Source organism: Trachypithecus francoisi, unplaced genomic scaffold (genome assembly GCF_009764315.1).
Source record: "Trachypithecus francoisi isolate TF-2019V2 unplaced genomic scaffold, Tfra_2.0 Lachesis_group11, whole genome shotgun sequence".
NCBI classification, from domain to species: Eukaryota; Metazoa; Chordata; class Mammalia; order Primates; family Cercopithecidae; genus Trachypithecus; species Trachypithecus francoisi.
The window spans coordinates 58,336,494-58,397,997 of record NW_022681456.1 but is presented as its reverse complement, the minus strand read 5'-3'; the positions used below and the strand labels follow the sequence as shown (position 1 = coordinate 58,397,997).

Sequence of the window (61,504 nt, the reverse complement as noted above, 5' to 3'; positions counted from 1 at the left end):
ACATGGACTAAGTCCAATTAAATCTCTTTCTTTTGTAAATTGCCAAATTCCAGGTATGTCTTTATCAGCAGCATGAAAACAAACTAACACAGAGACAAATGATACTGTAGTTCCAGAGGTCCAAATTCCTCCTGGAATCAAGTTATATATTGTCCATCATACCTATATGTGAAAAGAGTAGATGCAGGATGAATATTTCAACTACACTGTTATTTAGCCTTTTTTTTTTTTTGGTAAATTACCGGTTCATTTTCCAACTCTGTTTTTCTAATGGTGCTGCTGTTATTCACTTTCTTAAGAAATTTTTATTTTTTTTTGAGACAGTCTCACTCTGTTGCCAGGCTGGAGTGCAGTGGCACAATCTTGGCCCACTGCAACCTCTGCCTCCCGGGTTCAAGCGATTCTCCTGCCTCAGCCTCCCGAGTAGCTGGGACTACAGGCATGTGTCACCACACCCAGCTAATTTTTGTATTTTTAGTAGAGACAGGGTTTCACCATGTTGGCCAGGATGGTCTCCATCTCCTGACCTCGTGACCTGACTGCCTCGGCCTCCCAAAGTGCTGGGATTACAGTCATGAGCCACCATACCCAGCCTCTTAGGAAATCTGAATGGCTCCCTGTGCATCTAGGATTTTAATCCTTGGACATTTATCTAGCAAATTTCTCAGATGCCCTATTTTACATTTTAATGAAGTAAAGTCGATCTTTCTACCTTTTAATGTTAGCTTTTACGTGTGGATCATTTTGGTTTTCTCTTAATGCTTCTCATGCACAATTATCTGAATCTGAAATTTGAATTATAGAAAAGATCAATTGAGTGTGTATAGAAAAGAAACAACGAGAGTCAATAAAATAAAATAAAAACAGTGTTTCTAATAACATCTATACAGAGAACAAAATAATACATTTCAGTATCTTCAGTCTTACTCCATGATCAATGTAGATTAAAAATACATTTTTAAATTTGCTAGATTTTATCTAAATCAAAAAGCATATGGAATTAGAGTACTATTTCCTTAAAATTTCAAGTGCAGACCAGGCATGGTGGCTCATTACAATCCTTAATGTATATACACCTAGCAAGAGAGTGTAGAAATATATGAGACGAAACTGATAGAATGACAAGAAGAAATAGATGAATCTACTATCTATAGTTGGAGAATTCAAAACACCTCTATCTGAAATGTATAGATTCAGCAGGCAGAAAATCAGTAAGGACATAAAGTCAACAACATCAATCACTTGGATGTAATAAGACATCTATACATTATTTGACAATAGCTGAATACATATTCTCAATCTCATATGAAACATTTACCAAAATAAACTATATTCTGGACCATAAAACACACCTTAATAAATTTAGAATAGAAGTCATGTAATGCCTCCTCTCAGACCACTAGTAATTGAACTAGAAATCAATAACAGAACGATAACCATAAAATTCCAAAATAAGAGATTAAATGGCACACTTCTAAATAACACATGGTCCAAAGAAAAAATATCAAAAGAAATTTGAAAATATTTTTAAATGAATGAAAATGAAAACATCCTAGCAAAATTTGTGGGATGCAGCAAAGCATTGCTTAGAGGTAATTTGTAGCACTGAAAAAATATATTAGAAAAGAAGAAAGATCTAAAATCGCATATGCTTTCACTGTAAGAAACTAGAAAGAAAGAGCAAATTAAACCCAAAGTAAGCGGAAGAAATAATAAAAATTTGTGCAGAAATCAATAAAATTGTAAACAAAATAAATAAAGAAAATTAATAAAACCAAAAGCTGGTTCTTTTAAGGCATAAATAAGATTTATAAGCTTCTAGCCAAGCTAACAGAAAAAGGGAAAAAACATAAATTATCAATATCAGAGATGAAAGAAGGAACATCACTACAGAGTATCTGATGAACATTAAAAGGATAACTGAGCAATACTATGAACAACTCCACACCCACCCTAATACCAAAATCGTGCAACAACATTACAAGAAAAAAAAGTACTACAGATCAGTGTCTCTCATGAACGTAGATGCAAAATTTCCCAACAAGATACTAAGCAAATTGAATTTAACAATGTATAAAAATAATTACACACCATGATGGAGTGGAATTTATTCCAGATTGCTCTGGTCTGAATATTTGTCCCCTCCAAACTCATGTTAAAATTTAATTCCATTGAGGCAGTATTGAAAGGTGGGGCTTTAAAAAGATTATTAGGTTATGAGGGCTCTGCCTTCAAGAATGAACCAATACATTCACAGATTAATGGCTTAATAGGTTAATGAGTTAATGGATTAATGGGTTATTACAGGAGTGAGACTAAAGTGCTTAGTAAAAAGGGGAAGAGAGACCAGAGCTAGCACGACCAACTTTCTTGCCATATGATGCCCTGCACTGCCTCAGGACTTTGCAGAGTTCTCACCAGCGAGAAGGTATTTCACCAAATGCAGCCCCTCAACCTTGTGTTCTCAGCCTCCATAGCTGTAAATATTAAATTATTTTTCTTTTTTTTTTTTTTTGAGACGGAGTCTCACTCTGTCACCCAGGCTGGAGTGCAGTGGCCGGATCTCAGCTCACTGCAAGCTCCGCCTCCCGGGTTCACGCCATTCTCCTGCCTCAGCCTCCCGAGTAGCTGGGACTACAGGGGCCCGCCACCTCGCCCGGCTAGTTTTTTGTATTTTTTTAGTAGAGACGGGGTTTCACCGTGTTAGCCAGGATGGTCTCGATCTCCTGACCTCGTGATCCGCCCGTCTCGGCCTCCCAAAGTGCTGGGATTACAGGCTTGAGCCACCGCGCCCGGCTAAATTATTTTTCTTTATAAATTACCCAGTTTCAAGTATTCTGTTATAAGCATCAGAAAATGAACTCAGACATAGGTATACAAGCCTGGTTCAATTTGCAAATCAATTAATGTAATAAATCACATCAATAGACTAAAGAAGAAAAACCATATATCAATAGATGCAGAAAGAGCATTGGACAAAATCCAACATGAACTCATGACAAAAATTCTCAATAAACTAGCAATAGTAGGAAACTTCGTTGAGATATTGATAAAGATATCAATATTTACAAAAAAAGCTGTAGCTAACTACAAAGTTAATGATGAGAAACAGGAAGCTTTCTCACTAAGATCAGGAACAAGGCAAAGATGCCCCTCTCATCACTGCTCTTCAGCTTCATACTGGAAGTCCTTGCTAACGCAGTAAGACAAGAAAATAAAAGGTTTATAGATTGAGAAGAAAGAAAAATGTCTTTGTTTGCCAATGACATAATTATTTATGTACAAAATCCAAAGAATCAACAAACTTCTGAAACTAAACAATGATTTTAGCAAGGTTGTAGGATACAAGGTTAATATAGAAAAGTCAGTTACTTTAAATTACTTTCCTATATACTAACCATGAACAAGTATAATTTAAAATCGAAAACGTAATAGCGTTTAGCACACACGAACAAATACTTAGTCATAAATCTAACAAACTATTTACAAAATCTATATGGGGAACACTACAAATGTATGATAATAGAAATCAAAGAACTTTGAAGAAATATTCCCTGTTCGTAAATAGAAAGACTAAATATTGTTAGGATATCAGTAATTCCCAATTTGATCTATAGATTTAATGTAACCCCAGTCAAAATTTCAGCAATTTGTGGATATCGACAAAATAATTCTAAAGTTTATATGAAGAGGCAAAAAAAACACTGAACAGCCAATACACTGGATGAGAAGAACAAGGTTGCAGGACTAACACTACATGACATTAAGACTTACTACAAGGGTACATGTCTCAGTCTATTTTGTGCTGCTATCACAGAATGTCTGATATTTGGTAATTTATAAAAAACAAAGATCAATTTCTTACAGTTCTGGAGGCTGGAAAGTCCAAGACTGAGGAGCTTGCATCTGGTGAGGACCTGCTGGCTGTGTCATCTGATGGCAGGAGTTCACAGAGCAAGAGAGTGCATGCACATGTGCAAAAGAAGGGAGCTGAACTCACTCTTTTATCAGGAACTCACTCCCTCAATATTTTACCAATCCTGTGATAATGGCATTAATTCAATTTGTGAGGACAGAGCTCTCATGACCTAATCACCTCTTAAAGATCCCACCTCTCAATGCTATTGCATTGGGTATTAATTTTCTAACACATGAATTCAGGGGGACACATTCAAACAATAGCAAAAATACAGTAATTAAAACAGTATAGTATTGGTGAAAGTAGAAATAAATGAATCCATGGAACAGAATAGAGAGCTCAGAAATAGAACAACATAAATCAAGTCAACTGATCTTTGACAAAGGAGCAAAGGCAATATAATGGAGCAAATGTAGTCTTTTCAACAAACAGTTCTGGAACAACTGAATGTCCATAAACAAGAAAAAAATATCAGTCTAAGCACAAACTTCATATCCTTCACAAAATTTAATCAAAATGGATCACAGACCTAAATGTAAATGCAAAAGTATAAACTCATAGAAGGTTATATAAGAGAAAATCTAGATGATCTTTAATTTGGCAATAACCTTTTAGATACGACACAAAAGTTATGATTTATGAAAGAACAAATTGATAAGCTGGGTGCCATTAAAACTAAAAATTTCTACACAGCGAAAGACATTCTTAAGAGAATGAAAAGACAAGCCACAGCCTGGGAGAAAAACACAGAAGATATGTGCAATAAAAACTATTACCCAAAATATGCAAAGACTCTTTAAACTCAACAGTCGAAAAACAAACAGCTTAATTTAAAAATGGGTCAAAAACCTTAATGGACACCTCACCAAAAAAGATACACAGTACTCAAATGAGCATATGAAAAGGTGCATCATATGTCATCAGGAAAACGCACATTAAAATACCAATGAAATACCACTACACACCTATTAGAATGGCCAAACTCCAGAACATCGGCAACACCAAATGCTAACAAGGATGTGGAGGAACATGAGCTCTCATTCATGGCTGGTGGGAATGCAAAATAGCACAGCTACTTTGGAATACAGTTTAGTGGTTTCTTAAAAAACTGAACATTATACTTACTGTCATAGTCTGTTTAATGTTGCTCATAAGAAAATACCTGAAACTGGGTAAGTTATAAAAAGGAATTTACTTCTTAGCATTGTGGAGGTTCAGAATTTCAAAGTCAAGGGGCCATATCTGGTGAGGCCCTTCTTGCTACTGGGGACTCTGCAGAATCCCAAGGCAGCACAGAGTATCACATGGTAAAGGGGCTAAATGAATCCATTAACCCATTAATCTATGAATGGGTCAATACATTCACGAGGACAGACTCAATCACTTCTTAAAGGCCCTACCTTTCAATACCGTTACATTAGGGATTAAGTTTCAACATGAATTTTGAAAGGGACAAATACCCAAACAATAGCACTTACTATATGATCCAGCAATCATGCTCTTGGTATTTATCCAAAGGAGTTGAAAACTTATGTCTACACAGAAACCTGCACAAAGATGTTTATAGCAACTGTGTTCCTTTGCAAATTGATATGGTTTGGCTCTGTGTCCCCACCCAAATCTTACCCTGAATTGTAATAATGGCCACGAGTCATGGGAGGGACTCGGTGAGAGGTAATTGAATCATGGGGGCAGGTTTTTCCCATGCTGTTCTCATGGTAATGAATAAGTCTCATGAGATCTGATGGTTTTATAAAGGGTAGTTCCCCTGCACACGGTCTCTTGCGTGCCAGCATGTAAGATGTCCCTTTACTCCTCCTTCGTCTTCCACCATGATTGTGAGGGCTCCCAGCCATGTGGAATTGTGAGTCCATCAAACCTCTTTCCTTTATAAATTATCCAGTCTTGGGTTTGTCTTTATTAGTGGCATGAGAACAGAATAATACACCAATACCTAGAATCAACCAATGTGTCCTTCAATAACCACTGGAATAAAGAAATGTTGGTACATCCAGAAAATGAAAAATTATTCAGTGCTAAAAATTAAGTATCAAGCCATGAAAAGACATGGAAGAAATTTACACACATATTACTAAGTGAAAGAAGCCAATCTGAAAAGGCTACATACTGTATGATTCCAACTATATAACATTCTGGGAAAAGCAAAACTATGAAGACAGTAAAAATATAAGTAGTTGCCAGGGTTAGGAGGGAGGGAGAGATCAACAGTCTGAGCACAGGGGATTTTTAGGCAGTAAAACTACTCTATATGATACTGAATGCTGGAAACATGACATTATACATTTATCCAAACCCATGAAATGTGCAACACCAAGAATGAGTCCTAATATACACTATGAACTCTGGGTAGGAATAATGTATAAATGTAGATTCATCAACTGTAAATGTACTACTCTGTTGTGGGATGTTGATAATGAGGGAGGTTATGTATGTGTGGGGGCAGGAGGTACATGAGAAACCTCTATACCTTCCTCTCAGTTTTGCTGTGAACCTAAAACTGCTATTAAAAAAATAGAGTCTATTTTTAGAAAAGGAATCGGTAAAAACAAAACAAAACAAAAGTAGCTCTACCACCCCCTGGCCTGGGTGGCCTCAGGCAATTTGATTTCTCTTTTTCTCAGTTTTTCCATCTGTTAAAGGGATAATAACTATTTCTTAAGATTTGTATGACTTGAATGAGTTGCTATTGTCCAAGCATTTTAAATAGTGCCCGACACATTAAATATTTGTGAAATAGATCAAAAGTAGTATTCACCACTCTGTATTGTAACTATTGATGTATCACCTTTAACTAGAAGCTGTATCACCTTTAACTAGAAGCTTCCTGTGGATAGACTCCATGTCTAGTTTGTTCAGCATTTGAACCTTCAGCTGGGCTGTGACACACAGGAGGTACCAAGGAAATATTTATTGATTGAGATGTCTAGTAGTGGAATGGGCTTCCCAGGAAATGGTGACTTCCAGTTGGTGTAATTGTTTAAGAAAAGGATGTGATGATCAACTGTCAGTGATGTTCCAGAGAGTATGCCTAACACATGAGGCTAGTAATCATGGCTAAAATTTCTTCCAAATCTAAGATTGCATTATTCTATTTATACTTTTTCTTTAGCATTGTTTGCAGTCTAACAACAGTATCACCATAATAAAGGAATTGCATTTTTCAGCACTTGCCACCTTCACCCTTAAATAGGTTCTAGCCATACCAAAATACTTTAGCCTTTAGTATCTTCCTTTCTCCTTAGGCACATTACGTGCTTTTCCTTTTGTTTAGAATGCTATCTTACACTTGTCTGTTTCAGTTTCTGTATACATTTTCCAGAAAGGCTTCCCTGGTCCTCCACAAGAGTACTAATTGTCCCTCACATGATGCCATAGAATTTTGGCTTTGTATTTATCACATGTTATAAATACTACCTGATTGCTAATTCACTAAACTGTAAGCTGCTTGAAAGCTGAATCTGTGTCTTGTCTACTAATCTTTCTCAACCACTTAATACACTGCACGATAGTAAGCATTCAAGGGCATGAATGAAACCATCTTACATAGGTCTATTGTTTTTCAATTGTGTGCATCACAATTTTTGAAAGCATTTTTCTTTTTATAAATGTTTGGCTAACCTGTTACAATGTTTTGTAGTAAAATTTTATCTTTTTTTTTTTTTTTTTTTTTTTTTTTTTTGAGACAGAGTCTCGCTCTGTCGCCCAGGCTGGAGTGCAGTGGCCAGATCTCAGCTCACTGCAAGCTCCACCTCCCGGGTTCCCGCTATTCTCCTGCCTCAGCCTCCCGAGTAGCTGGGACTACAGGTGCCCGTCACCACACCCGGCTAGTTTTTTGTATTTTTTTTTTAGTAGAGACGGGGTTTCACCGTGTTAGCCAGGATGGTCTCGATCTCCAGACCTCGTGATCCGCCCGTCTCGGCCTCCCAAAGTGCTGGAATTACAGGCTTGAGCCACCGCGCCCGGCCGTAAAATTTTATCTTAATGTCAATTTTCCATATCTGCTTAATGCATTAAGCACAATATGTAATATGCAAATGTGTATTCCAAAACAAATATGTGCTTTTTTTCCACGCTTAGAATTTAAAGTCTTCAAAGCAAGTTGGTTTTGTTTTGTTTTGTTTTTGAGGAAAATGTTTGGAGGTAAACAGATCAGGCCAAAATCAGCTAGATATCAGCCAATTAAAAAACAGTTTTTTCTTACTGTGAATGCCACAATTAGTGAAAAAGATTAATCTTGATATTCCAGGCTGTCTGAATTGTGCTGATGAGAGAAGTAGTAGAAATGTTTTAACCTTTGGAGAGTTTGGTGATCCCTACTCTCTCTTCACTCACATTTATTTTGTGGTTTCCCACAAAGGTTCATTTAAAAACTGAAAAAAATCTCATCGATTAAGTTGGCCTTATTTGGCCTTAAGAACTAGCAACATTTCTTTATTCCATTCTGCCCCTAAGGAAAATAAAGGGCTGGCCCTGCACCAAATTTCCAACTCAATAGGTAATGGGGGAAAAAAATTAATTGAATTTGTATCTGTATCGCAGAAAAATCATTTCACCTGGCACAATTAGAAGGTTCCTCAGACCCGTTACTCAGTAATTGGCATTTACCATACAAACTGATGACTCATTAATAACGACATATCATTCAGTGTCAGAAATCAATTAGGGATAACATTTCACTACATTGGTTTAGTGAAAAGCGCTTACTCACGTAGCGCAAGTCCTTCTTTAGTTTGTCAGACATCTATTACCAGCTTTCTTCACTCTGCAGGTCTACTTTTCCCCTCCTCTCCCTCGCCCCTCCCCTCCCCACTCTCCCCTCCCTACTATCCTCTCCTTCTTCTTTCCTCCCACCTCCTTTCCACCTCCTCCCTCCTTTGTTTTTCCTCCTCCCCTCCTCCCTTTCTCCCTCCGGGAGGCGGGACAAGGCTTGCCTGCGACCCCATAGATTGGCAGGTCACTGGGACGGCCAGCGCGTGCGCACTGGCCTGTCCGCGGCCGGTGGACCATGGAGGCCCCAAGGTCCTTAGCCCAGGAGTGGAGCGCACAATCCCTCCCCCTGGCAGTAGGGGACGTTTTGAAGCTGTGGCTCTGTGAGCTGTGGCTACTGCTACTAGGTTCTAGTTTGAACGCGACATTTTTGCCACACGAAGAGGACGTAGACTTTATCAACGAGTACGTGAACCTCCACAATGAGCTGCGGGGCGACGTCATTCCCCGAGGGTCTAACTTGCGCTTCATGGTGAGGCCTGAAGGCGGTTTCCCGAACCTTCCACGACCGTTGCCACAACGCCTCCCTCGGCCTCTGGAAGTTGGGGCCACTGCTCTGAGGCCGAAGGATCGCGGAGAACCGCACTTTTAGCTTGGATTTTAAAGTACACGTGAAGTTTATACAGAGAAAAACTGCGGACACTCAAACACATACTTATTACCATAATATTGCACAGGGCCGGGACTAGGGTGATAGAGGCACTGGCCTGCAGTGCAGATTTTAAGGGGGCGCCAATGCAAGAAAATGATATTTTAATGCAACGGGTTTTTAAAAATTAAAAATCAGTGCAAAGATATCAATATTAGTGATAAAGAAATGTTAAAAAAATTTAACAAAGACAGGATCCTTGGGTCTGGATAAGGGAAAAGCAAGTGCGACACTCAGGGTGGTGCAAATCAAGATGAGAACCTGTTTGTATTTGAAATTTTTGGCTTTTTCCATCACAGATGTCACATTAGCTTTGCCTTTTAAAAATATTTTTTATCTTGATTATTGGTTTTTATTTTATTTTTATTTTTGGTGCCCATTCCAAATTTGGCTCCTAAGGAAGTATCTCAGTTTCCTCACCCTAGTCTTGACCCTGATTTTGCCTTACCTTACAATGCTGTTCTTGCTTTCCCCCTCTTTTACACCCTATAGTCATTTAACAGCTCATCAACTATTCCCTGGTTGCTATGGAGTTTTCATGACTGTCATTAAAATGACTGAAAATCCAGCAAGTATTACTGTCCTCTTAGGGAATTAGAAGCTTCAAATTTACCTTATATAGCAAGGACTGCTTTCCTAGACATGTCTTTTCTTCCTTCAGCATTAGTTCTTAGCACAAATTTCAGAAATGGGATAAATAAATTAAGGGTACGATATTTTTTATTTATTTAACACATAGCAATTGCTGTGCCAAATTTAGCATATAGCAGCTGTGTATAAATGTTCTGTTTTCACCACATCCTTACTGACTTGGACATGTTCAATTATTTGCTAAATGATAAATTATAAAAATAGTAATTTGTTTTAATGTTAATTTTAAGATACTATTTTGATAGGACATACTTTAGTTCTTTCGTGTTCGTTTCCTTTACCTTTTATATTGTCAGCATTTCTGTGTCAGATTATATGCTTTCTTGTAGAAATATGCTAGCACTTGGTTCTGTCTGCGGAAGATACTTTTTTCTAAGCCAATTCTTTATCTTTTGAATTCAATTATAGAGTTTGGGGATATCTGGGAGTTTCAGCTAATTTTCCATTTTTTTGTGACTAATTCTGTTTCTTCCCAATTTGAAGATTATCCTTATTCCTGAAAATTAATAAACACATAATACTTTTAATACAACTTTTCATAGGTTTTCTATCTCATCTCTAAAAATTATATAATATTTCAAACATAAGGTGTATAAAATAATATACCTGTATACTCACAATCAATATTTTTAAATATGGACATTTTTAAAGGAATAGTATTTGATGTATAGGTTAAAGTCCCACCCTATATGTTTACCCTTTTCTTCTTTCTTAAAGTTAATGTATATTTTTCCCATGTATTTTATTAGGACATAAATATTAACTGTAAATAGTATAGTCTATCATAATAATATGGCCTATTTAAAACGTTTCTTTAGCAAATTTGGACATCGTTTTATTTTAATTCTTTTATTGGTTATTTTTAGTATTTTAATATATGTATTTATAAATTCGAAAAGTTAGTATCTGTAAACTCCATCCAAATATTAATAAAATCTTAGAACACAAATTCTGAATACTTTCCATCCTTATTCATGCTGTTGTCGTGTAGTACTTTTGTTCTACCTTGCTTTTAAATACTAAAATAATTGTTGTTTTTAAAAAATTGCATTACAATATACAGGACATAACATTTACCATTTTAACCATTTTTAAGTGTATATAGTTCAGTGGCATTAAGTACATTCGCATTGTTGTGCGCTTGTTACCACCACCCATCTCCAAAACTTTTTCATCTTCCTGAACTGAGACACCATACCCATCAAATAATTACTTTATTCTCATTTCCCCTCCTCCCAGGCCTCTATCACCATTCTACTTTCTATCCCTATTAATTTTACTTCTTAAGGTACCAAATATAAGTGGAATTGTACAATATGTGTCTTTGTTACTAGCTTATTTCATTTGGTAAAATGTCTATAAAGTTCACCCATGTTGTGGCATGTGTCAGGATTTCCTGTCTTTTTACAGCTGAATAATATTCTACTGTGTGTATATACCGTATTTTGTTTATCAATTCACCTGTCAGTGGATATTTAGATTGCTTCCATTATTTGGCTATTGTGAATAATACTGCTATAGACATGGGTGTACATTTATCTGCTACAGTTCCTGCTTTTGCTGTTTCTGGGTATATACCCAGAACTGGAATTGCTATATCATATGATAATTCTATGTTCAATTTTTCAAAGAACCGCCATTCTGTTTTCCATAATGGCTGCACCATTTTACATTCCCACCAAGAATGTTCAATGGTTCAATTTCTCCACATCCTTGATAACACTTGTTATTTTCTGTTTTATTTTCCTTACTCCTCTTTTTTTCCTAATGATAACCATCTAGCAGATATGAAGTGATACCTCACTGTATTTTTTATCTGCATTTCCCTAATGATTACTGATATCGAGTGTCTTTTTATTTGCTCCTTGACCAAGTTTTTCTCTTCTTTTAAAAGCTATTCAAGTCCTTTGCACACTTTTTGGCCAACTTTTTAGATTTTTTATTGTCGAGTTACAGGAATTTTCATAGATTCTGGTTATTAATCTTTTTCAGATATATGATTTGAAAGTATTTTCTCCCATTTTGTAAGTTGCCTTTTCACTCTATCAATAATATCCTTTGATGAACAAAAGTTTTTAACGTCAATGAAGTATAATTTATCATTTTTTGTTGTTTTTGTTTGTATTTTTTTGTATCGTATCCAAGAAATCATTGCCAAGTTCAGTGTCATGAAGCTTTTCCCCTGTGCTTTTTAAAGGTTTTATAGTTTTTAGGTCTTTGAGTTAAGTTTTGTATATTGTATAAGGTAAGGGTCCAGCGTATTCTTTTGCATGTGGATATCCATTTTTCCTAACTTCATTTGCTGGAAAGATTGTTATTTTCCCCATAAAATGGTCTTGCCACCCTTGTTAAAAATCATTTGACCATATATGCTGGTGTTTATTTTGGGGCCCTCTATTCCTTTCTATTAGTCTAATATGTCTGTATGCTATTAATAGTTCCACAATAATTACTGTAGAATACTGGTAAGTTTTGAAATTAGGAAGTTGCCGGGCGCGGTGGCTCAAGCCTGTAATCCCAGCACTTTGGGAGGCCGAGACGGGCGGATCACGAGGTCAGGAGATCGAGACCATCCTGGCTAACACGGTGAAACCCCGTCTCTACTAAAAAATACAAAAAATTAGCCGGGCGAGGTGGTGGGCGCCTGTAGTCCCAGCTACTCGGGAGGCTGAGGCAGAAGAATGGCGTGAACCCGGGAGGCGGAGCTTGCAGTGAGCTGAGATCCGGCCACTGCACTCCAGCCTGGGCGACAGAGCGAGACTCGGTCTCAAAAAAAAATGAAATTAGGAAGTGTGCATTCTCCAACTTTTTTCATCTTCTTCAAGATTATTTTGGCCATTCAGGGTCCTTTCAGATTTTTTATGAATTTTGGGATGTATTTTTGTATTTTTGCAAACAAATACGTTATTGGGATTTTGATACGGGTTTCATTGATTTGTAACATTTTGGATAGAATGGCTATCTTAACAATATAAAGTATTCCAGTACATTAACTACAGGATGTCTTTTCACTTTCTAGTATCCACCTTAATTTCTTTCAGTAGTATTTTGTTGTTTTTAGCATATATGTTTTTCCCTTTTTGGCTAAGTTTATTCCTAAATATTTTATTCTTTCTGATGCTATTGTGATGGAGTGGTTTACCTAATTACCTTTCATATTGTTTGTTATTAACATATTGAAAAGCAACTAATTTTTGTATGTTGATTTTGTTACCTACTACTTTTCTGAATTTATTTATTAGTTCTATTTTGTGTGTGGAATCTTTAGGGTTGTCTACATATAAGATGATGGTGTGGCTGTTTTTCTTCGTTTTGTTAATGTATTCTATCACAATGACTAATTTTTATGTATCAAACCATTCCTGCACCAAGGAGTAAATTCCACTGGGTTATCATGTATAATTCTTTCAATGTGCTGTTAAATTCGGCTCTTTTTATGTGCTGTTAAATTCAGCTTTTTGTTTTTGTTGAAGATTTTTATATTAATATTCAAAAAAGATATTGGCCTATAGTTTTCTTATGGTATCTTTTTCTGGCTTTCGTATCAGGGTGATGCTGGCTTCATAGAATGAGTTAATAAATGTTCCCCCCTCTTCATTTTTGGGGAAGAGTTGGAGAATTGATGTTAATTCTTTAAATATATGTCTTGAACTCCTATTAGAATTCACCAATGACTCCATCTGGTTCTGGGCTTTTCTTTGTTGGGAGATTTGTATTATTATTTTATAAATGTATTATTATTTTAATAATTTTATTATTTTTATTCAATCTTTTTACTAGCTATAGGTCTGTTTAGATTTTCTGTTTCTTCGTTACTACCTTTTGGTAGGTTGTATGTTTCCAAGAATAAGTCTTCTGTCTTTATTTCTTACTCAGTCTTGCTAAACGTGTATCATTTTTGCTGATCTTTTTGAAGAACCAGCTCATAGTTCTGCTGATTTTCTCTGTTGTTTTTCTGTTCTCTATTTTATTTATCTCTGCTTCAATCTTTATTATTTCCTTCCTCTAGTAACTTTGGGTTTCGTTCAGTTTTCCTTTTCTACTTACCTATGGTGTACAGTTAGGCTGTCGATTTGGAGTCTTTCATCTTTTTTAAAAAATATAAGCTCTTACACTCTTACATTTTCCTCTTAGTGCTGTTTTTTGTACATTCCATATGTTTGAATAGTTGTGTTTTCATTTTCATTTTTCCCAAGGTATTTTCTTTTGTGATTTATTTTTTGATTCATTGCTTAAGAATGTGTTGTTTAGCATTATTATTTCTTTTTTAAAAAATTTTTTTTTTGAGACAGGATCTTATTCTGCTGCCCAGGCTGGAGTGCAGTGGTGTGATCTCAGCTCATGGCAGCCTTTACCCTTGGGGCTCAAGTGATCCTCCCATCTCAACCTCCTAAGTAGCTGGGACTACAGGTGCTTACCACCATGCCCAGCTGATTTTTGTATTTTTTGTAGAGGCAGGGTTTTGCCATGTTGCCCAGGCTCGCACCTGGCCCATTATAATTATTTATGCTAGCTAACCATTACTTCTTGTATTGCATTACCGCTTTCTGGAATCAGTTTCCTTGTGCCTAAAATATGTCTTTTAATAGCTCATTCAGCAAGGGAGTGTGAATAGTAAACTTAATATTTCTATATGTAAAATAATCTTTACTTCACACTCTTGAATGATATTGTTCTCTGTCAGCACTGTCTTCTGTCTCCCACTGTTGCTTTTGAGGTTTCTTTTGTTAGCTGAACTCAGAAGTTCCCACAGTATGGTTCCTATACCAGCAACAACAGAATCAGAATCACCTGTGAACTTATTAGAAATTAAAGTTCTTAGGACCTATCCCAGACTTACTGATCAGAAATCCTGGTTTTGAAACCCAGTAATCTGTATTTTAATAAGTCCTCCAGATGATTCTGAAGTGTACTAAAGTTTGAGATCCACTAGTCTTTTGATCTTTTAAAGATGATTTATCTTTTCTCTCCAGCTACTCTAAATATTTTATATTTGCTGTTCTGTAGTTTTACCCCATACTGGTACTAAGCATGCATTTATTTTTATTTATTTTGTTCAGAACTTTTCTTCTTGAATCTCTGTATCCATGTCCATTGTTAAGACTAAAATTCTTCAGCATTATTTCATAGAATGTTGCCCCTTCCCCATGCTCTCTAGTCTCCCTGTCTTGAACTCCTATTAGTTGTATATCTGACTTTTTCATTCCTTTTCTCCACAGCTCTCCATTTTCTCTCTATAGTCCATCTCTTTTTCTGTTTTCCTTCTGAGTCATTGCTTTAGAACTGCTGTTCAGTCACTAGTTTTCTCTTCAGATTTGTGTGATATATTTAACTGGCCAATTGATTTTTTAAAATTTCTAGACTATTTTATAAAATTTGCTCATATTCCCCCACTGTTCTGTTTTCTCTTGTGATTTCTGTTTTTACACTCACTTATTTAATAATTTTAAACATAAATTATTTTATATTTTCATAAAATATTTTTAGTGTTTTATTATTTTAGTTTCTTTGGGTGCCATTTCTCTTATTTTAGCTATTGAGCCTCTGCCATGTTTATAATTTTCTATCCTATGCTCATTTTCAGCAGAGATTATGTGTGTGTGTGAAAGAGTTCCATGTTGTCCAAATAGTGGAAAAATAAATATTGCTACACACTAGTTCTTATTAGCTTTTGCCTTACTCCCATGTTACAGTCAGTTTTATATTTATAATTGTTTTTATATTTATAATGTGTTAAGTTCTGATGTTTATAATTTGTTTGGGTATTGTCAGCATATATAGGCAATTTAAGTATAGTGTCCACCTGTATGCATAGTATAGATCTAGAACTGATTTCTCACATGACATGACTTTTTTCCATCTGACTTTCTGTTACTTCCTCAGACTTCTGGGAAGGATTTGCTGGTCTGCTTCATTTAGGAAGAAGTCAGCATCCTAATTTTTCCACAAATACTTCAATCCCAGAACTTGTCTTAGGTGGCTTTATGGCTACATCTTCTCTTCCTATATTGGTGGTATTTATATCTGATCTGATATTTCCTTTCCTTAGATTAGGCACATGAGTTTACCACTTTGACTTTTAACTTTTCTCTTCATTTCTGGCACCTGAGTATTACCTTTCTTTCCTTTGAGCTCAGCTGTGGATTTAAAAAAAAAAAAAATGGCGGGCACATTGACTCATGCCTGTAATCCCAGCACTTCGGGAGGCCAAGGCGGGCGGATCACTTGAGGTCAGGAGTTCTGACCAGCCTGGCCAATGTGGTGAAACCATATCCCTACTAAAAATACAAAAATGACCAAGCGTTGTGGCACGCGCCTGTAATCTCAGCTACTTGGAAGGCTGAGGCAGGAGAATCGCTTGAACCCGGGAGGCAGAGGTTGCAATGAGCTGAGATCACACCGTTGTACTGCAGCCTGGGCAATAGTGAGACTCCGTCTCAAAAAAGAAAAGCCTTTGTCATACAAGGATTGAACTATATGAATTGCTCTTCAACCATTTTTGACCTAGAAAACACAAGCAATTTCATAGGATTCAAACCAAACATTTTATTCACCATTTTTATAGGTTTGTAATATTAGAAGATTGTGTCTTAGCTTCGTCCTCTTTTTGGTTTAACTTTCTTACATTCTTGGATGCTAGAGGCACAGAATCCCTCCCTTCTTTTTCTTGGCTTTTCTGGGGCTGAGGGATTCCTAATTCTAACCTGACATTGTAGTACTAGGAGAAGGTTCAAGACTTAGACTCCCCTCATGTACCAGATAATGGGCTGTAGTTTTATATGTAATATCAGTTTTTAATTTAATATTACAAATAGATCTTCCTCCTTTTTTAAAAAAAGAAAAAACAGTACAGTCAATGTTAACATTTTTTAACAGCCACTTCAGTCATGTTCCCTTTCTCCATCCCCAGAGACAGTGACCTTTATGAGTTTGATATGAGTCATTCTAATACATTTTTTAAGGTTTCGAATATGTATGTGATGATCTAGACCAAAAACATAATGTTTGGAAGTTTCTGTCTTATATTTCTATAAGTGGCATTATGTAGAATTTATCATGTTACTTGGTTTTTCATTCAAAACTATACATTTGAGATTTATTCATAGATATAAATCTAGTTAATTCAGTTTTATGTGCTATGATATTTATCCCTTAAATGTACTACATTTTTTACCTGTTCCTTTATTGATGGACATTTAGATTGTTTTAAAAATAAATAAATAAGCATAGCCAGGATATTTTGAAAAATGAGGGTTATTGAACATATTAGATTTTAAGCATATGATAAAGCCTCAATAAAAAAATAGTATAGTACTAGTATGTTAAAAGATATACCATTGGAAAGATGTAGAGTTCAGAAATAACCCAAATATGTAAGGGAATTTAGTATATGACAAAAGTAGCATCTCAAATCTGTGAGCTATAGATAGACTTTTAAATTGGTGTTGATAGATCTGGGTAGTCATTTGAAAAAGGTAATTTGCTTCATCCGTACATCAATATAAACTCCAACTAAGTCAACAATTCCCCACAGACAAGACAACAAAAGTATTGTTGAACTTTGGAGTTTTACTAGCCTGATAGGTAAGATATGATCTCTGATTTTTATGTCTCTGATTATAAGCAAAGCTATGCATCCTTTCATGTGAATAAGGATCTGTTAATATCCTTTAATGATTTTTTTTGTCAGTTTTTTTACTTTTTTTCTCCCATTATTTATTAGGGAAATGAGCCGTTCATCTGTGATATGAGTTGTAATTATTTTCCCAGTTTGTCAGGTTTTTTTAATCTATTTATGTATTTTTTGCTATTCAGACTTTTTAACATTTTTGTGTAGCTGACTAATCAGTTTTTAAAAATTGCTTCTGGATTTTTTGTCAAAGTCAAAGACCATGCCTACTCCATGTACTACTGGTGTGCAAGCAAAATGATACAGTCCTTGTAGAGAAGTATCTGACAATACCTACTACATTACAGATGTATTTACTCTTTGGCTCTCTGATGCCATTTCTGGTATCCACCCTAAGGACCTACCACACAAGAAGGAAATGGTATCCCTATACGGTTATTCATTGTACCATCATTTAATATTAACATATTATTGCAAAAATACTCTAATTTCCAGCACTGAGGGTTAACTAAAGTAAATGTGGTTCATCCACATAAAATAATACCATACACCTGTGGGGGAAAAAATAATGAGAAAGCTTTTTTTTTTTTGGAGAGAGTCTCGCTCTGTCGCCCAGGCTGGAGTGCAGTGGCGCGATCTCAGCTCACTGCAACCTCCGCCTCCTGGGTTCACGCCATTCTCCTGCCTCAGCCTCTGGAGTAGCTGGGACTACAGGCGCCCGCCACCACGCCCAGCTAATTTTTTTTGTATGTTTTTAGTAGAGATGGGGTTTCACCGTGTTAGCCAGGGTGGTCTCAATCTCCTGACTTCGTGATCCACCTGCCTCAGCCTCCCAAAGTGCTGGGATTACAGGCGTGAGCCACCACGCCCGACAGAGAACGTTCTTTACACTAGCAAGACAATATCTCATGGATCTTGGAAAAGCAAGGTACATTATGATACGTTTTATATAAGAAAATTACAAATAATGTATATTTGAATAAAAAATAATGGACAGATCCACAGGAATTGGTTAGTTACATATAGAAGCCTTAGGGGAAATAGGATGGTGGAGAGCAAGACAACATGACTTCTCAATGATTTTATGTGGTTTTGTTTTTATAAAGTATTCGATATCTGTTCAAAAAATAATTTATTTTTAAAACAAAATGTTCGTTAATGCATGTTGATAATTTCACTGGGGATTATAAGTGATAAAGCATTCATGAAACAAAAAATATATACAGCAAAAAAAATGTAATTGCAACTAAAAAAATTTAAAACAATATCCTCAGTAAAATAACGTATTTAATGTATTAGGGCTAGCATTCCTGAAGTCTGATCTTTGTGTATGATGGGATGAAATGGGCAAACGAAACATCAAAATGGAAGTGAGCATAATTATATATATATATGTATATATATATTTGTCTTTTTGTTATTTAATAATCATATGTAATTTTAAATATGATAATTGAAGTTAAAGGTAGTTAAGATAATCATAAAGATTATCATAATGATCTGATGTTGGTGGCTAGCAGATGGGAAAAGTTAGTTGAACTTCCAAATTTACAAAAGAGAAGTGAGCAATAAAAAGAAACTTTATCAAGCCCGCAATATAAAGAGAGAAAAATAGGAAATGACTTTTAAAGACTGTAAACATAAAATAATATTTTAAAATAAACTAAATATATGTTATGATAAATATGAGTGAATTTAATTTCCTTATCTATAATTTGCAAAGATATATACCTGAAACAAATGAAAATAAAAAGATGAATAAAAATATATTATGAAACTTCCAATTTAAAAAAGAGAAACAATATTATAAAATAATATAGAAATGAAGACTAAAGATAAAAAGAAATACTATGTATTGGGGGAAAAAGGTATAATCCATGAAGATAAAATAAAAGCCTTTGCACTGGCCAAAATAGAAAATATATCAAGTAAAATTTCCTAAAAATACAAAGAAATATTTTTTAAAACAAGATAATTGGCCAGGCGCGGTGGCTCAAGCCTGTAATCCCAGCACTTTGGGAGGCCGAGGCGGGCGGATCACGAGGTCAGGAGATCGAGACCATCCTGGCTAACAAGGTGAAACCTCGTCTCTACTAAAAAAATACAAAAAACTAGCCGGGCGAGGTGGCGGGCGCTTGTAGTCCCAGCTACTCGGGAGGCTGAGGCAGGAGAATGGCGTAAACCCGGGAGACGGAGCTTGCAGTGAGCTGAGATCTGGCCACTGCACTCCAGCCTGGGCGACAGAGCAAGACTCCGTCTCAAAAAAAAAAAAAAATTTAGATCCCCTGCCCCCATTAGAGGCTTTCAAGAAACTCAGGAACCCTCAGAAGCAACTACCTGAGACTAAAAAGGAAAAATAAATTGGAAACAGACTAGATATTTGATCCACCCAGATAGGCTTTGGAAGCATCTAAACAAGTATTTGATGTTCCCATAGTCTTTCACCTAAAAAGTAGTTCACAGTCTCAATGAGATTGCATATCAAGACAAAGAAAGCCTTAAACACTTTTCCACAAATAATGGTAAAAAGCATTAGCCCTCATATTGAGCAGATCACCTTAACTTGTTACCTCTGTCAAAAACATAATTCCAAGTATTTTATGTAAATCAATGAGTTTTCTATTATTGTGTTTCAGTTGACTTGTGGCTAAAATTTTAGAATGAACCTATAAGATCTCTATATATGTCTCTCTGTGTGTGTATACGTATGTATGTTATGTATATGTGATACTTTCTTACCTTCAGATCATATTACAAATTTAATTTATAAAATCTCTTAAAGGAGTTCTATTAAAATTGCCTTAGAGCTAAATAAGGCTTATATAAATTAAACGTTCCTCAAACTCTCAGAAAAATACAAACTAATCCACATTCTTTTCAGATTCACTTGACTTGGGTGAATCTTTGCCAAATAAGACTAGTTTAGTAATGTTGGTTTAATAAAACACAGCTATGTCTTCTGAGTTATCAGAATTAATTATCATACAAGCATATATTTTTATTCTACTTGGGTTTACTAAGTCAAACTTGTGATAGCTACAAGATATTTAAGATGATAAAAATTATAAATTCTGCCTAAGAACACATGTACAAATAAAATGCAGTAAAAATGAATTTCTTGATATCTATTACTTCATATGTATCAAATGAAGCAATAAAACAACAATTGTGCATTTAACCGTTTTTAGTTTTTTTGCTGTTGTTATTCTTTTATATGTATGTAATATGTATGTGCCATAAGAATAGTTAATAAGGAAATAACCTGAGATGCTAGGTAGCTTTGTTTAGTGTTATGTCTTACTAAAAGATAGTTTCCAAAATCTTTTTCGTAACTGATAAAGTTATGTTAGATTAAATTAATAGATACTCATTGATAATTTCTAAGTGAGATAAACTGCTGAAACATTCATTTTTAAGCATAAGTTTAAGCTTGCACACTTTTTAGTTTTTAATACTATGAAGTGGCAAATACCTATAAAAGCTGGTGAGATGGTATATTCATAAAATGTGCTAATCTACTATAGAATGCTGGCATATGACAAATAATTCACAGTTATTTACTTTCTAGTTTTTCTCTGTGAAATCAAGGGTACTAATGTATAGAAACACTTTGTATGAAAAGTTTACAAGGAATGTAGGATGTGTTTTTGTCAAGAGAAGGAGAAAGTAATTTTGTCTTAAAATAAAATGACTGATCAGGATGAGAAAGAAGAAAATGTAGGACAATATATGTGGCAGACTGCCACAGTTACTACTTGAGACCATCACTACAACAGTTACTACTGTCACTACTTGAGACCGTCATTACAAGACTGAACAAAGGAGGACAAATGCAGAAACGAAAACTTAAAAGAATCTGTTTTAAAGGAAGGGTAACATGAGGAGGAAGAAGAGGGCTCCCTGCCTCTAGTGAGCAACAGCAGCCACCCTGAGCTTCCACAGCCCTTCATATTTGTTGCGTGGAATGAGCAGGGAGGAGGAGGTAACAATTGGCCAGCTGCATAATTGATCACAGATTCATATTATTATGAATAGGCTTCAGATGTAACTAATCACAAAAATCACTTGTGCCTGGTCATGACTGCCCTCAGCTTTCCTTCTGGGCAGCAGACACAGTTTGTCAGTTTGCCAACAACCCACTTTCATGAGAACAGTTTGCAGTTTACTCATACAGCCTCCAGTGGTATACTGAGTTGATCATGACCCTTACTCTTTCAGCCTTCAACAAATATAGAAATATGGATATAGAAAGTTTGAAAAGGCTTGTGAAAAGAAAATTTTATGTTGCACGGTCAAAGCTGGCTAAGACCAGATGGTTGTATTTGTAATGGCTTTTTAGAAAACCTTAAATGACATTTAAAATTAAAAGTACAGTGATGTAAAACTAGAATTTGATTTTTTCTCTGTAAAAATGACAACATTTACTTGGGTTACTGGTCCGCTCTTAATAAGAAATTGTCAAAAGTTGTGGGATTTTTTTGCTTTTCAAGTAATCAACTTAGAATAAAAAGATTGTGTATCTTAAAATAATTTCTTGTGCTTTATATCAACTTGATTATTTTCCTGATTATTTAAGAAAAACAAGTATTCTCACTTTTAAAAGAGCTAAGGTCTTTAAAAAAAAATTATGTTACCCCCATAGTTACTTTTGAAATCTGTTGTCATATTGGTTAAGTAGATTGCTTAAGTATTGTTTCATAGCTGTCTAAGATCTTATTTAGTCAAGTGTTCAACCCTTTTGAGATTTTTTATGACATTGCTTTTCCAAGATCAAATTCTAAATGAAATCTTAATTTTGAGCTGAACTTGAAATTTCCCAGAACCCTAGACTATCTCAAAGAATTTTTCCCTTTACTTTTTTGTTTTTTAAGTTAAAACTAATTAGATTTATTTAATAGGTTAAATTGCATGAAGTGCATTGTCAAATAAGAAGAGAGGTGTTGGGCATGGTGGCTCACACCTGTAATACCAACAGTTTGGGAGGCTAAGGTGGGAGGATCACTTGAGTCCAGGAGTTTGTGACCAGATTTGGCAATATGGTAAGACCCTGTCTCTACAAACAAATAAAAGAATTAGCTGGGTGCGGTGGTGCACACCTGTAATCCCAGCTACTATGGAGGCTAACAAAGGAGGATCAGTTGAGCCCAGGAGTTTGAGACTGCAGTGAACCACAATCACACCACTGCATTCTAGCCTGGGCAACAGAGCAAGTCCCTATCTCAAAAAGAAAGAGAAAGAGAGACAGATACAAATACAAGAGGGGCCTAACAAAGACTCTTTACTTAACCAAACTTTATTCAGACTTTCCTGAGCCCTCTACTTAACCAAACTTTAGTCAGACTTTCCTGAGCCCTCTCTGACTAGACCTGGGATTTAGGCCCTGTCCTATGGCCTGCATCACCCAGTTTTCACAAAAGTCCCACCTTGCCCAGTTTAAGGAAAGTCTCCCACCCTTGATATCTGATTGCTCTGAATATCTGATCAAAATCTTCATCCCCCAACCTTGAGATCTACCTGGCCTGACCTGGCTACACTGGCCTGTCTTCAGCAAGAATCCTTTAGATCAGTGTAGCAAGAATCCCCTCAAACTTGATGTCTCCTCAATAATTTTTTATTCATTGACCCCCTCATCCTGCTCCATGGCTATAAATCCCCACTTATCCTTCCTGTGTTTGGAGTTGAGCCTCAGGTGTCTCCCCTGTTGCAAGTCTTCCAAAGCCTTCATTACTGTGTTAACAAGTGTCATGAATATTTTTTACTTCAATAATGAAATTTTTCACCTGCAACTTTATATCCTTCAGCTTATTGAGATATTCCCATGTATTGAATGGATGAATAAATAAATTAATGTGTAAAAGCACAAAGCAAAAATTAAAAGAGAGAATAGAATGCAAAGTTCCTAAATCTTACAAATGGTGTGGAACTAAAAACCAAAATAAAGGGGAGAAAATTAAGAAATAATAGAAGCAGATTTTCTAGAGCTGAGGAAAGACATAAGTTTTTAGATTAAGATAAATGTCAGGGAAAATTGTGAAATACAATATTGTGTGCACTGTTTATCTTACACATAGCAATTATCTTTTCTATAATTGTCTTTGAGCTAGGCAATTTACAATTTTTAAATTGTAGAGAAGTGATTGTAATGTAACTAATTTTGCTCATAGAAATGCAAATTCATTGTGTCTGATGAAATGTAATTGACGATTGCCCTGTGGATAAGACCCAGTTTTTACATTTATTTGTGAATGGATTTCAGCACTTCTATACAGCCTATAATCTTGAGAATTCTTTGGATTTTTCTTCAACAAGCTATAATATCTTAGTAGTTCCCTCATTAATTAATCATGTAAAATCATTGGCACATGTATGAGAGTTATGATTGTACCTTCCTTTTAAAATTATTTTTTAATGGAGTCTACCAAATGCTAAGCCCAATTAATGAGAAAAGGCCCATAGTTAGACATATTCTAGGGAAATATATTGAAATAAAATCTTAAAATCTTCCTGTTACCTGTAAGAGAGTACAAATTAGAGTGTGGATTCAGCTTTTCTAGCTAAACAAAGACTAATGGCTTACAAAAATTTTTTGCCCTCTCAAAGCACATTTATCAACCTTATCTTGACATATTTCATTAAATATCTCATTAACTGCTTCTTGAAACTTTAGCCTCTCTTTTCAATTAGGATTTTTATTCATAGTTGAATAAAAGAATCTGGAGCTATTACAAGTTATTTGCACATAGCTGTGAGAAGTAAAATGCTTATGAACTCGGAATTGGGAATTAGATTTCATGACTTTAAATCCAGGCTCCATAATTTACTGTCTATGAGACATTTAATACACTTAAATGCCTTAACCTCTTGGTGTTTTAGTTACTTCCTCTGGGCAAACAGAAATAATAATAATAATGCATACCTCCTAGGGTTATTGGAACATTCAGTGAAATAATACATAAAATACTCTTAAAATAATGACTGCTATTTAGTAAGGATGAGGTATGTGAACTATATGTAAAATATGTCAGGTTGAAGTATATAGTCCATGGGACATTGTTTGCAAATGGGAAACAATCTAAAGGTCTATTAATGGTGAAATGGTTATATTTATTATAGGCTATCCATGCTGTGGAATACTATGTAGACCTTGTAAAAATTAAGCACATCTACTTATGTTAATATGGAACTCTTTCTCTACGTGAAAAGTGAAAGTTGAAGGCCAATGATATTATATATGTTATGATCACAATAGTGCAAGGGAAAAAAATCACAAAATACCCACTTAAAACAGCCAAACTTAGAGTTAAATGTGTGTATGTTTGTATATACAGAGATAGAGAGATATATACACAAGCAAAGTTTTTAATAGTGGTTACCTTAGGGGAAAGGAAGTAGTGGGGAGATATTCTAAAGGTCTGATATGTTTATTTTCTATATTGTATTTATGTATAATCTGTGGGATTCACTAAGAAAACTCTAAGGCAAGCTTGTCCAACCTGTGGCCTGCAGGCTGCATGAGGCCCAGGACAACTTTGAATGCAGCCCAACATACATTTGTAAACTTTCTGAAAACATTATGAATTCTTTTGCCATTTTTTTTTACTAGATCATCAGCTATCCTTAGTGTTAGTGTATTTTATGTGTGGCCTAAGACAGTTCTTTCAGTGTGGACCAGGGAAGCCAAAATGTTAGACACTCCTGCTCTGAGGAAGTGTGAGTATTGGTTTTCAGATGTTTACTTTCCGACACACTGTAACATATGTACTTAGTATTTTAGTTTCACCACTATTTTGTTGATTTTTCTAGTGTACGGTTTTTGTTCTGGTCCTTCACTAACAATTAATTTAATGAGTCTCTAAATGACGATAAAAGCACACATTTCTGGTTATTTCCACATAGCTAGCCAGGGAACAGCATCTTATGCTATTTTCTCATATTTCTGGCAACAAACGTTATATGTGCCTCATATGTAACATTCACCAACTACTACCATGTGTTAAAAGTTTTTCATATATGTGTGTGTGTATATATACATGCACATATATATTATCTTTCTTCTTTCTCTTATTCTCTAATCTTACATATATATCTGATCTTATATGTAATCTGATATAAAAAATATATCTAATGCATATATATAAGATGTATATCTAATGCGATATATATAAGATGTATATCTAATCCCATATATATAAGATGTATAACTAATCTGATATGTATATAAGATGTATATCAATCTGATATATATAAGATGTGTATCTAATCTGATATATATAAGATGTATATCTAATCCGATATATATAAGATGTATATCTAATCCAGTATATATAAGATGTACAGCTAATCTAATATATATGATGTGTATCTAATCAGATATATATAAGATGTGTATATGAGATGTATATCTGATCAGGTATATAAAAATATATCTAATCAGATATATATAAAAATATATTTATCTAATCTATATATAAATGTATATAATCTAATAAAGCAATTTGAGGACAAAATTTATGCTGACTTAGCATTTTATTCTTGACAATATGATATTTTGCATATAATCATTACTTAATAATACCTCTTTTTTTTTTTTTTTTTTTTTTTTTTTTTTTTTTGAGACGGAGTCTTGCTCTGCCACCCAGGCTGGAGTGCAGTGGCCGGATCTCAGCTCACTGCAAGCTCCGCCTCCGGGTTTACGCCATTCTCCTGCCTCAGCCTCCCGAGTAGCTGGGACTACAGGCGCCCGCCTCGCGCCCGGCTAGTTTTTTGTATTTTAAGTAGAGACAGGGTTTCACCGTATTAGCCAGGATGGTCTCGATCTCCTGACCTCGTGATCCGCCCGTTTCGGCCTCCCAAAGTGCTGGGATTACAGGCTTGAGCCACCGCGCCCGGCCAATAAATACCTCTTAAATGAATAGTATTTTAGACTGTTGTATTTGTGTGTCCAAAAAGGCATGAGTTTAAAAATATATACTCTGAGCAGACTATAGGAAAGTGTATTACATACTTCTGAACAGATTACATGTGAGAATGGTATCATTTCCATCATCTAGCATTCTAATATTTTAATTACAAATATATACATAGTACTTTGTCTCAGGAAATGGTCATTTCATTTTTGATTATCCCATAGAAGTTTTTCCCAATAGAAATTTCTCAACCAAGATGCACGAGTACAAAGTTAGAATTGTTTCCTTTAAATCTATTGATAAGAACTCAAGAAAAAATATTTTAGACTACAAAAAAAACTTCTTGTTTTGTTCTCTTTGCTTTTCGAATATTTTTCAGACTTGGGATGTAGCTTTATCACGGACTGCTAGAGCATGGGGAAAAAGATGTGTGTTTGAGCATAATATTTATTTACAAGATGTACAAATGGTCCATCCTAAATTTTATGGTATTGGTGAAAATATGTGGGTCGGCCCTGAAAATGAATTTACTGCAAGTATTGCTATCAGAAGTTGGCATGCAGAGAAGAAAATGTACAATTTTGAAAATGGCAGTTGCTCTGGAGACTGTTCTAATTATATTCAGGTATCTAATTTTTATTTTGTTATTAATTCAAATACTTTTTAATTGCTTTATGCCTAGTTTTATTATGTTTCAAATTTGTACATAAATTCAAATAATAAAATTATTACATTTAATAAGATCACACTTTTAATCAATCTTCCTAGTCTTCAAAATGTCTACCATCCCATCTTTTATGTGAACCATATAATTAAAACAATATTTTAAATAGAGTAAACCTACTCTCCATGTTCAAAGATGAAAGGCACTTTCCTAAAAATAATGTACACTGGAAAAGGAGGAAAGAAACCAGTAAATAAAAATAATTTATAAATTATTGACTATAAACATAAGTAGAAGATTTTTTTGCACATATCAGTACACATACTACTATATAGCTGATTGACTAAAACATTGGAATGCAAATTAATAGTATTGTTTCCCTGCCTCTGGTTCAATAATCCACCCTCATACTTCATACTCCAGGAACATTGAAGCACTTATGGTACATAACCTTTGTTATTTTACACATCACATTGTTTAACAATAATTTATTTATATGTCTGATACTACACTGAGGGCAGGGACCTTGCTTTTCATCCATATATTCTCAACAACATGACATTATTTAGGTCTGCAATAAATATTTGTTTCAGGAATCAAGAAATCATTACATGAACTCCCACATTTATTTAAAAGGTAGATTTTCAATCAATAAACCCTGATGTCACTTTTTATGTAGAACTTAACATTTTGGAATTTGTTCATGTTGAACTCATGTCTTTCTCTTTCATCCAATCATGCTTCAAAAATTTTTTCGTCATTTTTTTTTCTGATCATTTCTTTCTTCTAGAAAGTTATAGTGATTCTCCATTGACTTGCCCCTATCAAACCTAGCCTCTTTAATATGACTTTAATACTCAATAAACCAACCAAATCTACTCCCTGACATGGTACTCTGTGTTTTTATTCCTTAATTCTAGTCTCCTAGACATTTTCATTTCCTGCATTTGACATGCTTAACTTCACTTTAACTCTTGCAGATATTCTATTCTTTATTCTTCTAATGTATCACCTTTTTAATGTGTCACTTTATTTCTTTAAGGATCACACTTTTAAAACCACTAAGGCTTGAGATAAAGAATAAAACAAGAATGGTTCCTCTTTCTTGCACAGAGATTAGCAAAACAAAATAAGTACTTTTTGGTTCACTTGGAAGTATTAGAAATATTAAAGTTATACAGATAATTTCTGGAATGCCTTTGATTATTCCCATCTTTTTTACTCCAATTCAAGATCTGTTTCCCTTTTATAGGAACCAGCTCTTTTATTTCATTTTTTAATGAAAAGGCCAGCTTTTGTTTTGTCCTACAATAGAATTTTCTTAACAAAGAGAAGGAGAAATGCCAATAGCATTCAATTCTTCTCTACTCTTGTATCTCTTTTAGTTTTCTATAATCGGATTGTCTCTCTTTTTCTCCCTTTTTCCCACAACTTCCATCTTTTAAAAACTTATTCTCCTCTTTCCCATCTTCTCTCTTCTAATAACCTAGAACTTTCCAGTTCAACCAGAGGTTGAAAATTGATTCATCAGGCGTGACTTCCTCTGTCTCTGAAGCATTATTCTGGATTGACCGTGTTCTCAAACAGTTCTTCCTAAGAATATGGTATTGGTAGAATCTATTGAAGTATTTCTCTAAATACAGTGTTGAAAATGCTGCCCCAACTCCGTGGTAACTCTCTACATGTCTCTAAATGAAAATAGTTTATATTTCTTGAATTGCTTGGTGAAAAGTTCTATATGAATGGAATATATTATTGTTTATAATATGAAAGTAAATGTTTAAAATTAAATTTTGTGTCTTTCTTGAAATTTTTATTTTAGCTTGTTTGGGACAACTCTTACAAAGTTGGTTGTGCCGTTACTCCATGTTCAAGAATTGGACATATTATACATGCAGCAATTTTCATATGCAACTATGCACCAGGGTAAGTTACTTAAAATTAATAAAAGAATATAAAAATAAATTCAGAATATTTCAAGATAAGTTTTTCTAACTTTCAATATATTTTTCTGTTTTTTGAACTATAAAATAATTAAATATAATACTTTACATTGAAATATTTTCAATTTTATAAGGAAATAAGTCATAAATTGGACATATTGATTTTACTTATACACTGGCCAAATATTACTTCCTAGAATAACCTTAACTTTAGTATTATTTCACAATATTTCACTTAATTAGCATAAGACAAATTATTTTCCAAAATAGTTTATTCTAAAATTTATAGTAAAAGTAGAAAGAAAATTAAAAATGTGTTGAAATTTATTTAGTAAGAATTTTATCAGGAATATGTCAGTTTTATAACATGAAGAGCACTTTTAATTGACCACCCCTTGGAAATTATTAACTGGGACCTGTCTTATAAGGAATTGTAACATCTCGAGATTGAAGAGCACTTCAAACAACTTTTAGTCAAGCTATTTACATATGACTATACCCTATACCTGAGTACCTTCAAATGATGGAAAATAACTACATCTCAAGATAGCTTCCATATCTTGAGAGCTCTTTTGGAAATGTCCAAGCTTTCTTACAGGTCAATATAATACTATAAGTAATATTGTTATAACTTCCAAATAAGTTAGAAAATGTTCGAATTAACATCTTAAATAAACAGTAAGAATTGACTGCCTACCAAGATTGAGAAGGAATTTCTGCCAAATAAAATGCTTTGGGACTAAACCAGAAAGAAAAATTTAAAAAGTAGTAATTACCGATTGTATTCCCCTGGCTAAGAAAAACAGAACTATGCTCTGCATCAAATTAAACTCAGAAAGCTCTTTCCTGATGAGAAGTCTTGCTAACTTTGAACATAGACATGCAAAATAAGTCTGGAATATAGAGTTGCAAAACATTTTAGGCGTCCGTTCACTCCTACAGACTGGAAGCATTGGGATACCTATTACTTGCAGAAACTTTAAAAATTACTACTGATTGGTGTTGCAAATTCAAACAGAATTGTACACTGGGGAGGAGGGAGTTGGTAGAGGATTTTCTGGGGCACAAATCCTCATTTATTCACTCAGCAGGTATGTACAGGCTCTGTTCTTTCTACTAACAAGATGCAAAAGACACCACATTTAGTTTATAGTCTTGGCAGGGAGACAAACACTTTAATAAGTGAACACATAGATAAATAACATTTTAATTAGACAATAAAATATACTGTAAAAAGCAAGATTAGCAAATAGAGAATGACTGGTCTAGAAGATACATAGGGTAGTCACAGAAGAAGGGTATCATTTGAGGTGAAAACCAGATGTTCCAGGTAGAAGTATGTTACAGGTAGGAGCATGTATAAAAATCTCAGAGATTGGAATGAGTTTAGCATGTTTGAGAAAGGAATAACTGTGGTTAGAGGTAAGAGTTGAGGTGGAGAATTAGATGACAGCTAGACCAAATATAATAACATATGTTATGTTAAAGATTTTGGAATTTATCCTAAGTAATGACAAAGCCAGTGGAAGGTCTTAAGCACAGAGTGACATGATCTCACTTTTGTTTTGAAAAGAACACCTTAACAAAAAGATTACTGTGACTGTTGGTAGAGAATGAAATATAAGGAAACAAGAGTGTAAAGAGGAAGTATAATTAAGAGGCTGTTTCCTATAGTACAGGCTACAGACTGATATTTTGGATTAGGGTTTTAGCATGTGGATTGTTTATCGAGTTGGATAATGAATTACCACAAATGTAGTGATTTAAAGCAGAACCCATTTATTATCAAACAGTTCTATAGGTCATGAACCCAGGCATATTGTGGCAGGCTTGTCTTCCCAGGGTCTCAAAGGCCAAAATCCAGATGTTGACTAAGTATTCACCTGGAGGATTAGAGAAGTACCTGCTTCCAAGCTCATTCAGTCTGTGAGCAGAATTTAGCTCTGTATGTTGATGGGACTCTTGTCCTTGTTTGCTTGCTGGCTCTGAGCCATGTGTTGTCTCATCTTCTGGAGCTGCCCATGTTTCTTTGACACGTGGCCTCACCATCTTCCGGTCAGCAAAGGTATGTCAGAGCCTTCTCATGTTTCAAATCTCTGACTCCTCTTCTGTGACCAGCTAAAGAAAACTCTCTGCTTTTAAAACACCCATAGGATGAGTCAAGGCCAGCCTAGATAATGTCAATATTTTAAGGTCAATAGTGCCTTATAATATAATTATGGAAGTAAAATTAATCATACTCACTCTCCTGAGAATTATGCATTGCATGTACATGAGGAATGAAGGATCTTGTGATTTATCTTAGAATTCTGCCTACTATAGAATGGAAATAGTGAGGAAAGGTCAGTTTCTGGGTATATTATGAAGGTGGAGCTAATAATACAAGCCAATTGGCTTGACTTTAGGGATAGATTGAATAAAATAATCAAGCAACATTGTGCCTTTGTCTTTAGTCTAAAAAAACTGGGTAGGTGGTGATTTCATTAACTTAGAGAAGATCAAAGGGTATGTTTTCTATTTCGGTATATTAGATAGAAAAATAAATGCAGGAAATGTGATTGAATCATGAGAAACAGATAGCCATATGAAAGTATGTGGTTGTTGCCGGGCGCGGTGGCTCAAGCCTGTAATCCCAGCACTTTGGGAGGCCGAGGCGGGCGGATCACGAGGTCAGGAGATCCAGACCATCCTGGCTAACATGGTGAAACCCCGTCTCTACTAAAAACACAAAAAACTAGCCGGGCGTGGTGGCAGGCGCCTGTAGTCCCAGCTACTCGGAGGCTGAGGCGGGAGAATGGCGTGAACCCGGGAGGCGGAGCTTGCAGTGAGCTGAGATCTGGCCACTGCACTCCAGCCTGGGCGACAGAGCGAGACTCCGTCTCAAAAAAAAAAAAAAAAGAAAGTATGTGATTGTTTTCTAAGTAGAGGAAACTTCTGGTAAAAAGGCTCTGGAGTGAAAGTCACAGTGAATGAGATCAGCATGTGGGAGAGTGAATATGAAGACAATTTAAGAACTGAGTCCTGGGGCACTATGCTATTTCAAACTAAGGCAAAAGAGCTAGTAAAGGAGGATGAAGAGAGGCTAATGAGGTAGGAGGGAAACCAAAAACCTGCTGGTAAGGTACTTGGAAGTCAAGTGAAGAACATGAGCTAAGAAGCCCAAACTGGTTAACTCTATGAGATGCTGCTGAGAGAATGAGAAATTGAGGAAGGAGAACTGACAGTTCCATTAGATGAGATGAAGGTATTTGGTGACCTTAATAAGAATAGTGATTCAGGGGTCTCAGATGACTACAGTGATAAGATGAAGCTACTAGTTGTTAAAATTACCCTTTTTTTCTTGCTACTCTCCTATGGCATAGGCTTCTTTGTCTTGAAATTTCTGTTAACCATTTTTCCTTTGATACAAATATTGGCAAGTCTACCTTGAAGGATCTAGATTGGAACATATATCAGTCAACTCAGTCCAATTCTTATTTGATTATGTACCTAAAATAGGCAATCACATTATCTCTCTTAAAGATAGTTGGTAGAAAAATCAATCCATTACAATATTATAAAATATTGGGTAGAAATGAATGTAAAATAACCAAATTGAAAATTAGGCCGGGCGCGGTGGCTCAAGCCTGTAATCCCAGCACTTTGGGAGGCCGAGACGGGCGGATCACGAGGTCAGGAGATCGAGACCATCCTGGCTAACACGGTGAAACCCCATCTCTACCAAAAAATATAAAAAACTAGCCGGGCGAGGTGGCGGGCGCCTGTAGTCCCAGCTACTGGGGAGGCTGAGGCAGGAGAAGGGCGTAAACCCGGGAGGCGGAGCTTGCGGTGAGCTGAGATCCGGCCACTGCACTCCAGCCTGGGCGACAGAGCGAGACTCGGTCTCAAAAAAAAAAAAAGAAAAAGAAAATTAGAAGGTATAGTGGGATGAACGGTGCCCCCCAACCAACGTTGAATATGTTTAGGCCCTAATTTGCAGAACCTGTCATTATTACTTAAATGGCAAAAGTGTGAATATTACCTAATATGGCAAAGATGTGGTTAAGATAAGGATCTTGAGAGAAGGAATTTATTCTGGATTATTTGGGTGAGGGCTAAAGAGAAGGAGAGGAGGATTCAGCATTAACACACAGAAGAGGAGGAGACAGTATGACCACAGCGGAAGTGGCTAAAGTGATGCATCCGGAAGCCAAGGAGCTAAGGCCACCAGAAGCTGGAAAAATCAAGAAACAGATTCTCAGAGCCTTTGGAGAGAGCACAGTCCTGCCAACACCTTGATTTTGGACTTTGGGCCTCCAGAACAGTGAGAGAATAAGTTAATGTTGTTTTAGCCACCCAATTTGTGGTAATTTGTTATTATAGTTACAGAAAATTAATGCAGAATAGAAGAATAAAACAGACCTGGCTGGCCATGCATACAGAAAACAAGTCAAAGCAACCCTGAAAATTTTTCTCAGAAACACAAAGGTGAAGAATAGAGGTCAAAAATTATGAAAAAATGAAATATGTATGGCATATAAATCTACAAATTGATGTTTCTAAACAAAAGAGAAGAGCAAAGAAAAGAGAAATGAGAAAGAAAAGAAAATGTTCCCAATCTATGAAGATATCTGTATAAAGATTAGAATAGTTTATAATGTATCAGAAAAAAACAGAAACAGTATTTACATACAATTATTTACTAGTCCTTATTTTTCATTTTCAAAGATAGAAACACACATTTTAAGTACAATTTTAAAAAATAAAATAAAACAATATTAATTCGATTACTCTAAAACTTAAATATTGGAAAAGACACAAAGATGACCATAAGAATTTATGCTATTGATAGGTAATGTTATTAACTGAGCTAGGAAAAGATACAGAGTGGAGGGAAAAGAACTGTTTTTATTTTTAGGCATGTTGGATCTGCAGTTGACTACAGGACCTTTCATTTAGTTAAATATAATTTTGTTGTAAGTGTGTCAAAGACATTGCACATTACATTTTATGTAATGTAATTTACAAATATTTCCCCAAATATTAATGTTTAACTGTTGACTTAAGATGCAATTCATTTTTGTCAAATCGTATTGTTTTGTTTTACTGTAGAAACAAAAGTATCAATTTTTTTTCATGGGTTTTGAGGTTTGTGTCATACATAGATAAACTTTCTCAAAATATTACTGCTCTTTTTAATTATCTCATATTTTCTTCTAGCAATTCTTATGTTACCCATTTTGCTTCTGTACATTCTGTAAGTTGGTATAATAATATCTTGCTTAAAATAACTATAAAGACTGGACAAAACATATACAACAACTGTTTTTAGGCATTAGAAAACAACCAGTGTGGGTCTTTGATCTCTGCAAATAAGAAAGAACTCAACGGAGTCATGTATGTGTTCCAGTTTTCTCCCTGAAAGTGTTTCCCAAACTGTAGCCAGAGAAACAGAATCCAAGCAAAGAATGTGTTTTTTTGTGGGGGTAAAGGAGATATCAGTGTCTGTCAATGCTAAGGTGTCTGGTATTTGGGACCAGGATCTCAAAGAGGAGGAGGCTACAAAGAAGAAGTCCCACAAGTCTATGTAAAAACTTTCTGTGGGTCCTTGGCCAACTCTTCAGCTACACTTCACAGTGCAAGATCCTCAATGGATTAGTGGGGACCAGCTATTCGGAAGCTGAAGATCCGCACAGATATTTCAGAAGCTGCACAGTGCTGAAAAGACAGAGTTGCAATTTAGGCCCAGCCAAAACGGTGAGTTGTTGGTTAACACCCTGGGCACTCGCTTGTGGATTCAGAACGGCCTTGCCCTAAGAGTAAGAACCATACCCGAAGAGTAAGCCCACCATAGGAATAAGGGAAACAGTAATGTAGACCCATCTAATCCTAAAATCAGCCCTCAACAGGATGGCGGTTATCTGCCAGTAATTTCACTGCCAGACAAAACAAAACTCACCATTTTTTTAAAAGGAAGCTGATGTGATGGTTAATTTTATGTGTCAGCTTGGCTAGGCTGTAGTGCCCAGTTGTTTGGTCAAACCAGCCTAGATGTTGCTGTGAAGGTTCATTTTAGATGTGATTAGCGTTTAAACCAGTAGGCTTTGAATAAAGCAGATTATCCTCCATAATTTCAGTGAGCTTCACCCAATCAGTTGAAGGTCTGAGGTCCTTTCAGCTTTGAAGAGAAAAGTCTGAGGTCTCCAGAAGAGAAAGGAATTTGCTTCTAGACTCCCTCCTTCAAACTCAAGACTATAACATCAGCATTTCCCTGGATCTCCAGCCTGCCAGCCTGCCCTGCAGATTTTGGACTTACCAGCTCCCATGAGCCAATTCCTTAAAATAAGAGTCTTTCTCTCTCTCTCTTTCTCTGTCTCTGATGTGTGTGTGTGTGTATGTTTATATACATGCATATACATCATATTGGTTATATTTCTCTGGAGAACTTTAATACAGATTTGGGTACCAGCAGTGGGGTTTGAGGCCACCAAGGACATATTCAATTAGATCTACTGGAACCTATGACCCAAATGGCAGATCAACTAGTGTGGCATCCTGCACCTGCACCTGTTGGTGCCTTCTCTTGTTCTGGGCCTCACTCAAAAGTAGAAGCTTTCAAGTCACTCAGAAAATGCGCTGCAACAGCACACCCAAATGAGGAATATGTTGCCTCCAAATCCAGAAAGACCTGCTAAGTTTTTTTTTGTTTTTGTTTTTGTTTTGCCTCTCATTTGGTTACAGAAGGAGATAAGTGCAACAACATATCTTTCACTTTAGAAGGGATATCTCAATATGCAGCATACCACTGTACCCTAGAAACGTCACTGAAGTAGAAGACCCCTGGATTTGTGTCAGATATTGAACCTGAATTTTGTCAAGCCCTAAGACCTAACTACCAGAAATACAGGGAATATAGTAACAAGGTAAGCAGCATCACAGTGGTATAGTCACTCAAGTCCTAACACCTAAGACTTCCGGAAATAGGGTGATTTGAGGTGTAATTAGTTAAGGTGAGGTCATAGTGGAGCAGGTTGGGTCCCTAATCCAATATGATTAGTGACTTTATAAGAAGATGGAAATGTGGAAACAGAGACATGGGACTAATGTCATGCAAAGAAGGAGTGATGTGTCTACAAGACAAGGAAAACCAAAGATTGCTGACCATCACCAAATGCTAAGAGAGAGGCATGGAGTGAGTCTCCGTTGGAACCCTCAGAAGGAACCAACTCTGCTGACACCATAATTTTGGACTTTTCGCCTTAAGAACTGTAAGATAATAAATTTCTGTTGTTTTTAAGCCATCTAGTTTGTGGTACTTTGTTACAGCAGCCTGAGAAAACTAATACACAATGATAAAAACCAACAAATATCTCCCATAAATTCAACCAAGTTCAGCTTCCCTTCCCAATTTAAAAAGAAGCTAACAAGTGAAACTTAGTAAAATTAGAGAAAAATTATTCTTTTCATTAAAATGGTGTTTTTAAAGAACAAACAACCCGGAAACTAAAAGGTATCATCATATTTAGTGGCGATATCTACAAGAATTGCCATTAAGGTTTTAAAAAGATAAGAATATTCATTCCATAAGAATCAATCAAGATACCAGTGTTAGTGAAGAAAAGCAAATCAATGCAATTAGACACAAGAAAGAAATAAAGGGCCTAAATGAAAGATGAAAGCAGAAACCTTATTATTCAATACTGAAGAAACCCAAGATTCCTCATTTTAAAAACTAAAAATAATATAATTCAGCAAATCAGCAATTTATAAAATTAATATTCAAAGCTTAAGAGCTTTCCTATCTATGAAATTATGAGTTAGAAAATACTATAAGACAATATGTATAAAAACATAAGATATATCTTAAAAATTTAGACTCAATATGAAGAAAATGTTTACAGTTTACTAAAATATTTAATAGAAGAATTTTTAAAATGGAAAAACATACCATGTTTATAGATGAAATATTCAGTGTTTTAAAGTCACTTCAGTCTTTATCCATCCATACACTTAATTCAATTCAGATTAAAATTTTTAATCAATATTTTTATAAGTTAATATAATTGGATAACATTACAGTTTATATGAAAAAATAAACATTGGTATATAATTAGGTAAAGAAGGTAATGAATGATAAGGGAAGTTATAGCTACCAGATTTCAAAATATACCATGAAGCTGCAATAGTTAAAAGGCTAAAATAAGGGCATATGAATAGATAGAGTTACTGTGTTATGTAAGTGAGGGTCAATAAGTAGATCCAAATATATATATAATGATTATGATAAAGGTGGCATTTAAAATCACTGGTTAAAGTATTTAAGTAATGGAATTAGGAAAGAGCCTCCTGGCTGGATAAAAGTAAAACTGAGTTTTTCACTCATCTTAGAGAAATAAATTTCTAATAGATAAAAGATTTAAACATTAAAAAGTGAAGTCATGAAGGCTATATTAGTGAATTTACTTATGATTTGGAAGGTATAAGGACCTATCAGAACACTAAAGTCCAGAAACTATAAAGGAAAACATGTATGAATCTGAGTATAGAAAAAGTCATTTATTAAATAGGAAATCCTTTCCCTATTGCTTGTTTTGGTCAGGTTTTTCAAAGATCAGATGGCTGTAGATGTGTGGTGTTATTTCTGAGGCCTCTGTTCTGTTCCATTATAGTATAGTTTGACGTCGGGTAGCATGATGCCTCCAGCTTTGTTCTTTTTGCTTAGGATTGTCTTGGCTATTCGGGCTCTTTTTGGTTCCATATGAAATTTGAAGTAGTTTTTTCCAGTTCTGTGAAGAAAGTCAATAGTAGCTTGATGGGGATAGCATTGAATCTATAAATTGCTTTGGGCAGTATGACCATTTTCACAATATTGATTCTTCCTATCCATGAGTATGGAGTGTTTTTCCATTTGTTCGTGTCCTCTCTTATTCACGTCCTTTGCAGGGACATGGATGAAGCTGGAAACCATCATTCTCAGCAAACTATCACCAGAACATAAACCAAACACCACATGTTCTCAAGTGGGAGTTAAACAATGAGAACACGTGGAGACAGGGAGGGGAACATCACACACTGGGACCTGTCAGGATGTGGGGTGCGAGGGGAGGGGTAGCATTAGGAGAAATACCTAATGAAGATGATGAGTTGATGGGTGCAGCAAACCACCATGGCACATGTATACCTATGTAACAAATCTTCACATTCTGCACATATACCCAAGAATTTAAAGTATAATTTTAAAAATTAAATGAAAAAAAAAGAAGAGACAATAGAATGGAAGCCAGTGTTGTGGTGATATACAAGAAGTAGTGAAAAATGAAACAACTTGTTGTAAGTAGTCTAGTTGTTCTGGCTGTATGAGATGGAAAAATCGACATCTGTTTCATGTGCTTTGGCTCTTGTTCTGTGAACAATGTACAGACTGTGTGAGTCTGGATGGAGAACTTTGAAGAACCTGCCTACAAATTGTAATTGCTGCACTGTCAAGCTGTGGGCTGTATTACCCCCTTGATGAACAAGATGGTGGCAGATATGAGTCTAGTGTAGGCAAAGAAAGTTTCTACCACCGCCAGAATTGTGCTGTCATTTTGAAAGACTGTGTATCTATTACAATTTTTGAATAATTGTCTTCTAATGAATTTGGGGTTGGAAATGGGTACACTTGTCTGTTAAGACACCCAGGCAACATGTCCTTATCTAGGATCTGGACACATGCTCTATAGGTAGCATTGTACTGAGGCTATGGCCAGATAGAGGCTAAGAAAAGTTCTAGAAGACTATGTTCAAGAGTCTTGACTTGGTCTTGGTGAACCACTGGTATGCTTCTTAGAAAATGTAAATTTTCTAAGGCACTGCCAGGGCAGCTGTGAAATATCAGTGGACTTTGCTGCTTATAGATACTTACCTATTATTTCCTCCTAATCTGGCCCAATAATTCCAATTGAAGTTGGGAGGTGTGCCGTGGATTCAGACTTAAGTTGATTTAGGTTCACTTTCTTAGAAACTCAGAACTAGAGGAAGATTAACATAGGGGAGAGTATTAGCCTGACATTTCTGGCTATCTAATAGAAATAATGATTATAAAACTCAAATCTTTGAAAGAGGGGACTCATTGTAGTCTACCACAGTGTGGATTTATTTATTTTCAGTTTTACGTATGTATGTATGCATTATTACATGTGTTTATTTGCCTTTCCAAAGTTTTTCCAGGCTACAGATATCAGACATTATGATCTTGGGGTGATTGGCTTATGCTCTAGTTCTCAAAGGCAGTTTTTATAGTGAGTAGCTTTTTACTTAGGCATAAGGACAGAGGTCTCCTGTCCTTGGGACCTTAGGAGACAATACATCTGCTTTTGTGTTGGAGGCATCTGTTTTGGTGAACAAGTGTTAGGACAGGAAAAATAGACCAGGGTGTAGCTAAAGGTGACTAGAGCAACTCCTGAGTTTCTGCTGTGCCTGGGTTCTAAACAAAATGCCTTTCTTTCTTGAAATAGTTGGATAATAGAACAGGGAAACTGAAGAAGTGATACATGATCTACAAATAATCACAAACCTTTGGATGTTCCTGATGGACTTGAATGCTTACAATTCAAGGGTATCAGATGTCTTATTGGATATCACTCAAACGCTCTGATTAAATAAGATATATCTGAGAAATGTGATACTCAGGTTTTTTGAACATATATTTCTTATGCTTGGCCATTCTTCCTGAAGGCCTAATAAGGCCTGACCAAGGACTTAAATAACGAATGTTTGTTTTTATAGCTACCAATGTACCAGGTAAATAGGCAATCCTGATGAAATTACCAGGATTAATGACACTGCCCCCACTCAAAAGTATCTTTTCCCTACTTGTTTTCTCTACCTTTCTTATCCTAGATCATTTATTTAAATTTCCCAATTTAAAAGTACTTTAGGGCCTTTTTCTCATTTAGCTCTAGGCAATTGATGTAATTATTTCTTACTTCTCTCTTTAGCTCTGTACAATGGGTTAAATCAACTTTGTAAACTCCCATTTATATTTATTTGCTTCTTTATAAATTTATGTGTTTTTATATATACCCCGAAAATAATTCATGCAGATGAGTCTTTGGGACATAAGCATTTCAGAATTTTGTAAACTCTATAGATACTTAATATATCATTTTTATAAAACTTTTTATGTATTTGGGCCAACCAGGAAGCAATTAATTATAAAACATTCTATAGACATTTATTTATTTATTTATTTTAGAGACAAAGCCTTGCTCTGTTGCCCAGGCTAGAGTGCAGTGGCACAATCATAGCTCACTGCAACTGCAAACTCCTGGACTCAACTTATCTTCCTTCCTCAGTACCCCGAGTAGCTGGGACTACAGGCACGCACCATGCCTGGCTAATTTAAAAAAAAATATTTTTGAAGAAACGAGGTCTTGCTCTGTTACCCAGGCTGGTCTCGAACTCCTGGTCTCAAGAGATTATCCTACATTGGCCTCCCAAAGCACCAGTATTACAGGTGCTACCCCACCCAGCCTACATCATTCATTTTTAAAGGATACATTTTGCTATAAACTAAAATGAAAGAAGCTTTAAACCCCATTCTTATATTTAATTATAATACTTTGTTTCTAGGGCATGGGAATTCGTTTCAGAAAAGACTGTTTCCTGGGGGAGGACAAAGGGGAAACATTGAATCTCTAATTAAAGTATTTCCTTAAATCTAGTTTCTTAACTCACATTTTTAACCTGATTAAATATTAGTAACTATATTATTTAAATTACATGTAAAAATTGAAGCTTATTCTAACTAAATGTTTTCTGCTTTTTTGTTTGTAGAGGAACGCTGACAAGAAGACCTTATGAACCAGGAATATTTTGTACTCGATGTGGCAGACATGACAAATGCACAGATTTTCTATGCAGTAAGATAAAGAAAATAACGTAAACATGAAAAAAATGCATAATGGATTGGACAACAAGAAAAATAAGTGATTGAACACTAGTTTTTTATTGTCATGTTAACATTATTCCTTTGATCAGAATGCTACTATTATATTATCAAAGGATGGTTGACACAGTATCATCTTTAGATTTTTCTAAACTATAGAGCCTTTTCTGTTCTATCTTAACCCTATTCCTTCCCCTGAGGACATACCAGAGTGCCCGGAAGAGGGAATAACTAAAAGTTTTACCCTGAAAAAGCTTCACAGTTTATTCCCAAACAGCAGACTGTTTGATAATAACTGCTCTAAAGGATAATATATTCCAAAATATTTATGAAGTAGCATATATTTAATACCCTTTTCTTTTAGTTTTTCCTCCAAAAAGCTGAAATGTCCAAATATTTAGAAAGTAAAAAGTGGAAAATATGTTTGATTACATTTTTCTTTTAGTTTTTCCACATGAGAGAATATACTCCAAAAGTATAACTATAGCTAAAATATACAATGCTTAGGAATATGGGAGGAGATAAATTAGGATGATAAGTAAATAGCATATTATGTTATTTTATAATTATTATACTTTAAGTTCCGGGGTACATGTGCAGAACGTGCAAGTTTGTTACATAGGTATATATGTGCCATGGTGGTTTGCTGCACCCATCAACCCATCATCTACATTAGGTATTTCTCCTAATGCTATCCTTCCCCTAGCCCCCGACCCCCCAACAGACCCTGTGTGTGATGTTCTTCTCCCCGTGTCCATGTGTTCTCATTGTTCAACTCCCACTTATGAGTGAGAACATGTGGTGTTTGGTTTTATGTTCTTGTGATAGTTTGCTGAGAATGATGGTTTCCAGCTTCATCCATGTCCCTGAAAAGGAAATGAATTCATCCTTTTTTATGACTGCATAGTATTCCACGGTGTATATATGCCACATTTTCTTTATCCAGTCTATCATTGACAGGCATTTGGGTTGGTTCCAAGTCTTTGCTATTGTGAGTAGTGCTGCAAAAAACATACGTGTGCAGGTGTCTTTATAGTAGAATGATTTATAATTCTTTGGGTATGTACCCAGTAATGGGATTACTGGGTCAAATGGTATTTTTGGTTCAAGATCCTTGAGGAATCGCCACACTGTCTTCCACAGTGGTTGAACTAGTTTACACTCCCACCAACAGTGTAAAAGTGTTCCTATTTCTCCACATCCTCTCCAGCATCTGTGGTTTCCTGACTTTTTAATGACTGCCGTTCTAACTGGCGTGACATGGTATCTCATTGTGGTTTTGATTTGCATTTCTCTAATGACCAGTGATGATGAGCTTTTTTTCATATGTTTGTTGGATGCATAAATGTCTTCTTTTGAGAAGTGTCTGTTCATATCCTTCTCTCACTTTTTAATGGGGTTGTTAGCTTTTTTCTTATAAATTTGTTTAAGTTCTTTGTAGATTCTGGAAAAGACAGGGTCTTTCCTTCTGTCACACAGGCTGGAATGCAGTGGCATGATCATAGCTCACTGTAACGTCGAATTCCTGGGCTCAGGTAATCCTCCTGCCTCAGCCTCCCAAGTAGCTAAGACTGCAGGCATGTGCCACCATGCCCAGCTAATTTTTTTTTATTTTTTGCAGAGACAGGATCTTGTTGTGTTGCCCAGGCTGGTCTCAAACTCCTGGCCTCAAGTGGTCCTCCTACCTCACCCTACCAAATATATGATGTTTTTGTGCTGAAGAAAAAACAGAAACAAAAACTAGTGGACAGTTTTACTATAACACCATTTCAGGGATGATTCCCCCTAACATCTCTGCTGTTGCTTCACTTGAATCAAGATGCAAACTCTTGTTCTTCCTCTTTTCGTTGTCTTCCTTTTTCTGAAAAATTTAATCCTAAAGTCACTAGGCAGGTCAGCGGAATGTAGTCATCTACACAGAGGGGCATCCAGAGGTGATGCGTTAGAACCTAAACAGCATAACAAAGGAGCCACATGAGATGCAGTGGGCATGGAAAGGAAACCTAAGCAAGGTGAGGATGCTGTCCACATAGACATGTGGACACGTGTGGGAAGTCAGATCCCTCATGGAATGAAGTAACTGTCCATATATGAGGTCTGGTTTGGGGTATCAGAGCCAGAGCAGAATAAAAAGATGTCCATGCAGGGATGACTCAGTATGTGGCATCTGTGCCCAGGCAAGGTGAGGAGAGCATCAACATGGGATGGAAGGGAGAGTCTGAGCCAGTGAGGAAGGCATCCCTAGAGGGATGGTCTGGCAGTGGTTGTTGGAGGCCAAGAAGAATAAGAAGAGTCCATATTGGAGTGGGCTGAGAAGAGATTTCGAACCTAAGCCAGTAAAGGGGGCATCCATACTTAGGGGCAATCACACATGAGGTGTCTGAGTGCAAATTAGGTGAGGTAAGTTTTAATGTGGAGAAGATAACTTGACATGGGTGAAGTCAGGGCCCAAGTCGGGTAAGGAAGGAATCCACACACAGAAGCCCAGAGCTGGGTTTCAAAGTCTGAGCAGGGTGGGAGGGTGTCCCAGTGTAGGGCCAGCCCCTAAGTTGGCCGATTAATACAAGACAATTTCTCAGCATAAACATACTCCAAATATTACATTGGACAGACTTATAATAAAACAATATTTATTGCTTTCTGAGATTCAAATGTAACCTGACATCATTTGTTTTTATTTGCTAAATCTGAGTGTCTAAGTCTAAACAGAGTGAGGGGGGCACATATGTGTGCTAGGAGCTAGAAACAATGATGAGAGATTGGAAGCATAGTGGGGGATTGATAAAAAAAATTAAGTATAATGGGGGCTAGTTTCTTGCTGTCAGAAATGGAATACAAATATATAAAGGAAAAAAGCAAGCATGAATCTTATGGTGGTGAATTGGAATTATAAGTGTTGGAAGTTAAGAATTTTAATAAACATATATAAATGTGTATATATATACAGATTAAACTATAACTATGGACTCAGTTTCAACATGTGAATAATTGTGGGGCCTCAAGAACAGAACCAAAACAATAGAACAGAAAATACAACTAGAGAGAGATATATAGATACTTAAGTAATAAAACAAATTTCACAGAAATAAAAATACCTGAATCTAAACATTGAAAGTGCACACTATGTACCGGGAAAAAGTGACACAAAATAGTCAACACAGTAAACAGAATCTTAAAGTATCCAAGCAAAAATGTAAGATCAGTTATTAAGAAATTTAATGGTCTGGATTGAATCAGAAAAATAGTCACTCTAAGTATTTTAGCAATAAAGTGTTTAACATAGGAAATTCAGTTTACCTGAATACTGTAAACACTAAGGAAGTGAAGGTCAGGGAAGTGGCCATAGTAAGGCAGAGAAGTGGCAAAAAAGCAGAGAGTTCTATATTGTATTATACTAAGAAGCCACTTTGAAACTCACATTGATCCATCTTACGTGGTCTACCATCACCCCGGTGGTTGCTTTTCTTATATCTTTCCTATTTCATTTGCATTCCTGTCATTGGCAAACTCTTACCTGAAGCTATGCAGAGAAAATAATTCACGGAACTGTACTTCCTGGTTTCAGCTCTACAATACAAAATTGACTTCACACTGATGTGGTAGTAATGCCGCTTTGGCAACTGATATTCCCACGTAAAGGGGGAAAATTCAGTCTGGCTTCAAACTTCTCTACCATAACAGTAAATGCTAAGAGATGGTTGCATGATGCCTATATGCCCTTAATATAAGAAGTGTCAACCAAGAATTTATATACAGCAAAACCTATTATTCAAGTGTAATCAAATAGACAGATGTTTTGGGAGCATGCAGTTACATTTGATGTATAGTTCTCGTGAGCACTTCTTCAGTAAACTAAAGGATGACATTCACCAAAAAGAAGAGAGGAATGAAAAAACTTGAGTGAAAGAACTCTCTGTGAGCCCTGAATCTTAATACATAGACTAAGACTAAAACAATCTGAGAGTTATAGTTACAAAAAAAATACAAGAAATATTGGAAACATGCAAATGATATAATTAATAAAACTTGGGAGGAGAAGAGAGAGAGAAAAAATATGCTTATTTCCTCATCATTTATAGCTAAGGGCCAAAGATACTAAATAGACTATTTAAAGCTGATGAACAATAGAGGTGCAAGTAAATTTAAATGTTTCTAACTATTTAATAAAACATGTAATCAATAAATATTGATGAGAAGTGAATAAAGATGCAAAGAAGAAACATACTATTACATAATTGCTCATACTAAGGCATCAATAGATACACAAATACCAAATGAGAAAATACAAACTATATGATGAAGACTTTTTAAAAGAAAATCTAAATAGAAATCATTACATAAAATATGAAGTAAGACCAAGCGTGAAAGGCTAAAATAACTGCAGAGATCCAAAGGAAGGTCAGTTCATCTCCAAGGTGCCTGAATAATGAGTTCTACATTTTCCTGTTGCAAGACAAAGTTCTTTGTTGCTATTGGGTTCTCTATGTATGAGAACTCATTTATCCTTCCACTGTGCTTCCTAATGGAATTCAGGATTGGTTATCTGACCATCATGATACTGTTTAGCTCTGTGTCCCCACCCAAATATCATCTTGAATTATAATCCCCACATGTTGAGGGAGGGACCTGTTGGGAGGTAATTGGATCAGGGGAGCAGTTTCTCTAATGATATTCTCATGATATTGAGTGAGTTCTCATGAGATCTGATGGTTTAAAGTGTTTGGCAGTTGCCCCCTGCCTCTCCTGCCACCATGTAAGATGTGCCTTGCTTCCCCTTCACCCTCTGTCATGATTGTAAGTTTCCTGAGGCCTCTCAAGCTATACAGAACTGTAAGTCAATTAAACCTCCTTTCTTTATAAATTACCCAGTCTCAGGTAGTTCTTTTTAGCAGTGTGAAAATCAACTAATACATGAAATTGGTACCAGTTATAGTGAGGCATTGCTGAAAAGGTACCTGAAAATGTGGAAGCAACTTTGGAACTGGGTAACAGGCAGAGGTTGGAACCATTTGGAGGGCCCAGAAGAAGACAGGAAGATGTGGGAAAGTTTGGAACTTCCTAGAGTCTTGTTGAATAGTTTTGACCAAAATGCTGATCGTGATATGGACAATGAAGTCCAGGCTGAGGTGGTCTCAGATAGAGATGGGAAACTTATTGAGAACTGGAATAAAGGTCATTCTTGCTATGCTTTAGCAAAGAGGCTGGTGGCATTTTTACCCATGCCCTAGAAATCTGTGGAACTTTGAACTTGAGAGAGATGATATAGGGTATCTGGCAGGAGAAATTTCTAAGCAGAAAAGCACTCAAAATGTGACCTGGCTGTTTCTAAAAGCATATAGTCTTATGCATTGATAAAGAGATGATCTGAAATTAAAACTTATTTTTAAAAGGGAAGCAGAGCATAAAAGTTTGGAAAATTTGCAGCCTGACCATGTGGTAGAAAAAAAATATATATATATTTTTCTCTGGGGAGAAATTCAAGCTGGCTGCAAAAATTTGCATAAGTAACGAGGAGCCAAATGTTAATCACCAAGACAATGGGGAAACTGTCTCCAGGATATTTCAGAGATCTTCATAGCAGCCTCTCCCATCACAGGCCCAGAGGCCTAGGAGGGAAAAATTGTTTCATGGATCAGGCCCGGGTCCCTGCTGCTCTGTGTAGCCTTGTGACATGGTGCCCTGCCTCCCAGCCATTCCAGCTTAAGCCATGGCTCAAAGGGACCAAGGTATAGCTCAGGCCATTGCTTTAAAGGATGCAAGCCCCAAGCCTTGGTAGTACCTTGGTAGCATCCATGTGTTGTTAGGCTTGCAGGTGCATAGATGACAAGAGTTGAGCTTTGGGAGCCTTTGCAAAGATTTCAGAGGATGTATGGAAACACCTGGATGTCCAGGCAGAAGTCTGCTGCAGGGGTGGAGCCCTCGTGGAGAACCTCTACTAGGGCAATGCAGAGGGGGAAATGTGGAGTTGGGGGCCCCCACATAGAGTCCCTACTGGGGCACTGCATAATAGAGCTGTGAGAGGAAGGCCACCATCCTCCAGATCCCAGAATGACAACTTGCACCATGTGCCTGGAAAAGCCACAGGTACTCCACGCCAGCCTGTGAAAGCAGCCACAGGGCCTGAACCCTTCAGAGCCACAGGGTCAGAGCTTCCCAAGTCCTTGGGAGTCTACTCCTTGCATCAGCATGCCCTGGATGTGAGACATGGAGCCAAAGGAGACTATTTTGGAGCTTTAAGATTTAATGACTGTCCTGTTGGGTTTTGAACTTGTATGGGGCCTGTAGTCCCTTTGTTTTGGCCAATTTCTCCCACTTGGAATGGGAGCATTTGCCCAATGCCTGTACCTTCATTGTATCTTAGAAGTAACCAACTTGCTTTTGATTTTACAAGCTTATAGATGGAAGGGACTTGTCTTGTCTCAGGTGAGACTTTGAACTTGGACTTTTGGGTGAATGCTGGAATGAGTTTAGACTTTGGGGGACCCTTGGGAAGGCATGATTGTGTTTTGAAATGTGAGAAGGACATGAGATTTGGAAGGGGCTAGGGCAGAATGATATGGTTTTGCTCTGTGTTCCTACTCAAATATCATCTCAAATGGTTATCTCCAAGTGCTGAAGGAGGGACCTGGTGGGAGGTGATTGGATCATGGGGACAGTTTCCCTCATGCTGTTCTCATGATAGTGAGTGAATTCTCATAAGATCTGGTGGTTAAAAGTGTTTGGCAGTTCTCCCCTCACTCTCCCTCCTGCCACCATGTAAGACGTGCCTTGTTTCCCCTTCACCTTCCACCATGATTTTAAATTTCCCAAAGCCTGCCCATCCACGCAGAACTATGAGTCAATTAAACCTTTTCTCTCTCTCTCTCTTTTTTTTTTTTTGACAGAGTCTTGCTCTGTCACCAGGCTGGAGTGTAGTGGCGCAATCTTGGTTCACTGCAAACTCCACCTCCCAGGTTTAAGTGATTATACCGCCTCAGCCTCCCAAGTATCTGGGACTACAGGAAAAACCTCTTTTCTTTGTAAATTACCCAGTCTCAGGTAGTTCTTTATAGCAGTGTGAAAATGGACTGATATATCTCTCAACCCAGATGAGCAGAAGAAAGGGAATTTATTTCCTAAGAACTATTATTATCTCATTGGACTAGTTAACTAAAAATATTGAATGCCAGGCTATAGAGCTAACTTTGCCATCTGGGAAATTAAGAGCAACTGAAAGCTTCTGAAAATAAGAATTAAATGAGGAAAGTGAATAGATTTCTAAGATTAATTAGGAGTGATCTGTGGGGAGAAAGACAGATGAAAATAAGAGATTTTATAGAATCCTAGAATGTTGGAGCTGGAACAGTATTTTAAGGGCAGAAGTGGAAAACTTATGTAAGGTCAATGACGTAAAGACAGAATTAGCACTAGAATGCATATCTCCTTACTCATGTATTTCCATACTTTCTGTAACAAACCAGCTGATTTAATTAAAGAGAATATATTATACTTTAAAATTGGCTAGTGATTGGAGGGAGGACATCAAAGATAATGTCTGAGAGCTAGGAGAAAGTGACACTATTATTGGGAGATTTTCTTATTTTTTAGAGAAGAAATTTTATCTAATTTTTTATGGACTTTCTTTTTCTTTCTAGGTAATGCAGATCGTGACCAAGCCATATGTATGTATTGTTGTCCTTTATTTCTTGAACAATTTAACTACTTTATGTGAAATCCAGCTTTCAATTGCTTCTTTGTTTACAGATTACCGATTTTGGTATCCAAAATGGGAAATGCCCCGGCCAATTCTGTGTGATCCACTGTGCACATTCATTTTATTATTGAGAATATTATGTTTTATGCTGTGTGTCATAACTGTTTTGATAGTACAGTCTCAGTTTCCAAATATCTTGTTGGAACAACAAATGATATTTACCCCTGAGGAATCTGAAGCAGAGAATGAAGAGGAGGAAAAAGGGGAAGAGAAGAAAGAGAAAGAGGAAATAGAAATGGAAATAATGGAAATGGAGGAGGAAAAAGAAGAGAGAGAGGAGGAGGAGGAGGAGGAGGAGGAGAAGGAGGAGGAGGAGAAAACACAAAAAGAAAAGATGGAGGAAGAGGAAAAATAAGAGTAGAAAGAGGAGGAAAAAGATGTATCACCAATGTAAGCCAAAAGTGTAATACAAAAAAGACAGACAAAAAAAAAAGTAAAACACTGAGTTTTAACAAGGAAGAAAAATATGCAAACCACCATTGGGATGTTTTTTATTCCCTTCTCTCCTATACTTATCCAGTAAATTTAAATTTGTAAAACAAAGAAACAAAAAACATGTAAGGTGGGCTCTTTGACACTAAGAACAGATAAAGATGTGACAAGAAAAACACTGAAAAACATTTGACCAGTCTAATTAATCTTAAGATTTCACCATGTTATTCTAATAAAGGAGGGAATTTTCATTTTCTAAACATGTTTCCATCTCTGTGCTTTAAATAGTAAGGTACTTAATATCATTCCAAGTTCAGAACAACCATTGAATAAAATTTGTATTTTTTTTGTTTTTACTGTTACTATCATAGTTGTTATTGGTGGTAGTAGTATTTTCCAGGTATCTGATATTATTATTTGTCTTTGTGGTTTTTGGAATAGTTTAAACGGTACCTGTACATCCTGCTAGAATTCAAACTTATTATTTATAATTCATGTTCAATATCTCATTAAAGACTTGCTGTAATTTTCTGCCACCGAGGGCTAATAAATGCCAGAAGTTTAATTAGTTGTGGTAGAGGAATCTGGGTGCTTCCAAATTTATATGATAAAATAAATAAATTTTAAAAAAATTATTAACTTGTTATTCAATATGTATAGTAAAAGTTCACAAATTAATAAGATAACTACTTACCACTAGTAATAGTAATAAATGAACTAAATAAAAACACCTAGCATAGGAGATTTCTTTAGCTATAAAATAAATGGATAGTACAAGATAACCACTAAGACCTCTTCCATCAATAAATATTCATGGATCAACTTTGTAAAGGAATCAATAGTAGTTGTGAAGTATACTAGGCAAACACCTGAGGGAAAAACCTGATTCCCATGAAAATGTTCCTGAACTCAGCACCTTATATGGCAAAATAATAAATACCTTTTATTGCTCAATTTTAAAATAGGCAAAAAGCAATGTATAATATTTTTCTGATTGCCATTCCATGCTCAGCTGTCTTACTGTTGCACACTTATTAGAACTCAATGTGGCTGAGATGTGAAAGGTTGATATAATTCTATTTATGACAGGGACTTAGGGAACTTATTCTAATTGAGAATCAGACGCTTAATAAACTGAAGGTGTAAGTGAAAGAAATGACATTGAAAGAAAGAATCACTGCCTATCTGATGTCAAATAAAAATCTGTTGTCCAATTTTGATAGAATATTGTGTTCTAAAGCTGTATTTCTCAATGTGTGTGGTTCCACTGAGGGAAAAGAAAAAAAAAAAACAAAACAAAACCCTAGCATAGCCAAATACCTCAAATGGTGTAAATGCTATGTGTATTAACTCTGTTGTTCTTTAGTTGTATCAATATTCTGTTAAAAACCTGTTCCTAAGTAGGGCAAGATAAGAATTATATTAAAAAGCCCTGAGCTATCCTCTTGGATTTGAGTATTTCTGTTTGGTTTGTTTCCTTTGCTTTTTTTTTTTTTTTTCAAAGAGCTCCTCTTTGTAGAAATTAGATATTTTTCTATCTATGAAGTCAGCCTCTGTTCCACCAGTCCCCTGAGAGAAAAGCCTTAGGTAGAGAAAAGGGCTAATTCTCTACAGTGACATTATTTTTTATTATTATTGTACATTTGTGTTGTACTTCATAGCTTCCAAAGTCCTTTCACGTATTTAATATTCAAAACCATTCTTGTGGAACTGGCATTGCTTCTATTTTTAAAATAAGAAAACTTGCCAGGCGCGGTGGCTCAAGCCTGTAATCCCAGCACTTTGGGAGGCCGAGATGGGCGGATCACGAGGTCAGGAGATCGAGACCATCCTGGCTAACACGGTGAAACTCCGTCTCTACTAAAAAATACAAAAAAAAACTCGCCAGGCGTGTTGGCGGGTGCCTGTAGTCCCGGCTACTTGGGAGGCTGAGGCAGGAGAATGGCACAAACCCGGGAGGCGGAGCTTGCAGTGAGCCGAGATCGCGCCACTGCACTCCAGCCTGGGCGACAGAGTGAGACTCCGTCTCAAAAAAAAAAAAAGAAAGAAAACTGCCCTTAGATATGTGAACATTTGACGCATTTACAAGTACAATTTCTTCATTTATTAATTCCCACACATGACTAACTTGTTATGTATCTGTATGCCTAATAGAACCTGGGCCTGGCCCAGGAAACCATTTTCTCCTAGACCTCAAAGCCTGTGATGGGAGGGGCTCCGGTGAAAAACTCTGACATTTTCCCCATTGTCTTGGAGATTAACATTCATCTCCTCCTTACTTATACAAGTTTCTGCAGCCAGCTTCAATTTCTTCTCAGAAAATAGGTTTTTCTTTCTATCACATTGTCAGGCTGCAAATTTTCCAAACTTTTATGCTCTGCTTCTTTTATAAAACAACCCGTCACCTCTTGAGTGCTTTACTGCTTAGAAATTTCTTCCTCCATGTGGGAAATGGGAAAGTTCTTCTTCAAAGATTATAAAAAGTCACATTTTCTTACAATAAGATTGCTATCCACTATATATACTTGATATATATAAATCAGCTGTCCTAGCTTGCTCTGGCATGTCTGGACAGAAGTAGACAAGCCCCAGCCCATGGTGCATGCCACTCCTTATTTGGAGATGCTTCCTTAACTATCCCTGAGCAACTTCCTTTTCTTTCTTTGTTCTAGTCCCCTCACCTAATTAAGAAAGTTTAAACTAATAACCAATCAGGTAAAGTGTAAAATGTGAGGTCCTATTCCAGCCAATGAAAACTAGACACAGCAGTAATGTAGACGTGTCAGGTTATAAATTACTCTGTCTCCTTTGTTTGGTGTGCTCTTGTGGCTGGACAGCTATTGGGTAGCACCCTTTCTGCAGAAGGTAAAGCTCACCTGGCTGAGAGATCATTTGTTCCCATGTTTTTGTTTTGTTTTGTTTTGTTTGTGCAACACCAAAAACTTCATTTCCAACATCCAGATGTCCTAAATCATCTCTCTCAAGTTCAAAGTTCCACACATCTCTAGGGCAGGGGCAAAATGCCACCAGTCTCTTAGATAAAACATAGCAAGAGTCACCTTTACTCCAGTTCCCAAAAAGTTCTTCATCCCCATCTGAGACCACCTCAGCCTGGACCTTATTGTTCATATCACTATTAGCATTTTAGTCAAAACCATTCAACAAGTCTCTAGGAAGTTCCAAACTTTCCCACATCTTCCTGTCTTCTTCTGAGCCTTCCAAATGGTTCCAACCTCTGCCGGTTACCCAATTCCAAAGTCACTTCCACGTTTTCAGGTATCTTTTCAGCAGTGACTCATTCTAACTGGTACTAATTTACTTTATTAATCCATTTTCATGCCACTGATAAAGACATACCCAAGACTGGGCATTTTACAAAAGAAAGAGATTTATTGGACTTACAGTTCCACCTGGCTGGAGGGGCCTCACAATCATGGCAGAAGGCAAGGAGGAGCAAGTCACATCTTGCATGGATGGCAGCAGGCAGAGGGAGAGCTTGTGTAGAGAAACTCCCATTTAAAAACCCATCGGGTCTCATGAGACCCATTCACTATCACAAGAACGGTATGGGAAAGACCCACCCCCATGATTCAATCATCTCCTACTGGGTCCCTCCCACAACACATGGGAATTATGGGAGCTACAGATGAGATTTGGGTAGGGATACAGAACTAAATCATATCACCACCCAAAGGAAAAGAAATCATTATATTGAAAAGACGCCTGCATTCATATGTTTACCACAGCACTATTCCAAAGACAAAGTCATGAAATCAACCCAAGTGGCAGATATGTAATGTCCTTGTTATCTCTGATTGCATTTATTTGAATTGTCTCTTTTATTCATGGTTATTCTAACCAGCAGTCTATCAATATTTTTTATCTTTTCAAAGAGCCAATTTTTCATTGGCTCCTTTATATCATTTTGCTCCTTTATATCATTCTTTTGGTCTCCATCTCATTTAGTTCTGCTTTGATCTTTGTTATTTCTTTTCTCTGCTAGCTTTAGGTTTTGTTTGTTTTTGTTTTTCTAGGTTTTTTTTTTTTTTTTTTTTAGGTACAATGTTAGGTTGTTAATTTGAGATCTTCCTGTCTCTTTAATGTAGGCATTTAACACTATAAATTTTCCTCTTAGAACTGCTTTTGCTGTATCCAAGAGGTTCTGGTTTATTGTGTCTCTAGTTTCAAAATTTTTTATTGATTTCTACCTTAATTTCATTGTTTACCCAAAGATCATTCAGGAGCAAGTTGTTTAATTTCCATGTATTTGTATAGTTTTGAAATTTCCTCTGGCATTGATTTCTAATTTTATTCCACCCTGGTCCAAGAAGATATTTGATATGATTTTGATTTTTTAAATGTATTAAAACTTGCTTTATGGCCAAGAATATGGTCTATTTTAGAGAATGTTCTGTGTTCTGATGAGAAAAATATATATTATGCAGTTATTGTGCAAACTGTTCTGTAAATGTATATTAGGTCTAGTTGATCTAGAGTCGTTTCAGTCTAGACTTTCTTTGTTGACTTTCTGCCTAGCCTACCACTATTATTGTATTGCTGTTGATGTGTTTTCTTACATATAGGAATATTTGTTTTATGAATCTGGGTGCTCCAGTTTGGGGTACATATATACTTAAGGTTGTTAAATCTCCTTGTTGAATTGATCCCTTTATCATTATATAATGATCTTCTTTGTCTTTTTTTTTTTTAACTGTTGTCAATTTAAAGTCTGTTTTATCTGATATAAGTATGGCTACTCCTGCTCACTTTTGGTTTCCATTTGTGTGGGATATTTTTCTCACCCCTGTACTTTGAGTCTTTACCCATTAGGTGGCATTCTTGTAAGCAGCATACGGTTGAATTTATCTTTTTATTCAATTCACCAGTCTAAATTTTTTAAGTGGAGCATTTAGTTCAGTGACATTCAAGATTAATATTGGTATATGAGGTTTTGTTCTTGTCATAATGTTTTTTTTTGTTTTTTTTTTGAGGTGGAGTCTCGCTCTATTGCCCAGGCTGGAGTGCAGTGGCCAGATCTCAGCTCACTACAAGCTCCGCCTCCTGGGTTCACGCCATTCTCCTGCCTCAGCCTCCCGAGTAGCTGGGACTACAAGCACCCGCCACCTCACCCGGCTAGTTTTTTGTATTTTTTTAGTAGAGACGGGATTTCACCATGTTAGCCAGGATGGTCTCGATCTCCTGACCTTGAGATCCGCCTGTCTCAGCCTCCCAAAGTGCTGGGATTACAGGGTTGAGCCACCGCGCCCGGCCCATAATGTTAATTGTTACTTAGTTGCTTTTTAGTCTTACAATTGCTTTATAAGACCCATGAGTTTTCTTTTGTGTTCTTTTATAATGGCAAATATTATCCTTTTGTTTCTATGTTTAGAATTTCTGTGAGAATTTCTTTTATGGCCAGGCTAGTGTTAACAAATTCCCTTAGCATTTGCATGTCTGATAACTACTTCATTTCTCCTTCATTTATGAAACTTGGCTTAGGAGGATACAGAATTCTTGGCTAGTAGTTCCTTTCTTTAAGAAGATTAAAAATGGAACCCGAATCTCCTCTGACTTGTAAGGTTTATGCTGAGAATTCTGCTGTTACTCTGATGGGATTTCCTTTATAAGTTATTATATGTTTTTCTCTTGCTGCTTTTAGGATTTCTTCCTTCACATTGACTTGAATAGTCTGAAGCCTATATACCTTGATGAGGTATATCTTGTAGAGTATCTTCTAGGGGTTCTCTTTGCTTCTTGTTTCTGAATGCCTAATTCTCTAGCAAGACTAGGGACAGTTTCCCAAATTGTTCCCTCAGATAGGTTTTCCAAGCTTTTTACCTTTTCTTCTTCTTGCTGAAGAATGCCTATAACTCAGAGGTTTGGTCACTTTACATAATCCCATATTTCTTGAAGAGTTTGTTGATTTATTTTATTTTTTAAATTTTTGTCTGCCTAGGTTAAATCAAAGGATTGGTCTTCAAGCTCTGAAAGTCTTTCTTATGCTTGTTTCAGTCTATTGTTAAAGCTTTCAGCTGTATTTTGTAACTTCAATAATTTTTTTTATTTCCCAAAGTTCAGTTTGCTTTTTAATATGTATTTCTTTAGTAATTGTTTATTCATATTCTGAATTTTTTTCTGATTTCTTTGTGTTGGTTTTCAACTTTATCTTGGATCTCATTGAGCTTCCTTACCATACATATTTTAAATTCTTTATCTGTCATTTTAGAATTTTCATTTTGATTAAGATCCATTGCTAGAGAGCTAGTGTGATCCTTTGGGAGTATTGAAACACTGGTTTTTTATACTGTTGGAATTCTTATGCTGATTCCTTCTCATTTGAGGAAGCTATCATTTTTTATTTTTGAATTTACTTTCTTTTGAATGAGACTCTTTTTTCCCCTCGAGGGTGTGACTGTAACGTGTATTGTGTATAATCATTTGGCTTTGATTCTGGGTGCTTTCAGTGAGCTTAAATTCTGTATGAGTTCCTTAGTTATAGATAGCTTTTGTGTGGTGGCTTTCTTAAATGCTGATTGTAGTAGCAATGTATTGGGTATATAAGCAGGCTCACTACCTTCTGCAGGGCTGAGAGTGCAGAGGCCTCAGGAAGCTTATCTCATTCCCTAGCACTGTGCTTTTCAGTCAGCAGGTTTTATATTTGGTTGGGTACTTCAATTTCCAGTCCAGTATGTGGTGCTTATGGGTAAAAGCTGGCTACCACAGAAGCTGATGCCTATGTTCTTTTTCTTTGTTTACTGAGAGGGGATTTCTGCTGTCACAGGCAGTCGGCTGGTCTGTGGACTACTCAATGCTCTGAGTTCCTCACTCTGCCCAGAACAAGGGACAAATCTGGGCAGAGCTGGACTTCCAAACTTACCCTTGAATACCCCACTAACTAGTGGAAGCACTTACCCTGATGGGGCAGGGGGCAGAGAGGAGCTCAGGGTGCTGAGGTCTCCACTATAGGGGGATAAAGGAGGCTGCACTAAACAAGAAGACAGTCTGCTTCCCTATCACTCCCCTGTCCCAGGGCTTTTGTTCTTTGGTCCAAATAAACATTGTCCTTATCTTCAGCCCACAATTCAGCTGAGGTCAAGAAACATTCCCATTCCATGGCTACTCCTGAAATGGCCTTGGGGCAGAACCTCTTCCCTCAAACCTTAACAGACAGCTCTGCAACTCACTTGCACTCTACCATAGGAATGCTCCACATTGGGATGGGCCCCACCCTTTGTGCAAGCTTAGGCCAGTAGGCACACCATCTGTGGGGGTGAATTCACCCTCAATAGCCCTAGAAATGTTCTCCCCGGGTGCTATTGTGCCAATTCCCAGCAGGGACAGCTGCTCCTGTGCCAATTCCCAGCAGGGACATCCACAGCAGTAGATGAGGGGTGGGAGGATACCTTATTTTCACGTCCATTCCAGGCACTGGTACTGCCTGGCTGCTATGGTGGAACCACCCTCCTGCCCTGCAGAGTTCAACACCACACCCATGTCTCTACTGGGAGGGGCACAGTCATCATCTTCTCACAAGCAGGGAGCTCTCAGTCAGAAGAGCGTGCACGATCTGGTTTCCTTTGTCCCAAAGGGTGCTTTGGCACTCTCTCCCTTTGGTGTGGATAAGGGTGGAATTTTTGATCTGCAGTTGGCTGTATCCACAGACACAGCACCTGCAGATATGGAGGGCCAACTGTACTGCTTCTATCCTGGAACTTTAGCTGCACCTTCAAAAGACTACCCTAATGGTTTATCGGCCAGCAGTTTCTACATAGTGTGATGTATAATACAACTAGTGGGTTCTATAGTGAGGACATCCCCCCTGAAACTCCTTTACTGTAAAGTGAGACCTCTGATTGGATGCTCACTTCTGTGGGATTCTATGCCTGTGAATCAGGAACTCCTTAAATCCACAAATTGTGGTGTTGGCTAAGACTTTGAGGGCTGGAGAGTCAAATTCATATCCAGAATGGGTGCAGAACAGGTGTCTGTTCCAACAAGAAAGAACTATTGACTTTTCCATGATGGAAGGGGACTAATATAGTCAATTTATTACAAAATGCCAGTTGGTCTTTTCAAAGAATAGTGGCATGGTGGGGACTCATCTACAATGTTGATAGGTCATACATACAGAGGTATTTCGATCAGCCTCAATAAGTGTGAGTTCGTACAAACAGACTTAATGTGTTACATTCATGCATTCCATTTGCCTGTAATACTTATTCTGGGTAGAAAAAGGACCAAGGTTGACTAATGTCAACTGGTTGAGTCATTTTGTCTACTGATTATTCAGTGGCTCTGGTAGGCATTAATCTATAAAAACTTTTCACACACCATTCCCACTCCCATATCTCCACTCATATGCCATTAGCTCAGACCCTCTTATTTCTGATCTTCCAATTCTTTTATTTCTAAACCCCTGACCTCTGGCCAGGCATTTGCCACAGTTCAAACTTATTTTCACCTCAGGCCACTTCTGCGTTCATACAAAGTGAATGGCCAGGTATACCCAAAGTTCCACCTAGAAAATTTTCTCTCACCACTGTCTTTCAAGGCCACCCCTGAGTATGGCTGTAATGTAGCCATTGTCCATTTTCAGCTTGTACCCACCTCCACCTGTCAAGCCAACCAACTGATAAACCAAGAATGAACTTTTTTTCATTTCCTTTATCTAGTGGGACAGGAACCCCTCTCTCATATGGTGCTAAGTGTGAGCTGAGAAAAGACTACTGGTACAACTGTGGTGGGTGATATGGAGCTCTAGGTTGTCTGCTTACATTGTTTACTTATGATCTCTGTTTCTACTTAGATACAATCTTAAATGTACCATTTACATCTTATAGTTATGTTGTAACTGGAACTGCCTAACTTTATGATTTAATCTGATAAAACACAAATCATGATGGATGGTTCTGGACACATGATCACTTGGTATCCTATCAGTTTCTATGCTTCTGTCTTTGTAATAGAGAACACAAATGTGCAATTTGTCATTTATTTCAGAGGAGTTGCATCAGCATCTTCCTGACCCCTGAATCCCTAAAGTTCTTATTGGAGTGACAGATTCCTCTGGAGTGCATATGCCTTACCAAGACCTCCAGTATGCTAGTCACTTCTTGCTCATCCTGCCAGATCAGCATGATGCCATTAATATAATAAATCAATTTGAAATTGTACAGGATTCCAGACAGTCCAGATCTCTTCTAAATATTTTCTGTCAATGGATAGAACTGTTAACATAGGGCAAAATTCTATTCCTTCCATGTGAATGCAAACTATTTCTGATTCTCTTGATTGTTTAGGATTAAAAAAACACATTTTCCAAACTAATGCTGCATACTGTATATTGAGGCCTTATTAATCTACTCAAGCAATAATACAACATTCAGCATGGCAGCTATGACTGGTTCTATTACTTGGTTGACCTTGTGGTAGTCCACAGGCTTTCTCCAAGATCCATCTGTTTGCAACAGGTACAGGACTGGTCCATTAAAAATACATAGGATAAGTCAGGCATTGTGGCTCATGCTTGTAACCCTAGGAATTTGGGAGGCTGAGGTAAGTGGATTGCCTGAGCACAGGAGTTTGGGACCAACCTGGGCAACATGGTGAGATCCCACCTCTACTAAAAATACAAAAAATTAGCCAGGTGTGATGGTGCATGCCTGTAATACCAGGTACTCAGGAGACTGAGGCATGAGAATTGCTTGAATCCGGGAGGCAGAAGTTGCAGTGAGCTGAGGTTGCACCACTTCACTCCAGCCTGAGCAACACAGTGAGACTGTGTGATATGGTTTGGCTGTGTCCCCACCCAAATCTCAATTTGAATCGTATCTCCCAGAATCCCCATGTGTTGTGGGAGGGACCCACAGGGAGGTAATTGAATAATGGAGGCCAGTCTTTCCCATGCTATTCTTGTGATAGAGAATAAGCCTCACAAGATCTGATAGGTTTTTCAGGAGTTTCTGCTTTTGCTTCTTTTTCATTTTCTTTTGCCACCACCATGTAAGAAGTGCATTTGCCTCCCGGCGTGATTCTGAGGCCTTCCCAGCCATGTGGAAGTGTAAGTTCAATTAAACCTCTTTTTCTTCCCAGTCTCAGGTATGTTTTTATCAGCAGCATGAAAAAGACTAATACAGTAAATTAGTACCAATAGAGTGGGGCATTGCTGAAAAGATACCCAAAAATGTGGAAGCTACTTTGGAACTGGGTAACAGGCAGAGGTTGGTACAGTTTGGAGGGCTCAGAAGAAGACAGGAAAATGTGGGAAAGTTTGGAACTTCCTAGAGATTTGTTTTTTTTTTTTTTTTTTTTTGAGGCAGAGTCTCACTCTGTCGCCCAGGCTGGAGTGCAGTGGCCGGATCTCAGCTCACTGCAAGCTCTACCTCCCGGGTTTACGCCATTCTCCTGCCTCAGCCTCCCGAGTAGCTGGGACTACAGGCGCCTGCCACCTCACCTGGCTAGTTTTTTGTTGAATGACTTTTACTAAAATGCTGATAGCAATATGGACAATAAGGTCCAGGATGAGGTGGTCTCAGATGGAGATGAGGAACTTTTTGGGAACTGGAGTAAAGGTGACTCTTGTTAGGTTTTAGCAAAGAGATTGGTGGCATTTTGCCCCTGCTCTGGAGATTTGTGGAACTTGAGAAAGATGCTTTAGGGTACTTGGTGGGAGAAATTTCTAAGCAGAAAAGCATTCAAGAGGTGACTTAGGTGCTGTTAAAGGCATTCAGTTTTATAAGGGAGGCAGAGCATAAAAGTTTGGAAAATTTGTAGCATGGCTATGCAATAGAAAAGAAAAGCCCATTTTCTGGGGAGAAATTGAAGCTGGCTGCAGAAATTTGCATAAGTAGCAAGAAGCCTAATGTTAATCTCCAAAACAATGGGGAAAATGTCTCCAGGCCATGTCAGAGACCTTTGCAGAAGCTCCTCCCATCACAGGCCAGGGGGTAAAAGTGGTTTTGTGGGCTGGGCCCAGGGTCCCCATGCTGTGTGCAGCCTAGGAACTTGGTACCCTGTGTCCTAACTGTTCCAGCCATGGCTGAAAGGGGCCAAGGTACAGCTGGGGCTGTTGCTTCAGAGGGTGGAAACTTCAAGCCTTGACAGCTTCCATGTAGTGTTGAGCCTGGGGTACACAGAAGTCAAGAATTGAGGTTTGGGAACTTCAGCCTAGATTTCAGAAGATGTATGGAAATAACTGGATGCCCAGGCAAAAGGTTGCTGCAGGGGCGAGGCCCTCATGGAGAACTGCTAGGGGAGTGAGGAAGGAAAATGTGGGGTCAGAGACCCCATACAGAGTCCCTACTGAGGAACCACCTAGTGGAGCTCTGAGAAAAGAACCACTGTCCTCCAGACCCCAGAATGGTAGATACACCAACAGCTTGCATCATGCACCTGGAAAAGCCACAGATACTTAATGCCACCCTATGAAAACAGCTGGGAGAGAGGCTGTATCCTGCAAAGCCAAGGGGCAGAGCTGCCCAAGACCATGGGAACCTACCTCTTGCATCAGGGTAACCTGGGTATGAAACATAGAGTCAAAGGAGATCATTTTGGAGCTTTAAAATTTGACTGCCCTGCTGGATTTCAGACTTCCATGGGCCCTGTAACCCCTTTGTTACACCCAATTCCTCCCATTTGAAATGACTGTATTTACCCAATACCTGTACCCCCATTGTATCTAGAAAGTAACTAGCTTGCTTTTGATTTTACAGGCTCACAGGAGGAAGAGACTTGCGTTGTCTCAGATGAGACTTTGGACTGTGGACTTTTGAGTTAGTGCTTAAATGAGTTAAGACTTTGGGGGACTGTTGAGAAGATATGAATGGTTTTGAAATGTGAGGACATGAGATTTGGAGAGTACATCTTTATCAGCAGTGTGAAAACAAACTAATACACTCTGTCTCCAAAATATATGTGATAGGGACTACCACTTCTCCGATTTTAGATCTTTAAAGGGGAACCAATCTCTGTCATATCTTCAGGAAACAATATTGTTTTTTATTTTCTATCTTTAAGCTTGGTAATATCAGAGGCTGTATCTTCCTCCACAGCCAAGGACCCAATGTCGAACACTATCCAATAGTACATTTGAGAGCCAGAGAAATGACCATGCAGTAGATCTGCAAACCAAATGGACCCACTGCAAGATAAACTTTAGCTAGTAATATTTTACCTTGCCCCATTCACCTCCATGTAACAGGGCCCATGGTGATACTTTGGCTCTCTGCATATCAATGTCAACCCAGATCCTGTGTCCAATAG

General features: G+C 36.9%; 1 protein-coding gene across 1 annotated transcript; it reads left to right on the top strand.

Annotated features, from left to right (window-relative positions):
• The first annotated feature begins 8,904 nt into the window (after positions 1–8,904).
• GLIPR1L2 (GLIPR1 like 2) lies at positions 8,905–49,244 on the top strand. The gene is made up of 6 exons (XM_033221235.1): positions 8,905–9,179; positions 26,923–27,168; positions 29,030–29,133; positions 40,947–41,032; positions 48,693–48,719; positions 48,802–49,244. Exons 1-6 carry the CDS (start codon positions 8,946–8,948, stop codon positions 49,164–49,166), a joined length of 1,062 nt encoding a protein of 353 aa, XP_033077126.1. The 5' UTR covers positions 8,905–8,945; the 3' UTR covers positions 49,167–49,244.
• Positions 49,245–61,504: the final 12,260 nt, after the last annotated feature.

What these genes read in the sequence shown, in the direction of transcription:
- GLIPR1L2 (XM_033221235.1), top strand. Translation starts at nt 8,946, where the DNA reads ATGGAGGCCCCAAGGTCCTTAGCCCAGGAGTGGAGCGCACAATCCCTC. An exon ending in ACTGTTCTAATTATATTCAG is followed by an intron (nt 27,169 to 29,029) that starts GTATCTAATTTT and finishes TTTTTATTTTAG; the next exon opens with CTTGTTTGGGACAACTCTTA. An exon ending in ATGCACAGATTTTCTATGCA is followed by an intron (nt 41,033 to 48,692) that starts GTAAGATAAAGA and finishes TTTTCTTTCTAG; the next exon opens with GTAATGCAGATCGTGACCAA.